This window comes from Phoenix dactylifera, chromosome 6 (assembly GCF_009389715.1).
Source record: "Phoenix dactylifera cultivar Barhee BC4 chromosome 6, palm_55x_up_171113_PBpolish2nd_filt_p, whole genome shotgun sequence".
Lineage (NCBI taxonomy): Eukaryota > Viridiplantae > Streptophyta > Magnoliopsida > Arecales > Arecaceae > Phoenix > Phoenix dactylifera.
Window position 1 is genome coordinate 16,756,265 of NC_052397.1, and position 64,387 is coordinate 16,820,651.

Here is a 64,387-nt window from a genome sequence, read left to right on the forward strand (position 1 = left end):
TTTGTAGCTAAGCAGCAAATCCACTTGTCTTCTGAGTGAGAGGTTGGGTTCAAAGCTGGGCCGCGATTGTATCTTTTGCACCAAAGGAGTATTCATCTTCTTTCTTGGATCATCCAATGCGCAAATCTAAAAAAAATAACAATTAATTAAAGAATAATTATTTTAAAAATAAAATGATTAAAAAATTTAAAGAATTATTGATTAAAAATCCCATTTAAGGACATAAAAGTGATTAAAAAATATTTTTTGATTTGAATGATATCATGTCAGTAAATATCTTGGATTTTACCGATTTATCTTGATCAAGAAAATAGGCCAAGCCTTTTGCGTATATTGTATCCAAAGTTGTCATACAACTCGAGATCTCGATCGAGATAAAAAATCTTGGTTCCGTTTGATATTGATCCAGAATGATCATCAGACTTGATATAGATCAATTTGGATATTGCAAAAAAGATTGGACATGGTTGAGGAGCAAGTCATCGCATCGGAGAGCTACATCGCGTACTAAACTTCCGAAGGCTATAAATTAGCCGTACGACACTAGATTAAGATGATTTTTTTTTTAAATCAGACAGCTTTTCAAGCTCTATAAGATGGAGCCACCTCTTTAAGGGTGCAGTGCAGTGAGCTAATAGTAACAAATTTCATCGTTTAAATTCTAAAATGGACCAATCTAATAATAAGTTTTCCTTTTATGAGAGATTTTGACCGGATGTAACATTCCATATGGAAAAAAATTGGTGGAACAACTAGAGACAAAGTCAATGTAGGAGTCAAGATTTACCTCATTTTGGATTTTAACTTTTTAATACTTATTTTCACTGGTCATGTCGACGAGATCCAGTAGATTTTGAACTTTGTTGGAATGAGTTGAATCTGCCAATTCCATTCAAACTGGGTTACGTCAGGTTCATTCTTGGGTTGTCATTAAATTTTTTGATTCCTTATGATTTATTCTGTGTTTTGTGTTGTAGATTAATAAGATTGAAGTTAAGAGTGGTTTACCTAGGGCATCCAAAGAACAGGAACCAAGACCAATGCCTGCCTCTCGCTACTCCTCCGCTAGTAAATGCTTTGCACCACTTTTAAGTAACCAGTGCCAAATCAGGAGCCTTCACACAAATCCTTATGAAGAACAAGACACTAGCAGCACTACAGGAAAACTCATCTTTTTGGGCGCTTTTTACAACCTTTACCGATGCTAATAAGCGTCGGCTAAACTTCCGGCGATGCTTATCAAAATGTCGCAGAAGCGTCGGCGATACCAGAGTTGCAAAAGTTTTTGTCGACGCTTCGTGAAAGCGTCGGCAAATATTATAAAGCATCGGCGAATACCAAATGGATGCGAACCTCAGGGTTTTCGCCGACGTTTTAAAGCATCGGCAAATCATAACCAAACTTTCACCAATGCTTTAAAGCATCGGCAAATCCCGTTTTTTCCGACACTAAATAAAAGTGTCGGCATACTAACTTTCGCCGACGCTTTAAAGCGTCGGCATAGGCGTGCCGGGCATGTGCCGAGCATACCCCTAACTTTCACCGACGCTTTAAAGCGTCGGCAAATCCATTTTTACCGACGCTTAAAAGCGTCGGAATTTGTATGTTTTTAAAAAAAATAAAAATACAGGTGCATATCATAAAACACACATTATAACAATATGAACCTGTATTACATTACATTGACACAAACATTCAGATCATTCGAAATATTTATATTGTCATATCTGATTAAATTTATATAATAAGTTTAGAATTACAATGTACTTTGAAAAATAAGAAACATATATATATATATATATATAAAACTCCATAAAAAATAGTCTAGAAGGTATCAGGGATGGGATTCAGCTCCATCATCATCATCTCTACGAACATTTGAAGTATCAGGAATCTACAAAAAAAAAAAAGAGAAATCTTAGAAGTTAGGAATAATGTGATACATTAACTCATACATCATAATTGATAATATGTAAAGTATTCAAATATATATAGTTATTTATTTAAGAACGGAGAAATCGCTGTAACAAATATGAAATATTCGCAAGCTGAGACTGCAAATTTTTTTGATTCTGCTTCAGCACTTCAATAGTTGCTTGAAGATGACGAACTTCTGCAGTGTCACTACCTTCTCTGGCATTTCTTGTATACATGCCCACTACAAATTTTGGTGCTGGATCGAAAATCGCAAGAGCTATTATCTTCGAGTAACCTCAAGGTTTTCAGATCTTGGTTGGAATGAGTTGGTGATCATTTTGATTATTGTAGGTTGTCCAAACCTATCAACTTTGGGCCTGCATCAGGAGAGAGGAGATCAAGATGATTCGATCAGTACACGTCATATTCCACTTCCACCTATTTTATGATGAAATTGATTCAAACCTCACTTGACCATCTTTCTAGATATGACTTACAGAGGCCATTACCTTATCTCCACCGGTGCGCAAAGCAGCGAGAGATTGCATCAGTGGTGGTTCTCATGATTTCCCCCATAAGGATGGCACAACAAAAGGGTGATCTAGCATAAGCCAGAGTGTGGGACAGTTAGGAAATGATAATGTAACCAATGTCACACTAGGTCAAGACTGCCAACCACAATGTGTAGAAAAAAAAACAAGCTACACACAAAAGACTCCAAAGATGAATAAGAGTGAACAATTAATTGAAGAATAAACAACTTGTAGTTGTGTTCCCAATGATAACTGATAGAAAAGTATTTTATCGACTTTATGGAGACTTTTAATGCATGCCTTCACATTAATTACATGTAATCAAGCACAGCTCAATTCTCTCTTATCTGTTCGCAGCCGTTTGATTTTCATCCCAAGTTCGCCTTTTACAGTCTCTTTGAACTCCAAAATCTGGCGAAAACTTATGACTTATGGTTTACAAAATAAACCCATGCAAATTTTGTAAAATCATCAACAAAAATTAACATGCAATGAAATCCAAAATAAGATAAAATTCTAGTTAGTCCCATTACGTACACATTTTAATGGAGCCTTCCATGTTAAGAGAGATATGTCAAATGGAAGACGATGTGCCTTTACATATTGACAACCTCCACAAATTTCTCCATTATCAAAATTTGTTAATTTTGGAAGTCCTTTTACCAAGTTCTTTTGCACCATAACTCTTAACTTATTCATGTTACGATGCTCGAGTCTATTATGCCATACGAATGCATTATCATTGCTACTCAACTTCTAGCAACTCAATACAAAGACAGAAAACAATCAACTTGTCGTTGTGTATCCAAATACAGCGGATAGGAAAGTATTTTATAGACATTATGGAGACTTCTAGTACATGCATTTACATTAATTACATATATTAAGAGTGCATAGAAAAATGAATAGACATTGGATAAGCACACAAATATATTAATAATCCTTGTAGGAATCTATACTAATATCTATCTAGACTATTCCAAAAAATCAATTGCACTAATTCGACCATCGTGATCTGCTGGACGCTATGGAAAGAGAGGAATTCTGGGCCTTATTAGTTCGAAGCATACTCTATTGCTAAGGTGTTCCAACGTACCATGATGCTGCTGAAACAATGGACATCCTGCTATGAAGGCAAATGGGAAAATGCATATCCTCAAGCTTTTAGTGGAGTTGTCGAATCAAAGTCCCAATGAACCGTTGGTCTGGATCCTGAGTCATGGTAGACAACAACTACGTCCCTCTTCATGGACCACGTCGTAGTCGCATCGCTTTTTGGAATTGGGTACAGGATGTTGAAAATTCTCCCGTTTTCATCACCAAAAAAAAAAAAACAAAGAGAAAGGTTCCACAAAGGGAGTGGTCCTCTTGAGCTGGCTGCTAGTGATGTATGGGCTTACAGCAGAAGTGGAGTGTCGGCCAAGTGAGGAAACAACCTGGTACATAAATTATATTTTATTAAGATCGCAGGGAAAAATGAGTAGCCATTGTAGAAAGAAGCAAAGATGGATAAATAAACGAATGTATATATTAATGATCCTTGCATGAATTTAGATTAATATATATCTAAACCATTCCAAAAATTCAACTGCACTAATTTTAACACCGTGATCTGCTGCCCGCCATGGAAAGAGAGGAATGCTTGGCTTTTTCAGTTGGAAGCTAGCATACTCGTTTGCTAAGGTGTTTCAACCTAGCATGATGCTGCTGAAACAATGGACCTCCTGTTATGAAGGCAAATGGGAAAATGCAAATTCTCAAGCTTTTACCGGAGTAATCGAATCCAAGTCCCACACGAACGGGTCTGGGTCCAAATACAACTACGTTCCCTCTTCATGGACCACATGTGGTAGTCGCATCGCTTTATGGAATTGGGTACAGGATGTTGAAAATTCTCCTGTTTTCATCACCCAGAAAAAAGAGAGAGAGCGAGAGGTTTCATAAAGGGAGTGGTCCTCTTGAGCTGGTTGCTAGTGATGTAGGGGCTTGCAGCAGAAGTGGAGTGCCAGCCAAGTGAGCCACCAACCTCAGCCCATGTCCATCTTTGACACCATCTAAGTATTGAAAAAAAATACAATAAAAAAATAATGATGCCGCAAATTTATTTTCTCTCTTTATATAATTAAATAGGATATCACTCACCAAGCAACAATAATCTCTATAATCTACTCAAGTAATTAACAGATAAAATTGTCAAGTAATCCAGAAACAAGAGACAACACATATTTTAATGTAGAAAATCCTTTTATGTGAAGAAAAAAATTTACTGGATCTAGTCCAACAAAATCTTTTACTATTTAGAATAATAAGATTACAATAGATTCTCTCTAGTTTAACTAGAGGTGGTACAAATATTAACAAGATTTAATTTTGGCTTCCACAATAAGAACATCATGACCAATAAGACAAATTTCAACAATAAATAGTAAAATAGAGAATAGATCTCACTGAGTATTGATGCTTGAAATAATCAAAAGAGATCACTTTTCAAAAATTCAAACAGTTCAACCTGTAGCTCTCAATACCGGGAACAATATACTGAACTTTCTGCCAAATTTGGATACAATCAATCATCCGATCATTCGGTAAAGCAACACATTTTTTATTTCTTTTTCTTCTCTTTTTTTTTCTCTCTTCCATTTCCGTAGAACCCCAAGACTCCTAATTTCTTTTCAATTCGCCTCACCCAAGCCAGTGGTTTTCTTCTTATCCACTTTTTTTTTTTTAAATTCAAATGGGTGGGTCCCACATGAGGAGGGTCCATACCAGCAATTCTCTCCCTTTCGACTCATGGGGGGAGTTCTACCAAGCCTATTCGCTTTCACCTCGAAGATCCTATTTGAGTTTCAACTTTGTAGGCACGAGTTAAAAGTTAGTCCATTAATTTCAAATTCAGACTAGCTTAAGTCAGGTTCATTCACGAGTCTTGTCATTAATTTGGTTGGTTTGCTATGATTAATTCTATGCTTTATGTCGTAGATCAAATAGATTAATTAAAGTTAAATTTCATTTAATGAACCAGGCTTGTGCCAAAGATTACATCCTCTTCTTAGGAGTCAAATATTCTGGATTTGAATCTTAGATAGAGAGTTTATAAGTATTGAGACTTGGAAAATTAATATGCAGATAGTTTCTCTTTCTCGGTGACCAGTTTTACCAAGGTGTTCTGGTGGATTAGTCTCTCTTCTTCGAGACTCCTTGTCAATGAAAGGCCAATCATAATCATTGTTTGTTATAAATTAAAGAATTTTTTGCATGATACCCTCCTAAATATTCAATTTTGCATGAATACCCTTCCAAAATTGATATTTGCATATATATACCCTCGTAAAACACTTGTTTTGCTATTCTATCCTTTTTTATTCTTGTTTTTGCATATGTACCCACGTCATCTAATACTGTTAAAAAAAATTGGCTGTTTCAAATTAAAACGACCAAAATATCCTTAATAGATAGATGTAAAAAAGAAACATATATAAGGCGATTGCGATGGAGGGCAAAATAGTAATTTTAAATTTTTATTTTATTTTTAATTAAAATAAACATGGTTTTTATTAACGGTGTTTGAGGAATCGTTATATTAAGGGCATTTGTGCAAAAACAGTATTTTATAAGGGTACAAAAATAAATATAAATTTTAAAAGGATATTCATGCAAATTTGAATTTTTAAAAGGGTATTCATGCAAAATATCCTAAGTTAAATGAAACAAAATAGTCCTTGTCGTGCAATTAATAATTGATTTTCTTAATATCTTCACATTAAATAATAAGTATGATGTTAATTTTTCTATTATAAAAAATATAAACTCCTCCAATGATTGATGTGTCCACTCTTGTTGTTTCAAATGGTAATAAATGAAATAGGTTACGCTTATAATCTTTATTTAAATATAAAAAATCAATAAAATTAGTTACTAATTAATTAGAATATAGAGACTACTCCATCTTTTAATAAAAAAATTAAGTTTGACACAAAGAAGAACTACGTTGGAATTGGGCTGAGAAAAAAAAAAAGGACTGATACGCCTAAATTAAATCTCTTGAAGAAAACAAAAGTGAAGAAAGAAAAAGCAAATAAAATGGTGATCTTAGAATATAATAGTTAGTAAAATGAGATAACTAAAACTAAAGTAGCTAGTATATTATATATTTTAGTTTATTTTATTTGTTTTCTTTCATATAATGCTATATTGTGATTTTAAGAAGGGTATAGGAAAATATGGGAATAGGATTAAAAAGGTGGTAGGAGCAGGAAAACCCTGTTTTAGTCGCCCAGCGTTTAGGGCGCGTTAAGTAAAGGACGTACGGAGGATTAAGCACCAGATTCTTGCGACCCAGCTGGTCGGCATGATGCATCAGGGGCAAGCTCACAACTTTTTGTCACATGGGCGGCGACAGTCCGATTGAGAGATGACGTCGACACGGTTCTATGAGCACGCGTCATGATAATTGCGTACTGTGTCGGCAATCCATCACACTTTACTTTCATCTTAAATAGTGGTTGAAAGATAAAGTAATAATTTCAGAAAAAAAAAGATAAAGTAATAATATCTATTTGTTTTTATATTTTTCTTTTAAGATTGAAAGCTGGGCCCACTCACTCGTATGAACTTGGATTGAACTTGTTCTCCGCCTTGCATGACAGCCATGATCGTATAGCTCTATCAAAATTTGTGGTTTTGAACACGAATTCTGCATTGAAGCCGTTTTATTATTATATTAATATGTAAATATCGATGCACCTTTTATTATATACTAGTATTAAATTAATATGATACTGTGTGCAGTGTGCTACGTATTATTTGATATAGTATCATATATTTTGGTCTCCATATACTGTATGGCACAGAAAGTTACGTATAAGACCCATGTAATCACGGTCACAGTGCATTAATGGCCATAATTTGCCATGCACGACGAACATGACTGCATGAGCCTCGTGCATGAAATGTAGCCAGCTTTGTCATGCATTACGTAGAGCTGATGCGATCACGAATCATAACCCGCAGATCCCGTCGCTTCTCACACACGACTCCGGTTATGATATCAGAGCTTCCTTAATTACGGCCTCCACCAGCGTCACCATCCTAGTGTTCTATTCCATCCTATTCAGTAGTTTGGATGTAGCAGTCGCTGAAAAATTCTTACCCCTTTTTTTTTTCCTTGTTTTTGGTGAAAACGGCAAAAAATTATTATCCTTAGCGTACGTGATGGCACTTCCAAGCAGCCGGCGAGCCTCTCAAGTGATCGCACATTTGCTGGTAGGTTCCCGATCACGTCTCCCCTCTCTCTTCTGTCGGTCATTTCGCGTTTATAAATAGGGCTAACCAAGACCTACCCTCCCCGCCAACTACACTCGAAACCAAACATCCAGAATTAGGATCTGGGTTCAATCTAGCAATGGCAGAAAAGGTTGCAAATTCTCCTCCCTTCAGAACCTCGCTTCTCTATGTATTTTTCAAAGGCTATAGCTTATGATGATTTTAACTCATGTCTCTAGCGGATCTTATATTATCGTGATCTTTTTCCTAAAGCTTACTGTTTTATGTTTTTATTTTATTTTATTTTCTTTTTTTTGATGATAAGGGAGGCCCAAAAAAAGGCCACCCAGATTTTATTGAGAAAAAGAAATGTGCACAATGGAGGACTATGTACAACAAAGAGAGGAGTAAAAAATGATTAAGCTAAAAGTTTTGAAGTTGTAAAGTTAAAATTTGCCAGTTAAATAGTAGTTAGAATATAATATACTCTGATTATATTTGACTTCCAAGAGAATATTTCATAGAAGATGTAGCTGGTTGGAACTTTCATCATATGCAACCAAGGCAGAACTATGCTGACAAAAAAAAAAATAGAATTCTCTATTTGAGCAATCTGAAATGAGAACATTCCATGAAAAAATTAAGCATAGAAATCTAACGGATCTGAAATTAGCTTATAGTTATATGTTGATGATAGCATGAAGCTTTGGTATTCCCTTTTATATTTTTATCGGAATAAAACTTAGAGGTGGATTGTTTCATCACTCTTGAATCTTTTCTAACCTGACTATGTTTAACTTTGATATACATTGTTGAGCTTTTCTTTATTAGCTTAAGATTACAATTATTATTAAATTATTTCTACATTTATCAGTTGAAGCAAGTTTTGATCTTTCCTTTTCTCCCCCTCCCTTGCTCTCTTTTTCTCTCTCTATAATAGCAGGTTAAATGCTTCGTTTCTAGAAAAAGCAATAAATGCATTTTTGCGGCCTTTCTTTTTCCTTCCTTCGTTTTTCTTTCTTATTATTTTAATACTCATATTAAGACAATGGTATCATCATTTGTAATGCATATTTATTTGCGCATGTTCCCTAGCTGTGGTCCTTCATATTATTTTCACGTTCGCTAAATAAATCATATCACAGACCTTCAAGTTAACCATAAAAGTTGACCTACGCTGCTGTTGTTGCTACAAAAAGATTCAAAAGATTCTATGCAAGATCCAAGGTACGTAATTAAACCTCCCCACACTTCACCGCCTCCATTCTAGTCCAATATTTTAGCTACTAATGATTGTTCGTATCATCCAATTTCACCCTATGATATCCATCAACAAAGAACGATATCAGAGCATAAAAACTATCACCTATGACGTGAAGAACAATACTGTCACACTATCCGGCCCATTCGATGCCGAGATGCTCGAGAGGAAGCTCCGCTGCATGGCCTGCAGGGTGATCATAGACATAAAAAGTGAAGAGGTCAAGCCACCCAAACCAAAAACTACGGAGATAACAGAAGAAATCTTAGTATGTGAGCCTTGCAAGAAGCCCAAATGCACGGTGATTAAGAAGCGGATCACCGAGAAAACTAAGGACACTCCATCCAAAAAGGATGACGAGAAAAAAACTAAGGACGTTCACGTCGTAGTATGTGGCCATCCACAATGCTCGGATCCCTGTCCGCCACCGTGTGAATCACCATGTCAGCCAAAGTGTGAACCACCGTGTCCACCATCGTGTGAACCACCGTGTCCACCACCGTGTCCGCCACCGTGTCAACCACCAATTTGTCAGGTTTGTTGCCGGATGCCCTCCTCTGGGGGGAACCAAGGAGGGTCTTGCTGTTACTCTTGTGGAAGGATCTACGGATGTGCGCCTGATTGTCCACCAATGCCCTATGGTGGAACCTCTTATGGAGGATACCAGTTCATTCTTAAGGAGGATCCATCAACGTCATGTACCATCATGTGATCGATCGTGTGTATCCATGTTTTTCCTTTGCCAAAAAATAATAATAGTAATAAGGGTGAAGGATGTTAGAGTTATATGTGGGAGAATAATGTGGAAATAAAGTGTTATTTCCGTGTAATATTTTCATTTGGAATATTGTGTGAAAGAAATATTATATATATGCTTGATAATGCGAAGTCTTTTTTCTTAGTGTTTTTTTCTTGATAAAGCCTATTGGGAAGGTAAAGAGTGAGGATTTTAACGTGGGATTCGTTGGAGGTGCGAGAGAGGCAAGGTTACCGATCCTTGTACCGATGGTGGAGCCCCCTTCCAGCCAAATTTGGAAGGATCCGAATTTTAGGAAAGTAGGACGAACACCTGTTCTGCTACAGGAACTGAACAAGGAGGCGAGGACCCTGAAGTTGCACAAATGTAGCTTACATTATGGTCTTCTAACAAAATTACTCTTGATAATATTTGCTATAACACAACTGCGTCTGCTCCTAGAGTTTGCAGCTGAGCAGCAAATCCTCTTGTCTTCTAAGCAAGAGGTTGGGTTCAAAGCTGAGTCTCGATTGCATCTTTCGCACAAAAGAAGTATTCATCTTACTTCGCACGAATCTATCATTGGATTGCCCAATGCACAGATCTCAAAGTACTCCAAGCTCTATTATTTATCTGTATGTATAGATCTCAAAGTAACTAATGGATAATTCAAAGGCCCGTGAAAGATACAACTCTAATCCTTCGAGGCTTTAAGTATTAGGCTTGGCCTGTTTTGGACTGCAGTACCTATAGAGTGAGTAAGAGCAGGCTCCTATGTGCTTGATCTCAAGATTGTTTACGAATTTCTTAACCACATTGGACTATTAGTTGACTTGAGGTCAAGAGACTGCCAATCAAAATGTCGGTTAACAACCAGCCAAATCCTCTTCACAAGAGACTGCCATTGTGGTCTTGAATAGAGTTATTCTTCACAATATTTTCTATAACGCAATTACGCCTCTACTCCTTGAGTTTGTAGCTAAGCAGCAAATCTTCTTGTCTTCTTGGTGAGAGGTTGGATTAAAATCTGGGTTACGATTGTATCTTTCGCACGAAAAGAGTATTCATCTTCCTTCACGCGAATCCATCAATGGATCAACCAATGAACAGATCTCAAAACATTCTGAACTCTGTTATTTATTCACCTACATAGATCTCAATGCAACCAGTGGGTAATTCAAAGGACCTGTGAAAGATACAACTCTAATCCTTCAAGGCTTCAAGTAGTAAGCTTGGTGATCTGTTCTGTACTCTGGTACCTATGGAGTAGGTAAGAGCAGGCGGTGGGGTGGGTTGGATCCCCTTTATTTTATTTTTTTTTTGAAAAAATAATCGCATGTGGTACCTATCAGCTCTTATATATGTGCTTGATCTCAAGACTGTTTGTTAGAAAGTTTTCCCATCCACATTGGACTACTAGTTGACATCATGAGGTCAAGAAACTGTCAACCAAAGAGTCTAAAAACAACCAGTCAAATCCTCTTCACAAGTGACTGCCATTATGGTTTTTTAACAGAACCATTCTTCACAATATTTTATATTACACAATTGCATCTACTCCTCGAGTTTGTAGCTAAATCCTCATCTTCTAGGTGAGAGGTTGCGTTCAAAGCTGGCCCGCTATTGTATTTTTGCAGGAAAGAAGTATTCATCTACCTTTGGACGAATTCACTGTTGGATCATCCAATACACAAATCTCAAAAAATAATTATTTAAAAAAATAAAAGTGATTAAAAAAATTTAAAGAATTATTAATTAAGATCCTATTTAAAGAAATAAAAATGATTAAAAAATATTTTTGATATGCATAGTATCGTGTCAGCTAATATCTTGGATTTTATTGATTTATCTTGATTGAGAAAATAGGCCAGGACTTTTGCATATATTATATCCAAAGTCACCCTACAAATCGAGATCTCGACTAAGATGAAAATCCTGGTCCTATTTGATATTGATGCAGGGGGATCATCAAATTCTATGTAGATCATTTTGGCCATTATAGGTAGGATTGGATATGGTCTAGGAGCAAGATTCACAACATTGAGAAGTCAAATCACGTGCTAAACTTCCTAAAGCTACAATGTGGTCGTACGATGCCAGATTAAGATTATTTTTTTCAAAAATCAGATAACTTTTCAAACTTTATAACACGGCGCCACCCCTTTAATAAATTAGGATATTTAAGATGTTTTATTGTTAACAGGTTACCGGTAAGCTACCAAGTTACCAACCTCCTTTTTTTTTTTTTTGAAAAATAGAACATTCTATTATTTTGGCTCTACTTCACTGACCCATCGCGATGGTGGATGCAGGCCACTGCTAGGGCTGGAAGTGGGCCGGGCCAGCTCTTATCCGAACCCGACCCGAATTTTTTTTGGGCTTTGGGTCAAGATCGGGCCTAGGTATTTTTAGATAATCTTGGCCCGAGTTTAGCCCAATCCCAGGCCTGAACCCAATTGTTCCAGCCCGAATTATCCATTTGGGCCAAAAATAGGTCCAACCAAAATTTGATTGAAATTTAATAGTTCATAATATTACTTTATAAAAAAATGAGTTGATTAAAAAGTAGGCATTCTCTTATAATACAAGTAAATGATACATAAGACATTATTCTCATTTAAATTCATTTTGATTTGTCCTTTACTTTCTCATTATTTTCTTTAAATAACAACATACAAAAATAAATTGATTCGGACCTAAATTTGGACTTTGTTTCGAGCCTTGTTTGGGCTCGGGCTCGGGCCTGGCCTAACTCCGGGCCCGAGTTAGGCCAGTGACATACCCAAGCCCGGTCTGAAAAATAAATGGGTTCTATATTTTAGCCCAAACCCAGTTTGACTCTTTCAAGCCTAAACTGAAGCCCTGTCCAAAATCGGCCTGACCCAATGTGCTTAAGCTAGGTCCGAGCCCATTTCTAGCCCTAGTTGTTGCCTACGCTTTCGGGATTAGGGATGAGGTAGCAGTAAAAGGAATAAAATGCCTTTTGGAGTACCGTAGTAAAGCCCTATAACTATATAGGAGTTACCTGTGATATAAGTGGTCTGCTGTCATATTAATGTCTTACACTAGACTACATGCTTGCTTAACTTGCTTGTGTTTGGTGTTTACTTGACTCGATGAGTTCTTTTGATCAAAGTTTTTTAGGTTAGATCTAATGAAATTCCCATTTTGTTGCAATAAATTGTGTCCATTCCATGTAGACTAGGTTATAATAATGCAACCTCGGTTATAATGGCCAGAAATAGGCTGTATGTTTCTTCGATACATGCTAGGTTACGCTTGCTTTGAATGGGATTAATAGAGATGGAACTAGTTTAGTGCATAGAATTTCGAAGTCCAAAAATGTGGTCCAAAATTTTTGACAACAGCAATCTGTCTACCACCACCAAACAGACCAACTAAGGGTTCTAAGCTTTGTAAGCATCATAGACCATTGATGCACGAGCTAGAAGCCTTAGATAGTATTTGGTGACCCAAATAGGATCACCAACGTGATCTTAGATCACTAGTGATTCTTATCTTAGAATAATCTGATCTCAAATAATTTAAGATACTATGTTCAGTATATTATGCTCGAGTAATTAAAGATTTTCAGGTATCCACAAGCAACCTATTTGGTATTCAATGGAAATCCAAGATTACTGATTATATATTACTAAAACTATCCTTGATATACCCCATAAAATATATTTATTAATCATATAAATATATTATAATACAATATTAATATATTTATTAATATATTTGTTGTGGTTCAAGTTTGGCCCGAGGGCGACCACGTCGAAGGAGTCGGAGGAGCTGCCAGTCGAGACGGAGAAAGGACGCCACCTCCCGCGCGCCGGCGTACTTGCATAAGCCTCACCGATGTTCTCGGTGAGGGACCTCCGATGCTTAAGTTAGCGTGGAGTTTATGTTGGCCAAAAAGTCCTTTAGGCGTTACCTGATTGGGCTATTTATAGTCCTCACGGAGGTGCCCAGGTGGCGGAGATATGGCTCGTCCTCATCATGGAAAGAGATGGCGCTGGTCAGGTGACGCGCGGCCACGGTTTGCTTGAGGCACACAGTTTGAACTGTCTCTGCCCACGGTATGGCTCTGGCACGTGCCGCAGGGTATGGAACTTGTCAGCAGGCATGGCTGGGGCAGCAAGGCGTAGTCCTTTGTTTGCGTGTCTTGGCGTGGCCATCAAACGAAGCATGGTGCGGTGAGGTTGTCGCAGGGCATGGCCGCGGCGCGTACTGGGTGAGATTAGCTCGGCCTTTAGTAGGGACCGAGATCGGCCTTGCCCGCTTGGTAGGGTGCTGAGGTCGTGCCGACACGGGGGGCCACGACAAATATTCGGTGAGGTCGGCTCAGTAGGCGTTGAGGTCGGGCCGATTTGGGAGCCACAATGTTTGATGAGGTCAGCTTGGCGGGTCCTGAGATCGGCCTAGCCTCCTTGACTTTAAGATCTACTCAGCAGGGCGCCCCGAGCTCGAGCCGGGGCGCGTCGTCGAATAGGCCGCCCCGAACTTAGCCGAGGCAGGTCGTCATTGTAGACTCCAAAGGAGGTTGATGTAGGTCGTAGCAGCGGAGAGATCTGGCCAAGGTCGGCTTGACCTTCGGCGATGTCCAAGATCGAACTGCTCTTAGCAGAACCGAGGTCCCGCCTGGTCGGTGTCGAGGTCTACTTGGCTAGAGTGGGGTGGTCCCATGTTATGAGCAGGACGATTCATTTTACCCCCCATCAATATTAATTATTAATATAGTCCACAAAAATATATTTATTAGTCCTATAAATTATTAATCCTATAAATATATATTAACTATTATTATAAAATTAATATCTTTATTTATACTTATAATATATTTTTAGTACTAATATTTATTTTGATGAGAAAAATAAGGTAAATAGAAGTAATATATTAAATAATTTCATTATATAAATATAAAATACAATAATATATTTCTACTATAATTTAAAATTATCATTCAATATTAATTTGACAATAATATGATTAATAATATATTATAATATGATATATATCATAAATAAATATATATAATATAAATATAATATGATTATATATATAATATTAATATAATATATTAATGGTGTATTGATATACTAATTTGTTTTGCTAGATTGAGAGATATTTTGTCCGTAAATTTTAGCCCATGATCATTTTCTTGAGGCGATCATGCATTTCCAACCTTAAGGACGAGTATCCTATTGCTAGGTTTAAAGCCGGTCCGAGCGTTAGGCGACCGAGGCGGTCGTCTAAGGCCTCGGGCCAATGGAAGGCCTCCAGGAGGCATGACCAATAGGAAGCAAAGGCTCCATATAAAAATGGGAACAGGAGCTGGCTACGAGTTTTCCCCCTTGATGGAAGGGAGGTGGAGAGTTTCCTGGCCTGCAGAGGGGCAATTTGGGAAGTTGGGGACAGTAGTTTTATTTTGGGTGGAGAGGGAGGGAGAGAGAGAGAGAGAGGAGGGATTTGGTTGGCTTGAAAAACGCCTGAAGCCACTCTTATCTTTCATCCCTTCTCTTTTTTGGTTTTGGTCTTGGTTTTCCTTCCCTCACATTACTCCCAATCCAGCTGGGCCATCAGGAAGAAAGATAGGGGGATTGGAGATGGACTTTTGGGAGGGTGGAGATTCTTTTAATTTTCTCCTCTCGGTTTCTTCTCCCCTCTTGGTTGGTAGAGAGAGAGAGGAGGGAGGTTGGAGATTGAATGGCTGCTGTGCTGTGATGTTGCAGTTGCTGCTTGGGTACTCGCTTGAAGGGGAGATGGTGGGATGGGACTTTATTAATTAGATGAAGTGAATTTCCCATAATGCCCCTACTTTCTCTCATAGAGAGGACCCTTTTTGGACAAATTCTTTCTTTTAACCATGAAATGCCATAGGATAACCTTTTCCTAGTCTACTCTTAACATGGTAAACAGTACTGCCAAGCATTATCTCAGGTATTTAATCAGTTTTATAGGTCTTTCTTTAGCGTAATTACAATTCCGTTTCTTTATTTAAAAATTATATTAAACTGAAGAGGCTTCTTGTCTAGATTCATGTATCTTTGTTGGAATAGTGTACTTGATAGCTACCTATTTTCATATTATTTTTTTAAGTTACATATTAAAAAATTTTATTATTAAAAAAAAAGAAGCCTCATTTATTGGATCCGCCTTAGGCCTCCAAATGTGTTGAGCCGGCCCTGCCCACCCACCCCCACCGCCCCAACCCCCACTATAAACTCGCTTGAAGGGGAGATGGTGGGATGGGACTTTTATTAATTAGATGGAGTGAATTTTCCATAATGCCCCTACTTTCTCTTATAGACAGGTTCCTTTCTGGACAAATTCTTTTCTTTGCCTTGGTCATGAAGTGCCATGGGATAACCTTCCCTATTCTACTCTTGCTTGACATAGTAAACAGTATTGCCAAGCATTATCCCAGTTATTTAATCAGTTTCATGGCCCTTCTTTTAGAGCAATTATATTTCTGTGCCTCCATTCAAAAATTATATTAAACTGAAGAGGCTTCTTGTCTAGATTCATGTATCTTTGTTGGAATAGTGTACTTGATAGCTACCTATTTTCATATTATTTTTTTTAAATTACATATTAAAAATTTTTATTATTAAAAAAAAGAGGCCTCATTCATTGGATCCGCCTTAGACCTCCAAATGTATTGAGCCGCCCCTGCCCACCCACCCCCCACCACCCCACCGCCCCACCCCCCGCTATAAAAAAGACTGCCCCCGCCCTGCCCTCCCTGCAAACCACACTCGAAACCATACATTCAGAATTAAGATATGGCTTCAATCTAGCAATGGCGGAAAAGGTTGCGAATTCTCCTATTTGTTGTGTCTTATCTATGTAATTTTCAAAGGCTTATGATGATTTTCACTCATTTCACTTATAGAAGTCACAATATCATGATCTCTTCCTTAAAACTTATAGTTATATGTTTATGATAGTACGAAGCTTTAGTATTCCCTTTTATATTTTTTTATCATAATAAAACTTGGAAGCAGGTCGTTTTCATCACTCTTAAATCTTTTGTTTCGTTCTTATTTAGATCAATCTGACCATGTTTAACTTTGATATACATTATTTATCCTTTCTGTATTAGCTTTAGCTCACAATTATTGTTAAATTATTTCTAACTATGCCAGTGAAAGCAAGTTTCAAGTTTTCCAAATTTTTTTCTCACTCGCTCTCTCCTTCTTTCTTTAATATATAGCAGGCTAATGCGTCAACTCTAGAAAAGCAGATAAATGCATTTTTGCTGCCTTCTTTTTTTCCCTTCCTTCCTTTTTCTTTCTTATTATTTTAATACTCATATTAAGACAATGGTATCATCATTTGTAATGCACATTTATTTTCGGATATTCCCTAGCTGAGGTCCTTCATATTATTTTCACATTCACTAAACAAATCATATCACAGATCTCCAAGTTAGCCATAAAATTTGTTGGAGGCAACGAAAGCAAAGTGGGATGAAAAAGACTAGAAGAATGGATTTGCTTCAGAATGTTTTCTTTTCATTCAAAATGGGGGCTGATTACAATAATTCAGATACATCAGAGCTACTGCATTTTTAAAGTTCTGTATCTTTTTTTCAGAATGTTTTCTTTTCATTCAAAATGGGGGCTGATTACAATAATTCAGATACATCAAAGCTACTACATTTTTAAAGTTCTGTATCTTTTTTTTTAACATTTTTTTTGAGCCTACAATGAACGACATATTTCTAGTAGATAACTCTAGAACATCATTTAAGCTGATTCAACAAGTTCTAAAGTCTAGGGAATATAAAGAGTCATTCAACATTCAGTCAAAAATATCTTCTGCACAATCTAGAAAATTAATATATTAATCCTATAAATATATTTATTAGTCCTATAAATTATTAATCCTATAAATATATATTAACTATTATTATAAAATTAATATCTTTATTTATACTTACAATATATTTTTTAGTACTAATATTTATTTTGATAAGAAAAATAAGGTAAATAGAAGTAATATATTAAATAATTTCATTATATAAATATAAAATACAATAATATATTTCTACTATAATTTAAAATTATCATTCAATAATAATTTGACAATAATATGATTAATAATATATTATAATATGATATATATCATAAATACAATATATATAATATAAATATAATCTGATTATATATATATAATATTAATATAATATATTAATGGTGTATTGATATACTAATTTGTTTTGCTAGATTGAAAGATATTTTGTCCTCAAATTTTAGCCCATCATCATTTTCTTGAGGCGATCATGCATTTTCAACCTTAAGGACGAGTATCCTATCGCTAGGTTGTGTGGTGATTTGAAGAGTATGTGTGCTTTGGAATCACTACCATATAGGATCATCATAGTACAAGATGATCTCATCATCTCCACCAATATCACCTTCAGTCTCGCGATGATCATCCCTTCTTAAAATTTTATGAAACCATTTCCAAAAGATATAGAGATCACTACTAGCTAGCATATAAAGTATTAACCGACACCCCAGGTCAGCCTGTCGGATCTATCTTCTATTGACTTGACTCGCGTTGACGCCACCAACCTCATATTAGTACAAAAGCTGCCTCGAAGTAGATCAGGCCCCACAGATAAAACAAAGGCAGTGCTACCATTGGCTTTGTTTGCCAAGCTTTTAAACTTTAATACAAACTTTATCTTTATCGTTTTAGATATGACGAGGCTGATCGTAAAGAGGCCTTTGCATCATATCCCTCAAAGTGGAAGGCAGCGGGAGATGCATCAATGGTGGTTCTTATGATTTCCCAGCATGACGATGGTAATTTAGCACTTTAAGATTCATAAAGGGAGTGGTCCTCCCCATGAGTAATCACATCTTAAATTTCGTAGTTTAATACTTTGAATGCAACGGCTATCGAATTTTTTCTCTTGATAACAACTAGGAAAAGTTATTTTGGTGGATATGATGGTCGTTAAAATATTTTAAAAAAAAGGCTCCCACCCACCCCCAACCGCCCCACCCCCAGCTATAAAAAAGACTGCCCCCGCCCTGCCCTCCCCGCAAACCACACTCGAAACCAAACATTCAGAATTAAGATCTGGCTTCAATCTAGCAATGGCGGAAAAGGTTGCAAATTCTTCTCTTTGTTGTGTCTTATCTATGTAATTTTCAAAGGCTTATGATGATTTTAACTCATTTCACTTATAGAACACACAATATCATGATCTTTTCCCTAAACCTTACAGTTATATGTTTATGATAGTACGAAGCTTTAGTATTCCCTTTTATATTTTTTTATCATAATAAAACTTGGAAGCAGGTCGTTTCATCACTCTTGAATCTTTTGTTCCGTTCTTATTTGGATCAATCTGACCATATTTAACTTTGATATACATTATTTATCCTTTCTCTATTGGCTTTAGATCACAATTATTGTTAAATTATTTCTAACTATGCCAGGGAAAGCAAGTTTCAAGTTTTCCATTTTTCTTTCTCACTCGCTCTCTCCTTATTTCTTTAACAGCAGGCTAAATGCGTCGGCTCTAGGAAAGCAGATAAATGCATTTTTGCTGCTTTTTTTTTTCCTTCCTTCCTTTTTCTTTCTTATTATTTTAATACTCATATTAAAACAATGGTATCATCATTTGTAATGCACATTTATTTTCGCATATTCCCTAGCTGAGGTCCTTCATATTATTTTCACATTCGCTAAACAAATCGTATCACAGGTCTCCAAGTTAGCCATAAAAGTTGACCTAGGCTGCCGTTGTTGCTACAAAAAGATTCAAAAGATTCTATGCAAGATCCAAGGTACGTAATTAAACCTCCCCACACTTCACTGCCTCCATTCTAGTCCAATATTTCAGCTACTAATGATTGTACGTACCAATCATCCAATTTCCCCCCATGATCTCCATCACAAAGAACGAGAGAACATAAAAACCATCTCCTATGACGAGAAGAACAATACTGTCACAATCTCCGGCCCATTCGATCCCGAGAAGCTCTCCAAGAAGCTCCGCTGCAAGGCCTGCAAGGTGATCATAGACATAGTAATTGTAGTGGAGAAACCGCCGCCGCCACCCCCACCAGAAACTAAGAAGATAGAACTTACCAACGAGCTGCACAACGACATTCAGATCATATTATACGACCTTCACAAGGATCCCAAATGCACGGTGACTAAGAAGGTGATCAAGGAACCTACTCCCGAGAAGAAAAAGGATGCTAAGGATAAAAAAACTGCCGAAATAGAAACTAAAAACGAGGTGACCAACGACATTGAGATCATAGTACGGGAGCATCCAAAATGCCTGGATCCCTGCATGGAGCTGCCAAAAAAGGTACCGTGTCAACCACCAATTTGTCAGGTTTGTTGCTGGATGCCCTGCTCTTGTCCACCAATGCCCTATGGTGGAACCTCTCATGGAGGATACCGGTTGATTTGCGAGGAGGATTCATCAACCTCCTGTACCATCATGTGATCATGTGTATCCGTGTTTTTCCTTTGCCAAAAAATAACAACAGAGATAAGGGTGAAGGATGTTAGATTCATGCGAGAATAATGTGAAAATAAAATGTTATTTTGGTGTGTTTTTTGTTTTGAATATTGTGTGAAAGGATTTTATGCCTGAATAATATGAAGTTCTTTTTCCTTGGTGTTTTTCTCCAAAACTAAATAAATTTATATCAGCCAGAGGCTATTGGGAAGGTAATTAAAGGGTGAGAAGTGAGGTCTCAGGAATTTTTTGAACTCTCAGATACAAGCTGCTGGCTAATCAATAATATACCAGTAGGAATTTTTTGAGCTGCCAATGGAGTACGAGCAGGCAGGGACCCTAAGGCCGCATGACAGTAGCTTGCCATTGTGGTCTCTTACTAGAATTTACTTCACAATATTTCTATGAGGCAACCGCATCTACTTCCCGAGTTTGTAGGTTAGCGGCGCATCCTCTTGGCTTTTAAGTGACAGGTGGGGTTCGGAGTTAGGTTGCGATTATATCTTCCGTATGAAAGAATTATGCATCTTCCTTCACACGAATCTACTATTAGATCATCTAAAAATAACAAGAGTTATAAAATATTTATAGTTAAACCCTAATTCCTATCAGCATCCTTGGTGAAATAAAATATTACATAATTATTTCGAAAATAAACAAATATCGTCGCTTCGCTCCGTTCTGTTAGAATATCAATATACCACTCAAATAAGAATATCAGTATACTATTCAATATGTGCCACTTATTCTAATAAAAAAATAAAAATGGTTTAAATTTTCAAAAACACAAACAAAGCGGACTACTTCTGCAAAATTTTTGAGAATTTATAGAACAGACAGTATTCAGTAAGATTTTTATTTTCCGCTGCATGCATGGTGACAACAGTCAGATATAAGAGCACTAAGAAGAAGAAGGGAAGAAGATTCAACTATCATCTTTTACTTTTTTTTTTTTTCTTATTTGTTTTTTCATTTATTGATGACAGGCTCTGCTCTTAAGTGTACTGAGCAAGCAGGCCGGCAAATATCAAACCCTATGCTGCAACTTTTCTCCATTCTACCTCGGGAGTAGTGACAAATAGCATTTCCAATTAATTGTCACAAGCAGCACTGACATGACCACAAATATTTCTCTGGATTGTTGATCCTGCCCTCTCCTTTGTAACTTCTCCAATCTTCTGTGCTTCAAACTTAGCTTCCGCCTTCCCTTGAGGTGTCTTTTCCCACAGGTTCTTGAAGGACAAGCCTTCATTTCGGTCCTGCTTGTTCTGATCCTCAAATTCCTCCAACACCCTCTTATTTGTTTCAATGTCCTGTTTGTTAATTTCTGCGGTCCCTTTAAAAGCCTGCTTCAGATTCTCCAGGTTTGCCATGATCTGCTACGTCAGAAGAACTGTTGTTATTTGGAGGAGAGATTTTGCAAAATAGCAGATGCTGTCATGTATTGTAAAAGTAAAAGCTTCAAGTGACAAGCAGACCCTGACACTGGCTTCATCAAGCTCTTCGCAACTGCTCCCTACAATTTTATTGAACTCAGCGCTGGCATGCTCGGCAAACTGAGCCACGTATGTTTTATTTATAATTAAAATTTTTTAAAATTAAAATTGATAAAATTTTATGTATAGTTAATTATATAAAAAAATTAAATGAATTAGTTATATTATCGACTGAAAATAGTATTTTAATGAATCTTGAGTACAAAAATTTGATTAGTAATTTTGCATCTTAAAAAGCTAGACAAATTATTGTTTAAAAAGATTAAAATATTCTGAACTTATTAAAAATTTTTCATCATTTTTTATGAAAAAAAGAGTCTTACTTTAGAGTCCTCAAATGCATTGAGCCGCCTCTAAGACCACTACTAGCTAGCATATAAAGTATAAACTGGCATGCGAGGCTAGCCTGTCCGAGCTAACTTCTATTGACTTAATTTGGGTCGGCGCCGCCGACCTCATATTAGTACAAAAGCAGCCTCGAAGTAGATCAGGCCCCGCAGATGAAGCAAACGCAGCGCTAGCATTGGCTTTGTTTGTCAGGCTTTTAAACTTTAATACAGACTTCATCTTTATCGTCTTAGATATGAGAAGGCTGATCGTAAAGAGGCCTTTACATCATATCCATCAAAGTGGAAGGAAGCGAGACATGCATCAATGGTGGGTCTTATGATTTCCCTGCATGCGGATGGTAATTTAGCACTTTAAGATTCATAAATTTCGTAGTTTAATACATTTAATGCAACGGCTATCGAATTTTTTCCTCCCAAAGTGGAGAACGATATTGAACAAATCTTGGGATGAGTTTTCTCTTGATAACAAATAGGAAAAGTTATTTTGGTGGATATGATGGTCGTTAAAAAAATATTTCCATTTGTGCGATGGCACTTCCACTTAGTTAAAAAAATAATAATAAAGAAAAGGCTCCCACCACCACCCACCCCCTCTCTCTCACTCTCGCTATAAACAAGACTGCGCCCGCCCTGCCCTCCCGCAAACCACCCTCGAAACCAAGCATCCAGAATTAGGATCTGGCTTCAATCTAGCAATGGCGGAAAAGGTTGCAAATTCTCCTCTTTGTTGTGTCTTATCTATGTAATTTTCAAAGGCTTATGATGATTTTAATTCATTTCATTTATAGAATTCATAATATCATGATCCTTTCCCTTAAACTTACAGTTATATGTTAATGATAGTTTGAAGTTTTGGTATTCCCTTTTATATTTTTTTTATCATAATAAAACTTAGAAACAGGTCGATTTTTAATCACTCTTCAATCTTTTCTTTCATTCTTATTTAGATCAATCTGACCATGTTTAACTTTGATATACATTATTTATCCTTTCTCTATTAGCTTAAGATCACAATTCTTGTTAAATTATTTCTAACTATGCCAGTAAAAGCAAGTTTCAAATTTTCCATTTTTTTTTCTCACTCGCTCTCTCCTTCTTTCTTTAATATATAGCAGGCTAAATGCGTCGGCTCTAGAAAAGCAGATAAATGCATTTTTGCTGCCTTCTTTTTTTTCCTTCCTTCTTTTTTCTTTCTTATTATTTTAATACTCATATTAAGACAATGGTATCATCATTTATAATGCATATTTATTTTCGGATATTCCCTAGCTGAGGTCCTTCATATTATTTTCACATTCACTAAACAAATCGTATCACAGATCTCCAAGTTAGCCATAAAAGTTGATCTAGGCTGCCGTTTTTGCTACAAAAAGATTCAAAAGACTCTGTGCAAGCTGCAAGGTACGTAATTAAACCTCCCCACACTTCACTGCCTCCATTCTAGTTCAGTATTTTAGCTACTAATTAAAGATTGCACGTACCAATCATCCAATTTCCCCCCATGATCTCCATCAACAAAGAACAAGAGAACATAAAAACCATCTCCTATGGCGAGAAGAACAATACTGTCACAATCTCCGGCCCATTCGATCCCGAGAAGCTCTCCAAGAAGCTCCGCTGCAAGGCCTGCAAGGTGATCAAAGACATAGTAATTGTACGAGACCCGCCGCCGCCACCCCCACCAGAAACTAAGAAGATAGAACTTACCAACGAGCTGCACAACGACATTCAAATCATATTATACGACCTTCACAAGGATCCCAAATGCACGATGACTAAGAAGGTGATCGGGGAACCTACTCCCGAGAAGAAAAAGGATGCTAAGGAAAAAAAAACTGCCGAAATAGAAACTAAAAACGAGGTGACCAACGACATTGAGATCATAGTATGGGAGCATCCAAAATGCCTGGATCCCTGCATGGAGCTACCAAAAAATGTACCATGTCCACCACCATGTCAACCACCAATTTGCCAGGTTTGTTGCTGGACGCCCTGCTCTTGTCGACCAATGCCCAATGGTGGAACCTCTCATGGAGGATTCCGGTTGATTTGTGAGGAGGATCCATCAACCTCCTGTACCATCCTGTGATCATGTGTATCCGTGTTTTCCTTTGCCAAAAAATAATAACAGAAATAAGGGTGAAGGATGTTGGATTCATGGGAGAATAATGTGGAAATAAAATGTTATTTTGGTGTGTTTTTTGTTTTGAATATTGTGTGAAAGGATTTTATGCCTGAATAATATGATGCTCTTTTTCCTTAGGGCTCGTTTGGTTCGCGGGAAAAGAAGGGGGGAAAGTGTGGTCAACGGGAAAGTAATGAGATGCCTCTTGTTTGGTTGGAGTTTTCAAAGGAGAGAGAAGGGAAAGTTATATTCCCATGGGAATGTGATTCCCACATTTCATGGGAAAGTCTTTCCCATGAGAAACATGGGAAAGTTACTTTCCCATGAGAAACATGGGAAAGTTACTTTCCCATGAGAAACATGGGAAAGTTACTTTCCCATGAGGCGGGAATCACTCCATTTTTACTTTTTCCCAAAAAGTCCCTTCAGCATTAAAGAAGCATTAAAGAGGCATTAAAAATCTAATTTTTATTAAGGGCATAATAGGAATTATATATAACTTTCCTAGGAAAGTGGATGGCCAACCAAACATAAGCACCTTGAAAATTTGTCACTTTCCCATGGTCAACCAAACATACCAAAAATACTTTCCTAGGCATCCTCTTCCTAGAAATTTGTTTCCCAGGAATCATATTCCTAGAAAGGAAAATGCTTCCCGCGAACCAAACGAGTCCTTAGTGTTTTGCTCCAAGAATAAATAAATTTATATCAGCCAGAGGCTGCTGGGAAGGTAATTAAAGGGTGAGAAGCGAGAACTCTCAGATATAAGATATCTATTGGTACCACTGCTGGCTTGCCAATAATTATATACTAGTAGGAATTTTTTGAGCTGCCAATGGAGTACAAGCAGGCAGGGACTCTGAGGCTGCATGATAGTAGCTTGCCATTGTGGTCTCTTAATAGAATTTACTTCACAATACCCTCTATGAAGCAACCGCATCTACTCTCTGAGTTTGCAGCTTAGCAGCGCACCCTCTTGGCTTTTAAGTGATAGGTGGGGTTCAGAGCTGGGTTGCGATTGTATCTTTTGTATGAAAGAATTATACATCTTTCTTCACACGAATCCATCATTAGATTACTCAATGCACAAATTTGATAGTGTTCCAAACCAAGTCATTCATCTATATATGCAGATCTCAAAGCAACTGGTGCATAATTCAAAAGTCTCTTGAAAGGTACAACTTTCTAAACCTTGGAAGCTTCAAATATTAAGCTTGGTCTGTTCTAGACTCTAGTACCTATATATAAAGTTGGAAAGAGTGGGTGGTGGGGTGCCTTGGGTCCCCTTTATTTTTTTGAAAAAATAATCACTTCAGGTTTATTTATCAGCTCCCATGTGCTCGATCTAAAGATTGGTTGTCAGAAAGTTTTCCTATCCACGTTGGACTGGTAGTTGACTTGAGGTCAAGGGACTATCAATCATCATGTGTTGTAAACAAAAACAACCCACAAGCTATTGCCAAAAGCCATAAGCTAAATCATTACAATGTTGGAGGGACACGTATGGGCTCACGAACAAGTACGGAATTGATTGTCAAACCAAAATCGATTCGTTGGGCACAACAATTATTTTTTTTTTCATTTTTAAGTCCTTTCTTTACTGTCTATGATGTCGAAATAGCATCTAGTAGTTAAGCTCGTTGGCTGAAAGCACAGTGCCTGACGTGCCCTTTAATTACGTACGTAACAAACAACCTTTGACTCAACACGACGTAATAAGAAGCAATCCTCAGCGTCACGTTATGGATTATCCCTTTTTTATGGAACATAATCATTCATTTTTTTCCCATAAGTAGCTTGGTCCATCTTTATTCCATTTCATATATGTCTGAGGATCCGCATAGCCCTCGATTTATGTGTTATTTATCCATTCCTACCTTTTTTATGGTTCAGTATCTTACCACGAATTAGTGAATCAGGCAGGATGTTTTTGTGCGGTTTTTCTTTTTGCGGGGCAGCAGGAGCCTTTGATAAAAAATTACGTAGAGCATCAATAGGCAAAATTAATATAGAAGTCGAAATTCTTCGTATATAATTTTACTAATTATGTTCGGAAAGGTTGAGTATTGTTTGAATTATAAAAAAAAATCTGATTCGAACCGTACAAAAATGGACCTCACTAACATAAATAGATGCTATATATCTTAATGCATTATTGGTCAATGAAAGAAAAAAAGGCCAAAATCTTATTTTTGCAATTTTTTTATTTTTTTCTAAATCATTTGGGAGATCCGAGTTGAACAGATTAAGAAAGTTTTTTCTTCGCTTCGATGGGATTAGATATTTGGCTAGAAGGTATATTTTTTGCTTGCAATTCTAATTCTTACGAGCTAAATATAGGTTGCAACTATAAATGCTACATTTGATATTGCAATTGCAAAAATTGTTTCTTTTTTTGCTAGGAAAAAATTGTTTCTTTTTCATTGCTTATAATTGAAAATAACAAATACAATTGTGACTACTTAGTTTTATGGAGCTACAATAGATAAGATAGCTCTATAAATGATTCAATAAGGTTATCCTTTGAAAATAATAAACTTTTTACCTTGTATTATAGCATATTAATTATCATATAATTTTATAACTATAACAGAAAAATTAATAATATTACAAATTACTATAATAATAATTGCTACAGTAATTATATCGATATATCACTACAAAATAATTTTCCCTTAAATATATTTTTATAATCATGAATATTGATTTATAATATATTATTTTAATAACAAATAATTATTGTACAACAAGAATCATCATGTTATAATAGAAACAATTAAACAAGTATGGCATGATCATAAAACAATAATTATATTATCAATATTATAACATTAATTATTACATTAATATACTTTTAGAAAATTATATAATATTATATTAATTATATATTTTGTTATAATAATTTATATTTTAATAAAATATAGAATATTAAGTTTCAATAGTTGAAGAGAGGTGCAATATCTCTTTTGGAGATTTCTTCCAATTGCAACAAATTTTGTAATTGAAAATATGATCAATTTTGCCTATATTTTCAATTACAAAATTTAGATTCATGTTTTTAGTCCAAATGCAATTTGTAGTTGCAATTGAAAATATCTAAATAGTTGTTTTAGATGCTTGCAACTCAAATTCTATATTTGTAAACACACTATATCCGATAGCAGGCAAATGAGCAAAGCCTTAGACAATCGACTATCAACTTGGATAAAGGTTGCATCCCATGTTCAACAAAAAAAAGGTCTCTCACATAAAGTAATCAAGGACATTTATAACAAATCCAGTAGAATTTATTTTGAATTTAATTTGCGCTGCTAGCTATTGTTAGACTGCTCATGGGCAGGGCTCTCTTAACCCCATGCTTAGAGAGAGAATCTCTTGGAAGCATTCTTCCCTTAGGCTCCTTGGTCCGTTGTGGCTAGGGAACCCCTGGCAGTCCCCTTTCTTGCTCTCCTCCCCAAGGTTTCTCTCCTCTATTCCTCTTCTGACCCGCCCCCAACCTTGTGCCTTTCTCTTCCTCCTTTTCTTGCCCGTTTCCCCACTCCTCTCTCTCTCACACACACCAGTCAAGTGGTTTGAGTCTCCATTCCTTCCCTCAGGGTTCTCCATATGGTTTGAGGCCTAATTAGACCTGTTCAAATCCCGGGTGGCTCGCCTGGCCCGCTTGTGGTTGGAGAATTGTAGACGGGCTGGGTCGGGCCTGATGTTTGAGCTCCCTAATAAATGGGCCGGGCTCAGGTTCACATCAACCTGGCCCAAGCCCGACCCAAGCCCTAGCCTTGCCTCCCCTCTCTCTTTCCTCCCATATGTTGGTAGAGAGCTTTAATATCCCCTCTCGTCCTCCCCATGCCGAATTAGTTGTGAGATTTTGATACGCTGCCTCAGTTGGGGCAATGGAGCTCATGATGAACGTGGTTTTAATCTTATCATAAGCAGTGTTGCAATATAAAGTCTCATAGTAGGTTTTAGATTCATTCGCTTTCCTTCCGAAAATCTTATCATTTGTCATTTCCTTGACCTTCACTTGCTTTTCTTCTTTCTCCCCCGCCATCGTTTGGCGGATATGGCTGCCTATAGATTTGGAATAGAGAGCACGTACCGTTTGCTTTATACCTTAGCCTCCCACTCTTTCAAAGGAAAAGAAAAAATATTATTCCAATTAGATTGTAACATCGAGTCTTTTTTTTTTTTTTTAAAGTGACTACAATAATTTGTGGTTCCTTTGATCATGAAACTAGGATTGCAACCGGGATTGCGATCCAGCTGGTGGGAGGGATTTGTTCGTGGTGATTTGGGCGGTGGCAGATTTGGGCGGAGGATGGAGCACGGGAGGGGGAGAAATTAGGCGTGGAGTTATAGTTTTTAATTAGGACTTTTTTTTAATTTTAATCCAGGCTTTTAATTAGTTACTTTATTAAAGCTGGCAAAAGTACATTATTAACGGGCATGTTTAACTTGTATGGGCTAATCATACAATAAGAATATATTTATATAACCAGCATTTCACCAAAAATGTTGGGTAAAATAATGTTCCGTGGCATTCCCAAAAATACTGGAAAATAATATCGCTAATTCAATGGATTTCACAAAAGACCCGGTAATTTGATTTAAATGCGGGCTAAACAAGCATTTCCCAACATTTTTTGAAAAACAACACTAAAATAATGTTAGGGATTCCTAATTTTGTTGTAATGTGCCTAAAAGCAAACTCCTCGCTTACTCAACTTGTTTGTGTTTAGTCTTTGCGTGAACTGGCCCATTGGGCCTATTCTGGACTGAAGTTGGCAGGCCCAACCGACTTCAGTTCGCAAAAAGAGAGAGAGAGAGAGAGAGAGAGAGAGAGAAAGGATTGGAATAAAAGAACTACATTCCTCTACCCGATCTCCTATTCATTGGAGATATGGCTGCCGACATGATCTCTACGGGGCTGGTGCCAATTGAGGTCACTGCCAACCAGCGAACGGCCGTTGTTATCACTGTTATGCCGGACTTATCCTTTTCAGAAACCTTCTTTTAAATCCCCTCCTCATCCCGCACGACGGACCACCTCTGAGCCCCCTCCTCCCTTTCTTCCTTTTCTCCAGTGTGCCACCACAGCCAAGTGTTGTCGCCCGAAATCTCGTCCTCACTCTGTTTTTTTCTGTTGCCCTGTTTCTCTATTTCAAGACCTATATCACCGAAATCCGCTGAAATCTACCACCACAGTTGAGTGCCATCGCCACTACAGCTCATCGAAGAGCTTCTTTTCTACCTTTTTGCTTCTTCCTTGCCATCGAGGCAGCTAGGGGCGCTGCCACTCTTTGCTTTCCTTCTCTAGTTTTGGCCATGTGACCCATTTCCACCAGCCACCACCACCTCCGGCTGGCCGTTGACCCCCCTACCACCACAACTTGGCTGCCACCACCGTTCCTTGGTCTCGTCTCTCCTCTTCCCTCTCTTTCATCTCATTTTCTTCTTATTATTATTTCTTCTTTTCTCTTCACTTTGTCCTTATTTATTTATTAATTTAAAAAAAAAAACTGATTTCTCTTGGGCCTATGGATTAGATGCAAGGATGGCCCGTGCTATTGACAACCAAGACCAAATTTTTGATTGAACCCAGACTAATAAGATTCTCTCTCTTCAATTTACAATGAAGATTGGTATTTTGATCGGAAGTCAACTAGTAAATCCCAAAAATGTTGGTAGTTTGAATAATTTTTGGGTTGGTTAGAAATAGCATCGCTTTGCTTTGGAAAAGTTTTTGATGGTTTTTCTTGTCAGGGAGAATTTCATTTTCAAAGGAAAAGATGGTATTTTTGATTCTTGATTGATTAGGTTATCATTATATTATTTCATTATTAGGTTCTCCTATATACCATGCAAAGAAAATTTCTAGCAACTGAAGTCTATGATTAGTGGAATGTTGGTTCTAGCATTAATTGATCTCGGTTTTTGAACGTTTTATTATGGACTTTCTTTTTTCTCTTAGATTTTTAGCTTATGCTTTTGAAAGAATTTGAGTATAATTATCAATCTTGAAGAATATTTTATGCTCAAATGCTCTACGATGGATAAAGTGCTATAGTTTATGATCTTGTGATAGATCAATTAAATTAATATTAGTTGATATTTTGACAAAAAAAATCATGTTGATTGTGGTAATTAGTTTATTATATTTGATTGTGATATTTATTTTACACTTAATTACATGGGTCAAGCATGTTATTATTACAATAGTATTTATTTTAATATATATATATATTATGTATTATGTTATGAAATTTAGATAATATGACTAGATAAATTAAAAAATTTGTTTAATATTTATGTATTCTCAACACGGTTATGATCTAGCCCCACCAATGCCCCATCAACTTATAATATGAGAAACTGATTTCGACACTAAACTACCGGTGATTAGAATAGTGACATCTGGCACTTTGTGCATCCTGTATCTGACCCATGCCACTAAGTTATATAGCCATAGCTTGATGTTGGATCTTTAATATCAGTTTATGAAAATAATAATAAATTTTAAAAGATATATATGTATTATTTGAAATTTGATTTATTTTCAGTCATTATCATGCTATTTAATTATTTAATTTGTATGCGTAGACCTCATTTTGTGGTGTTATGTTGGTTACTGAGCTAGTGTAGCTCATTACTTTTTCTTTCTTTATTTTTGAGATCCTGAATCATAATTGATCGGAACTTGGGGAAGTATGCTAGATATTTTGAAGATATTTGCAATTACCGGTTTAGACTACTTATACTAGTTTGGTTTGAACAATTTTTTTTGAATTGAATAATAATAAATAGTTAGCATTTTTGCCTGATGTGCTTTGGAACAATTGATTATAATGATTTGTTTAGTTCTTGATTAAATAAATTTTTAAAAATTGAAGAATTATTATTATTACTTTGAGATAATATGATTTAATTAGTAGCATTGCATGCTCGTATGGTCCGCCCTATAGGTATGCGGCGTCTATTGCGCTCTAGGTTTGAGGTGTAACATTTTGCCTGGCTCGATGAGTTCTTTTTATCAGAGATTTTTAGGTCAGACCTAATAAAATTTGAGCCACAGGAATGAGCCGAGGTGATTGGCCTGGTGAACAGCTATATAGTGCATACAATGGACTATATAATTTCTCCTGATTAATTATGATATGGACTTGCAGCAAGAGGACTAGAGTGCAGGAAACTTTGGCCCCCAATCTCAGTCCGTCGATTCTCATCCAACCATTGGCACCATTGCAATGACATTTTTTCCTACATCATTTTGTGGATTTTCATGCAGAATGTTTAAGGCCATGAGGTGCAGTATTTCCTTGCAGAGAAAATCAAATTCTATTCCCTCGTACAACGAGTCTTCTATCACATCTAGAGGTACTTTATGGATCTTCTTTCACATCTTATCTTAAATTTCCTAGTTTGATACTTTTAGTGCAATGGTTATCGCTTTCTTCGCTCCCAAAGCGGAGAAAGTTTGAGCTGATCTTGAGATGACATCTCTCTTGATAACTCATGCTCGTACATACATGGATGCAAATATTTGGACAACAATAACCAGATGATTGGCTGAAATTACCACAGTCATGCTCATGTCAACCAGAAAGAAATCTGTCACGACCTCCCCATCAAAAAATATTGCTATCTTCTCTTCTGTTCTTAATCGATATCACTATTCTCAAGATCACAAATATGGTGCAATGGATCAGAAGACTCTCCATGTTGGGATAATTAAAATTAATATTATAATTCTCAAAATATTGCTAATCATGCAGAATTTTTTTTTTTGTGTGTGTGAAAGAGATTACCGATTGTTCTTTTAATCTATTCATCATATACAAGGTAGGACATATAGATTATTGAGGAGTACAATACTTCTCTATAGATGCCTGTCATGTGTAGTATTGTCATACAAATTACTAGGGTTTTTATGGCTTTCTTTTGGTAGTTGGTTTATGGCTTTCAATGACCATAGTTTGCAACCTGGCCTAAAGGTTCAACCATAAATGTATTTCAAAAGTTCTTGCCGAAGAAAGAGGGAGTGGGGAACCTATATTTAGCTCGTAAGAATTAGAATTGCAAGCAAAACACAAACCTTTTATATATATAAAATCAGATTATATTTATATTATATATATTGTATTTATGATATATATCATATTATAATATATTATTAATCATATTATTGTCAAATTATTATTGAATGATAATTTTAAATTATAGTAGAAATATATTATTGTATTTTATATTTATATAATGAAATTATTTAATATATTACTTCTATTTACCTTATTTTTCTTATCAAAATAAATATTAGTACTAAAAAATATATTATAAGTATAAATAAAGATATTAATTTTATAATAATAGTTAATATATATTTATAGGATTAATAATTTATAGGACTAATAAATATATTTATAGGATTAATATATTAATTTTCTAGATTGTGCAGAAGATATTTTTGACTAAATGTTGAATAACTCTTTATATTCCCTAGACTTTGGAACTTGTTGAATCAGCTTAAATGATGTTCTAGGATTATCTACTAGAAATATGTCGTTCATTGTAGGCTCAACAAAAATGTGAAAAAAAAAGATACAGAACTTTAAAAATGTAGTAGCTCTGATGTATCCGAATTATTGTAATCAGCCCCCATTTTGAATGAAAAGAAAACATTCTAAAAAAAAGATACAGAACTTTAAAAATGCAGTAGCTCTGATGTATCTGAATTATTGTAATCAGCCCCCATTTTGAATGAAAAGAAAACATTCTGAAGCAAATCCATTCTTCTAGTCTTTTTCATCCCACTTTGCTTTCGTTGCCTCCAACAAATTTTATGGCTAACTTGGAGATATGTGATACGATTTGTTTAGTGAATGTGAAAATAATATGAAGGACCTCAGCTAGGGAATATTCGAAAATAAATATGCATTACAAATGATGATACCATTGTCTTAATATGAGTATTAAAATACTAAGAAAGAAAAAGGAAGGAAGGAAAAAAAAAGAAGGCAACAAAAATGCAGTTATCTACTTTTCTAGAGTCGACGCATTTAGCCTGCTATATATTAAAGAAAGAAGGAGAGAGCGAGTGAGAAAAAAAATAGAAAACTTGAAACTTGCTTTCACTAGCATAGTTAAAAATAATTTAATAATAATTGTGAGCTAAAGCTAATACAGAAAGGATAAATAATGTATATCAAAGTTAAACATGGTCAGATTGATCTAAATAAGAACGAAACAAAAGATTCAAGAGTGATGAAACGACCTGCTTCCAAGTTTTATAATGATAAAAAAATATAAAAGGGAATGCTAAAGCTTCGTACTACATAAACATATAACTGTAAGTTTTAGGGAAAAGATCATGATATTGTGACTTCTATAAGTGAAATGAGTTAAAATCATCATAAGCCTTTGAAAATTACATAGATAAGACACAACAAATAGGAGAATTTGCAACCTTTTCTGCCATTGCTAGATTGAAGCCAGATCTTAATTCTGAATGTTTGGTTTCGAGTGTGGTTTGTGGGGAGGGCAGGGCGGGCGGTATTTTTTATAGCGGGGGTGGGGCGGTGGGGGGTGGGTGGGCGGGGGGCGGCTCAATACATTTGGAGGCCTAAGGCGGATCCAATGAATGAAGCCTCTCTTTTTTTAATAATAAAAATTTTTAATATATAATTTAAAAAAAATAATATGAAAATATGTAGCTATCATGTACACTATTCCAACAAAGATACCTGAATCTAGACAAGAAGCCTCTTCAGTTTAATATAATTTTTGAATGGAGGCGCAAAAATATAATTGCTCTAAAAGAAGGGCCATGAAACTGATTAAATAACTGGGATGATGCTTGGCAATACTGTTTACCATGTCAAGCAAGAGCAAAAAAGGGAAGGTCATCCCAGGGCACTTCATGGCCAAGTTAAGAAAAGAATATGTCCAGAAAGGAACCTCTGAGAAAGTAGGGGCATTATGGAAAATTTACTCCATCTAATTAATAGAAGTCCCATCTATAGCGGGGGTTGGGCGGTGGCGGATCCAATGAATGAGGCATCTTTTTATTCAATAATAAAAAATTTTAATATGTAATTTTAAAAAAATAATTTGATAATAAGTAGCTATCAAGTACACTATTCCAACAAAGATATATGAATCTAGACAAAAAGCCTCTTTAGTTTAATATAATTTTTAAATAAAAGAATTTGTCCAAAAAGGGTCCTCTCTATGAGAGAAAGTAGCGGCATTATGGAAAATTCACTTCATCTAATTAATAAAAGTCCCATCCCACCATCTCCCCTTCAAGCGAGTACCCAAGCAGCAACTGCAACATCACAGCACAGTAGCCATTCAATCTCCAACCTCCCTCCTTTTCTCTCTCTACCAGCCAGGAGGGGAGAAGAAACCGAGAGGAGAAAATTAAAAGAATCTCCACCCTCCAAGAAGTCCATCTCCAATCCCCCTATCTTTTTCCTGATGGCCCAGCTGGATTGGGAGTAATGTGAGGGAAGGAAAACCAAGACCAAAACCAAAAAAGAGAAGGGATGAAAGATAAGAGTGGCTTCAGGCGTGTATCAAGCCAACCAAATCTCTCTCTCTCTCTCTCTCTCTCTCTCTCTCCACCCAAAACAAAACTACTGTCCCCAACTTCCCAAATTGCCCCTCTGCAGGCCAGGAAACTCTCCACCTCCCTTCCATCAAGGGGGAACACTGGTAGCCAGCTCCTATTCTCGTTTTTATATGGGGCCTTTGCTTCCTTTTGGTCACGCCTCTCGGAGGCCTTCCATTGGCTCGAGGCCTTAGGCGACTGCCTCGGTCGCCTAACGCTCGGGCCGGCCTTGAACCCAGCGATAGGATACTCGTCCTTAAGATTGGAAATGCATGATCGCCTCAAGAAAATGATCATGGACTAAAATTTGCGGACAAAATATCTCTTAATCTAGCAAAACAAATTAGTATATCAATACACCATTAATATATTATATTAATAATATATATATAATCATATTATATTTATATTATATATATTGTATTTATGATATATATATCATATTATAATATATTATTAATCATATTATTGTCAAATTAATATTGAATGATAATTTTAAATTATAGTAGAAATATATTATTGTATTTTATATTTATATAATAAAATTATTTAATATATTACTTCTATTTACCTTATTTTTTAATCAAAATAAATATTAGTACTAAAAAATATATTATAAGTATAAATAAAGATATCAGTTTTATAATAATAGTTAATATATATTTATAGGATTAATAATTTATAGGACTAATAAATATATTTTTGTGGACTATATTAATAATTAATATTGATGGGGGGCAAAATGAATCATCCTGCACACAACATGGGACCACCCCACTCTGGCCAAGTAGACCTCAACACCGACCAGGCGGGACCTCGATCCTACTAAGAGCCAGTTCGATCTCGGACATCGCCGAAGGTCAAGCCAACCTTAGCCAGATCTCTCCGCTGCTACGACCTACAGCAACCTCCTTTGGAGTCTACAATGACGACCTACCCCGGCTAAGTTCGGGGCAGCCTATTCGACGATGCGCCCCGGCTCAAGCTCGGGGCGTCCTGCTGAGCAGATCTTAAAGTCAAGGAGGCTAAGCTGATCTCAGGACCCACCAAGCTGACCTCATCAAACATTGTGGCCCCCAAATCGGCCTGACCTCAACGCCTACTGAGCCAACCTCACCGAATATTTGTCGTGGCCCCCCCTGTCGGCACGACCTCAGCACCCTACCAAGCGGGCAAGGCCGATCTCGGTCCCTACTAAAGGCTGAGCTAATCTCATCCAGTACGCGCCGCGGCCATGCCCAGCAACAACCTCACCGCACCATGCTTCGTTTGATGGCCACGCCAAGACACCGAAACAAAGGACTACACCTTGCTACCCCAGCCATGCCTGCTGACAAGTTTCATACCCTGCAGCATGCGCCAGAGCCATACCGTGGGCAGGGACAGCTCAAACTGTGTGCCTCAAGCAAACCATGGCCGCGCGTCACTAGGCCAGTGCCATCTCCTCCCATGATGAGGATGAGCCATATCTCCGCCACCTGGGCACCTCCGTGAGGACTATAAATAGCCCAATCTGGTAACGCCTAAAGAACTTTTTTGGTCAACATAAACTCCACGCTAACTTAAGCATCGGAGGTCCCTCACCGAAAACACGGTGAGGCTTTATGCAAAAGTGAATCTTGCTCCTAGACTATATCCAATCCTACCTATAATGGCCAAAATGATCTACATAGAGTTTGATGATCCCCCAGCATCAATATCAAATAGGACCAGGATTTTCATCTTGGTCGAGATCTCGGTTTGTAGGGTGACTTTGGATATAATATATGCAAAAGTCCTGGCCTATTTTCTCAATCAAGATAAATCAATAAAATCCAAGATATTAGCTGACACGATACTATTCATATCAAAAATATTTTTTAATCATTTTTATTTCTTTAAATAGGATCTTAATTAATAATTCTTTAAATTTTTTTAATCACTTTTATTTTCTTAAATAATTATTTTTAAAATAATAATTATTTTTTGAGATTTGTGTATTGGATGATCCAACAGTGAATTCGTCCAAAGGAAGATGAATACTTCTTTCCTGCAAAAATCCAATCACGGGCCAGCTTTGAACGCAACCTCTCACCTAGAAGATGAGGATTTAGCTACAAACTCGAGGAGTAGATGCAATTGTGTAATAGAAAATATTGTGAAGAATAGTTCTGTTAAAAAACCATAATGGCAGTCACTTGTGAAGAGGATTTGACTGGTTGTTTTTAGACTCTTTGGTTGACAGTTTCTTGACCTCATCATGATGTCAACTAATAGTCCAATGTGGATGGGAAAACTTTCTAACAAACAGTCTTGAGATCAAGCACATATATAAGAGCTGATAGGTACCACGTGCGATTATTTTTTCAAAACAAAAAAAAAAAAAAAGGGGATCCAACCCACCCCACCACCTGCTCTTACCTACTCCATAGGTACCAGAGTCCAGAACAGATCACCAAGCTTACTACTTGAAGCCTTGAAGGATTAGAGTTGTATCTTTCACAGGTCCTTTGAATTACCCATTGGTTGCATTGAGATCTATGTAGGTGAATAAATAACAGAGTTCAGAGTGCTTTGAGATCTGTTCATTAGTTGATCCATTGATGGATTCGCGTGAAGGAAGATGAATACTCTTTTCGTGCAAAAGATACAATCGTAACCCAGATTTTAATCCAACCTCTCACCAAGAAGATATTAGGAAGTAATTTGCAATTAATGCACATGACTTTTCGGTGTTGATACAACTCTATTATTTCAAAGAGTCAACTTAGTAATCCAAAGAGTCATTTTGTAATCCAAAGTGTCATTTTGGAAATCTCAGAAGTACTTATATTTCAAAAAGTCATTTTAGTATTCCAAGGGCATTAAATGTTACTTAAAGTGTCATTCTATATAAAAATGGCTTTAGCAAGATTGTAAGATGCAGAAAAAACTATGAATGAAAAATATCTCTTGCTTCATTCATGATCCTATCCCATCAACTTTACATTTTGTTCCAACAAATTTGGTATCAGAGCCTGGAAAAAAATACTTGTCAAGATGGCATCTTCATCAACTACCATGTTCTCCTACACTTCAAACCAAGTTCCCATCCTTGATGGTGAGCATTATGACTATTGGAGTAGTCAAATGCAAACCATATTTATCTCCCAAGACCTTTGGGACATGGTCGAAGGTTCATATGCAGAGCCACCTCAACCACAAGAAGTTACAAAAAATTGGACAGTAGAACAACAAGGAGAGTACAAGGAGAATGTGAAGAAAGATGCACGTGCTCTTCGATACATTCAAGAAGGAATAAGCAAAACTATCTATCCCAGAATTTTTGGAGCAAGCAAAGCAAAGCAAGCATGGAAAATACTCAAAGAAGGTTTCCAAGGTAATGAGAAAGTCATCTCATTAAAGTTACAATCACTGTGGAGAGATTTTGACAACATGCAAATGAAAGAAGGCCAAGGTATGCAAAGTTTTCTTACCAAAGTTACTGAAGTTGTTAATCAAACTAGAAGTCTTGGAGATACTATTAAAGATAGAAAAGTTGTTCAAAGGTTCTTAGAAGTCTTCCTACAAATTATGATCATGTTGTCACTGCAATAGAAGAATCAAAAGATCTCTTTACCTACAGTTTTAATGAACTAATGAGTTCTTTACAAGTTCATGAGGAAAGAATGAATAGGTCTTCTACTCAACCTCTTGAGCAAGCTTTTAAACTGTTACGGGGGAACTTAGCCACCATGCCCCACGTGACCGGCACGCGCGCCCAGGAAGACTACGGCTGCCCCTTGATCCAGCAATCCGACCTCGGGTCGGATTGCTTCGGCTCCGCAGCCCGACCCCGAGTCGGCTGCCCCTTGGTCCAGCAATCCGACCTCGGGTCGGATATCTTCGGCTCCGCAGCCCGACCCCGAGTCGGCTGCCCCTTGATCCATCAATCCGACCTCGGGTCGGATATCTTCGGCTCCGCAGCCCGACCCCGAGTCGGCTACCCCTTGATCCAGCAATCCGACATCGGGTCGGATATCTTCGGCTCCGCAGCCCGACCCCAAGTCGGCTGCCCCTTGATCCAGCAATCCGACCTCAAGTCGGCAATCTCTTGACAACAACAGACTGTTCCCCTGAGGCACGCCGCGGCCCCCTGCTCCACTACTCCCTGCAACGGCCGTATCCGGCGCTGCCCCACGATCCCCTGTAACAGCCGTACAAAGCGGAGCTCCACTACGCCCTGCCATGGCCGTACCCAGCGCTGCCCCACGATGCCCTGTAACGACCATGTCAGTGGCAACCCCATCGGGCCACACGATGACCAATCCCCAGAAAAACCCCCCAGCCTGATATATATGCGGCTGGGGGGGAAGGGGAGGGTAAGCAAGATTTTCCAGAGTATTATCTTACCTGCTACCTCTTCTTCTCCTTCGATCTCCCCTAACTTGATCGTCGGAGGGCCCCCACCACCCCGGTGGTGGTGCGAGGCTTGCTTGCAGGTTTCCCGGCGGAAGGTGGAGCGCAACCGAAGTAATTCCAAGGGAACCCCGTTCACACCGCTGTGCCAATCGTTCTCGGTTTGGACCCCCAGCAACAGTTGGCGCTAGAGGAAGGGCCCGGATCTCAGAGCGATCGTAATGGCACGGCGAGGTGGTCGTGGAGCTTCCAATGCTTCCGGTCGCGGGGCCTCTCGCGCCTCTGGCCGGAGGGCCGCTGCATCTCCAACACACTCTCAGCAACACTCCACCTCCCCACCGCCCGCTCAGACGGTCGAAGCCGCCCAGTTCGACCAGCTAACCCAGCAGGTTCGCACCCTCGCGGAGGCGGTGCAGAATCTGCAGGGTACGATGTTCCGGGCGCCGCAGCGGGCTCAGGAGCCGCCGCTGCCTGAGCGTTCGCCTGTCCTCCTCAACCCGCGCTCCTTCCTATCCCATGGGGAGGAGCGCCGGCGCGAGAAGGATTCTCGAGCACGCTCCATTCTACCGGGACCTTCCCACCGGAGCTGCGCGGGGTACGAGAGGCGGGCCCGGGCGCGTTCCCAGACCCCCCCAGTCCTCGAGGAACCCGCGCTCCAGTCGGTCCCTCTCTCGCCGCTCCTTGTCTCCCACCCACCGGTCGCGCTCCCTGGACCGGCGGGTGGACGATCTCCACTGACAACTCCAGGTCCTGAAGGGCCATTCCAAAGATCCCTTCGCCGACTTAGAGATCTCCTCCCAGCCGGCGCTTGCCTCGAGGATCCTGCGGACCCCGAATCCGCCGGGGTTCAAAATGCCGGCGATCGAGCCCTATGACGGGGCGGCGGACCCGCGGGATCACGTCGAGAGTTTCAGGACCCTTATGCTCCTCCACGGAGCATCAGATCCCCTTCTCTGCAAGGCTTTCCCGGCAACCCTCCGTGGCCCGGCGAGGGCGTGGTTCGCCGGGCTGGAGGCTGACTCAATCCGGTCCTTCGACCAGTTCACTCGCCTCTTCGTCACTCATTTCGCCGTCAGTAGCCGGCGGCGACTGGTCTCCGACTCCCTCTTTGATGTCCGGCAAAACGAGGGAGAAAGCCTGCGGGATTATCTTACCCGATTCAACAGGGCTACGCTGGAGGTCCGGAACCTGAGTCAGGAGGTAGCTCTTTCAGCCCTGAAGCGTGGCTTCCGGAAGGGCAGACTCACCTTCTCCCTGGACAAACGCCTGCCGCGGAGCTTCCCAGAGCTGTTGTCCCGGGCGAACCAGTATGCGGACGCCGAGGAGGCGGCCGCCCACCGGAGCAAGGAGGCCGCCGAGATCCCTCCAAGGCTTGGGAAGAAAAGGCGGAAAGAGGCACGCCAGAGGAGGAGCCCGACGCCCCAGCGTCGGCGCAGAAGCCCGTCGCCGGCGAAGAACCACGGCGCCCCACGCCCTCGTTCTCCGCCCCGACGTTTCAACCGGTACACCCCTCTCCTGACTCCCCGGGCCCAGATCCTTATGGAGATCAAGGGGCGGGAGGACCTCCCGGCCCCGAGACAGATGCGGAAGATCCCTGGGAAGAGGCCCTCCCGGGCGTACTGTGAGTACCACCGAGACCACGGCTACGACACAGAAGACTGCTTCCAGCTTCGGGACGAGATCGAGGCTCTCATCCGCCGGGGGCGTCTCGGTCGATATGTGAGCGACCGACGTCCCCCCGCAGACCCGCGTCCGGCCGACCCGGCTCCTCCGGAGCCTCGGGAGCAGAATCGACCCGTTGCGGGCATGATCCACACTATCACTGGGGGCTGCCCCCGGCCCGTGAGGAACGCAGGGGGCTCGACGGAGGCGTCAGGTGCGGCCGTCGCAAAGAGGCAGAGGGTCGGCAATGTAATCACCTTTTGTGATAAGGATGTAATGGGGGTTCAGACCCCCCACGATGACGCCATGGTAATCTCCCTCACTATGGCAAACTATGACGTAAGGCGTGTTCTTGTGGATAGTGGAAGCTCAGCTGATATCTTGTTTTACGAGGCCTTCCAAAAGATGGGCTTGTCCAGACAATTGTTGCACAAAATATCCACCCCCCTCATAGGATTCACCGGTGACGCTGTCCCGGCGGAAGGTGTCGTTGAGCTGCCTGTGACTGCGGGCATCGCACCCGCAGAAGCCACGGTGCGACTCGGGTTCTTGGTCGTCCGTATTCCCTCGGCCTACAACGCTATCCTCGGACGACCCGGACTGAACGCCCTTCGCGCGGTGGTCTCTACGTACCACTTGCTCATGCGGTTCCCCACAACGGTCGGGATCGGGGAGGTCCGAGGTGACCAACCGACCGCACGGCAATGTTTCTTAGCGACCCTCAAAAGGAAGAAGCCCGCAGAAGCCCTCAACGTCGAGTCCCTTGATGCCAGAGACGAGGTGGCCTTGCGGCAGGGGGAGCCGGCCGAGGGTGTGGTCGAAGTTCCCCTCGAGGAAGGCCGCCGGGACCGGGCGGTCCGGGTCGGCGCCAATCTCGACCCGGGAGCTCGGGCCCGGTTGGTGGAATTCCTCCGAGCCAATGCCGATGTATTTGCCTGGTCGGCGGCCGATGTACCTGGGATCGACCCGGAGGTCATTTCTCACGCCCTCAACGTCGACCCGACCCACCGGCCAGTGAAGCAGAAGAAGAGACACTGTGCCCCGGATCGGATCCGGGTGGTCGACCAGGAGGTAGACAAGCTCTTGGAGGCAGGATTCATAAGGGAGGTGAGTCCCCGAGTGGCTGGCAAATGTCGTACTTGTCCGGAAGGCGAGCGGGAGTGGAGGATGTGCGTCGACTATACCGACCTGAACAAGGCGTGCCCTAAGGATAGCTTTCCGCTTCCGCGGATAGACCAACTGGTCGACGCGACTTCCGGATATCAGCTGCTGTCTTTCATGGACGCCTTCTCCGGTTACAACCAGATAATGATGGTCCCACAGGACGAGGAGAAAACTGCCTTTATAACAGACCGGGGGCTGTACTGCTACAAGGTAATGCCCTTCGGTCTGAAGAATGCTGGCGCCACTTACCAGCGCCTCGTCAACAAAATCTTCAAAGAGCAAATCGGCCGGAACATGGAGGTGTACGTGGACGATATGCTGGTGAAGAGTTGCCAGGCAGACCAGCACATCGTGGATCTGGAGGAGACTTTCACCACCTTGCGGAAGTTTCGCATGAAGCTGAACCCAGCGAAGTGCGCCTTTGGCGCTTCGGCCGGGAGGTTCCTCGGTTTCATTGTCAACCAGCGGGGTATCGAAGCCAACCCGGATAAAATCAAGGCCATCCAAGGTATATCCCCTCCGACCAAAGTGAAGGAGGTTCAGGAGCTCGCTGGAAGGGTCGCCGCGCTCGGACGATTTGTGGCAAAATCGGCCGAACGCTGCCAACCATTCTTCAAAGTGTTAAAACACCCGAAAGACTTCCTCTGGACGGCCGAATGCCAAGCAGCATTCGACCAGCTCAAGAAATATCTGGCGTCTCCTCCCCTGCTGTCCAAGCCGCAAGAAGGGGAGATGCTCTACCTCTATCTGGCGGTCTCCCCAACCGCGGTCAGTGCGGTGCTGGTTCGGGAAGAGGCAAAGCTCCAGAAGCCCGTGTACTACATCAGCCGGGTCCTACGGGATGCCGAGACGCGGTATACGAAGGCTGAAAAGATCGCCTTCGTGCTGCTGACCGCGACCAGGAGGCTCCGCCCCTATTTCCATGCCCATTCTGTCACCCTCTTAACTGATCAACCACTACGACAGATCCTCAGCAACCCCGAGAATGCGGGACGGCTGGTGAAGTGGGCAGTAGAACTCGGTGAGTTCGACATCCGCTACCAGCCTCGACCCGCCATCAAGGCCCAGGTGCTCGCGGACTTCCTCGCTGAGTGCACGGTGCAGGAGGCGGAGCCTAGACCGTCGGAAATGCCCAGCCTCGACCTCCCGACCTGGACGCTTCACATCGATGGGTCGTCGAACCCCGAGGGTGGAGGAGCCGGGCTGATCCTTACCAGTCCTGATGGAGTGATAGCCGAGTATGCCTTGAGGTTTGGATTTTCAGTGACCAACAACGAGGCGGAGTACGAGGCCCTAGTCGCGGGACTCAAACTCATAGGGGAGCTCGGCATCCGGCGTTTGAAGGTTTTCACCGACTCCCAGCTGGTGGTCGGGCAGGTCCGTGGGGAGTTCGAGGCCCGGAGCCCGACCATGCAGAACTACATCCGGAAGGTGCAAGCACTCATTCCCGACCTCGGCAGCGTCGACCTCCAGCAGGTCCCCAGAAGCGAAAATGCCAGGGCCGACAGGTTGTCCCGCTTGGTGGGCGCAGAGGCGCACAACTTGTCGAGGGCAATCTACCTGGAGACCCTGGATGCCCCGAGCATCGGCGAGGCTGGAGCGGTGATGGCGATTGATCCGGAGCCGTCTTGGATGGACCCGCTCGTCGCCTACCTCGCCGAAGGAATCCTCCCTGAAGACGAAGATCAAGCTCGGCGACTTGTCAGGAAGTCCGCCCACTACGTACTCTATGAAGGGAGGCTGTATCGGACCTCATTTACCGCCCCCCTCTTAAGGTGCCTCCGCCCCTCGGAGGCGGCCTACGTCCTCGGCGAAGTCCACGAGGGCGTCTGCGGATCGCACTCGGGGGCTAGGTCCTTGGCGCACAAGATCATGAGGCAAGGCTATTATTGGCCTACCTTGTTGGAGGACTCAAAGGGTCACGTACGGAAATGCGACGCCTGCCAGCGCCACGCCAACGTCCAGAGAGTCCCTTCTGTCCCCTTGGCACCAATCACCGCACCCTGGCCCTTCGCACAATGGGGAATGGATATCCTCGGACCATTCCCCGTCGCTTCCGCCCAGCGGAAATTCTTGATTGTTGCAATCGACTACTTCACCAAGTGGGTGGAGGCAGAGCCGCTGGCCACTATCACGGAGGCGCAAGTCCGGAAGTTCGTGAAGAAAAAACATCATTGTCCGATTTGGGGTACCCCGGGTCCTCATCTCGGATAATGGTCGACAGTTCGACAACAAGCATTTCCGTGACTTCTGCGAGGGGTTCGGGATCGAGCATCGGTTCATATCTGTGTCGCATCCCCAAACCAACGGCGAGGCCGAGGTGACAAATCGGACAATCCTCCAAGGAATTAAGGCGTGAATCGGTCGGACGAGGCAAGCTTGGGTCGAAGAACTCGAGAACGTCCTTTGGGCGTATCGGACCACGCATCGGACCCCTACCGGGGAGACGCCTTTCAGCCTAACCTATGGCACGGAAGCGGTTGTCCCCGTGGAGCTCGGACTCCCCTCGCCCCGGGTGGCTGCGCACCAACCCGAGGCCAATTCGGAGCAACTCCGAGGGAACCTGGACCTCTTGGAAGAAGCGAGGGAAATGGCGCAGGTTCGGATGGCGATGTATCAGCGGAGGGTAGCCCGATATTATAACTCCAAGGTCCGACCAAAACTTTTCAGAATCGGAGATCTGGTGCTAAGGCGAGCCAAAGCATCTCAACCCGCGGAAGGTGGGAAGCTGGCGCCAAATTGGGAAGGCCCGTATAGGGTTCGCTGGGTAAACCGACCTGGCTCCTACCAGTTGGAGGCCCTAGATGGTCGAGAAATTCCAAGGAGCTGGAATTCCGCTAACCTGCGGGTGTATTGCCAGTAGAAAGACAAAGCCAGAAAGACAGTTCAAAAAATGTATAGTCCTTTTCATCTCAATAATTCCTGGTTACAATGGCGTGTTCGTGTGATTACAAAGAATTCCCGGAGGAGAATTGGGGAGTAAAGAAAGTAAGGAAGAGGTGGGGACTCCGTGGAGCTGAAGATCCGGGATCCCGAACCCTCCACCCGAAGCAGCTGCAATCCCACCGGACGTGGGTGCTTCCCTCCGGAGGCGCCATCGACGCCTCACGCAACAGACGAAGAGCCGGCGCGGACGAAGAAGAAGTTCGCACTGCTTCTAGAGGAACGCCACCTCCAAGGGATATTCCGGTCCTCCCCAGGAGAAGGGGAGGAAAGGAATACAAGGGAGAAGAGCGCGAGGAGGCGCGTCCCGGATGAAGCGTCTAGCGCAGAGCTCAATCGGGAGGTGGGACTGAAAAGAGGGGGGATGTGATCCCGGATGAAACGCCTAGAGCGGAGTTCCACCGGGGAGAATCTCCCTGTTGATCCCAGATGAAACGACTAGTTGGCGGAAGTTGCGAGGGGCGTGCCTCCCGTTCCTCCGGCAGGGGTTTTCCAGCCACGCGCCGGAGAGGAGGTCCACGATCCATGGCAACCTGAACAGCTCCGGCTTGGCAGGCTCCACCGCACCTGCGCTTATATTTATAGCCAAACTGTGGCCCCCTGGTCGTTCCGATGCGGGTGGCTCCAATAAATGCGGGCACATCGAATCAGGAGCCGTTCCGGCTCTCGAGGTTTATCCCCCCACGATCTCCTAAGCGTCGTTCTCCTTAATTGCATTCTTCGTGCAGGATACTCCGGGCGGCGTGTATCCCGCAGCCCACATATCTCCGCATGCGTCCAGGCCGCATCCGCCTCGAAGAACGCGCGTATCGCGGCCGCTTAACTGGCACTCCTCGCAAGCAGCAACTGGCCGGTCCGATTTCCCAGGTAACGCCTCAATTAGCATTTAATGGCCTTCTGGTGTTCCCAGGCGACGCTTCGAGAGGAGGAGAAACACGATCGCAGCTGGCCACGGAGAAACCCCGTCGAGCGGCAAGTGATAGGGGCGCGACCAACGAGCGGAATTCTCCGAGGCTCGGTCCTCGGATGCCAGGCTAACCCGATGATCATCCCGGGAGCAGACTAGCCTGAAGCCCCGACCGGTCGCCTCGGCTTGCGCCAGCCTTGGCCGACCAACGAGCGGAATTCCCCGAGGCTCGGTCCTCGGATGCCAGGCTAACCCGATGACCATCCCGGGAGCAGACTAGCCTGAAGCCCCGACCGGTCGCCTCGGCTTGCGCCAGCCTTGGCCGACCAACGAGCGGAATTCTCCGAGGCTCGGCCCTCGGATGCCAGGCTAACCCGATGATCATCCCGGGAGCAGACTAGCCTGAAGCCCCAACCGGTCGCCTCGGCTTGCGCCAGCCTTGGCCGACCAACGAGCGGAATTCTCCGAGGCTCGGCCCTCGGATGCCAGGCTAACCCGATGACCATCCCGGGAGCAGACTAGCCTGAAGCCCCGACCGGTCGCCTCGGCTTGCGCCAGCCTTGGCCGACCAACGAGCGGAATTCTCCGAGGCTCGGTCCTCGGATGCCAGGCTAACCCGATGATCATCCCGGGAGCAGACTAGCCTGAAGCCCCGACCGGTCGCCTCGGCTTGCGCCAGCCTTAACCGACCAACGAGCGGAATTCTCCGAGGCTCGGTCCTCGATGCCAGGCTAACCCGATGACCATCCCGGGAGCAGACTAGCCTGAAGCCCCGACCGGTCGCCTCGGCTTGCGCCAGCCTTGGCCGACCAACGAGCGGAATTCTCCGAGGCTCGGCCCTCGGATGCTAGGCTAACCCGATGATCATTCCGGGAGCAGACTAGCCTGAAGCCCCGACCGGTCGCCTCGGCTTGCGCCAGCCTTGGCCGACCAACGAGCGGAATTCCCCGAGGCTCGGCCCTCGGATGCCAGGCTAACCCGATGACCATCCCGGGAGCAGACTAGCCTGAAGCCCCGACCGGTCGCCTCGGCTTGCGCCAGCCTTGGCCGACCAACGAGCGAAATTCCCCGAGGCTCGGTCCTCGGATGCCAGGCTAACCCGATGATCATCCCGGGAGCAGACTAGCCTGAAGCCCCGACCGGTCGCCTCGGCTTGCGCCAGCCTTGGCCGACCAACGAGCGGAATTCCCCGAGGCTCGGCCCTCGGATGCCAGGCTAACCCGATGACCATCCTGGGAGCAGACTAGCCTGAAGCCCCGACCGGTCGCCTCGGCTTGCGCCAGCCTTGGCCGACCAACGAGCGGAATTCCCCGAGGCTCGGCCCTCGGATGCCAGGCTAACCCGATGATCATCCCGGGAGCAGACTAGCCTGAAGCCCCGACCGGTCGCCTCGGCTTGCGCCAGCCTTGGCCGACCAACGAGCGGAATTTCCCGAGGCTCGGCCCTCGGATGCCAGGCTAACCCGATGATCATCCCGGGAGCAGACTAGCCTGAAGCCCCGACCGGTCGCCTCGGCTTGCACCAGCCTTGGCCGACCAACGAGCGGAATTTCCTGAGGCCTAACCCTCGGATGCCTGGCCTAGCGCCGGAAGAATTTCCTGAGGCCTAACCCTCGGATGCCCGGCCTAGCGCCGGAAGAATTTCCTGAGGCCTAACCCTCGGATGCCCGGCCTAGCGCCGGAAGAATTTTCTGAGGCCTAACCCTCGGATGCCCGGCCTAGCGCCGGAAGAATTTCCTGAGGCCTAACCCTCGGATGCCTGGCCTTGCGCCGGAAGAATTTCCTGAGGCCTAACCCTCGGATGCCTGGCCTAGCGCCGGAAGAATTTCCTGAGGCCTAACCCTCGGATGCCCGGCCTAGCGCCGGAAGAATTTTCTGAGGCCTAACCCTCGGATGCCTGGCCTAGCGCCGGAAGAATTTCCTGAGGCCTAACCCTCGGATGCCTGGCCTAGCGCCGGAAGAATTTTCTGAGGCCTAACCCTCGGATGCCCGGCCTAGCGCCGGAAGAATTTCCTGAGGCCTAACCCTCGGATGCCCGGCCTAGCGCCGGAAGAATTTCCTGAGGCCTAACCCTCGGATGCCCGGCCTAGCGCCGGAAGAATTTCCTGAGGCCTAACCCTCGGATGCCTGGCCTAGCGCCGGAAGAATTTTCTGAGGCCTAACCCTCGGATGCCTGGCCTAGCGCCGGAAGAATTTCCTGAGGCCTAACCCTCGGATGCCCGGCCTAGCGCCGGAAGAATTTTCTGAGGCCTAACCCTCGGATGCCTGGCCTAGCGCCGGAAGAATTTCCTGAGGCCTAACCCTCGGATGCCTGGCCTAGCGCCGGAAGAATTTTCTGAGGCCTAACCCTCGGATGCCCGGCCTAGCGCCGGAAGAATTTCCTGAGGCCTAACCCTCGGATGCCCGGCCTAGCGCCGGAAGAATTTCCTGAGGCCTAACCCTCGGATGCCCGGCCTAGCGCCGGAAGAATTTCCTGAGGCCTAACCCTCGGATGCCCGGCCTAGCGCCGGAAGAATTTTCTGAGGCCTAACCCTCGGATGCCTGGCCTAGCGCCGGAAGAATTTCCTGAGGCCTAATCCTCGGATGCCTGGCCTAGCGCCGGATGAATTTCCTGAGGCCTAACCCTCGGATGCCTGGCCTAGCGCCGGAAGAATTTCTTGAGGCCTAGCCCTCGGATGCCTGGCCTAGCGCCGGAAGAATTTCCTGAGGCCTAACCCTCGGATGCCTGGCCTAGCGCCGGAAGAACTTCAAGAGTCAGGAGTCGGCGAGGCGCTACCAGGAGTTAAAAAGAGGAAGGACGAAAGTGAAATGAGGAAACACTTTGTTTGCATTAACTTTCGTTGCATCAGGGCCGAGACCCATACAACATGGCAAAACGCCAACATACAAAGAAAAGAACAAAGAAAAGTACAGAGAGTCAGCTTAGAGGAACCCCTGGGTCTGGAACGGCGAGCACGTCCGCGAAGGAAAGGGAGAACGGCTCCGAGAGAGTCAAAGGAGGAGCGAACGAACAGTCCGACGGCAACGGCAGCAGCACAAGGGAGAAACTCGAGGATGCCTGTGAAAAGAAAGGCGGACGGGGGAGGGCCCCCGGTTAAATAGGCGGAAAGGCGGGTGACGCCTCGGTGACGCCAGAGGACGCCTGGCTGCCGAAGGATCGTTCGCGCCCCAAAGGCGAATCGACGCCATTAAGGAAGGATGTCCGCCGAAATCCGCAGACCGCCAGATCAGCGACAACCGCCATACGCCATAAAGAAGGTGGGGAGCTCGGAGCGCGCGCACCTTTCCGAGGGATGGCGGCAATCTCGAAGCGTCACTCCCTTCACCCGTTCCCCTCCTGGTTCCAGGCTCGGAAGTGGGGGGGCTACTGTTACGGGGGAACTTAGCCACCATGCCCCACGTGACCGGCACGCGCGCCCAGGAAGACTACGGCTGCCCCTTGATCCAGCAATCCGACCTCGGGTCGGATATCTTCGGCTCCGCAGCCCGACCCCGAGTCGGCTGCCCCTTGGTCCAGCAATCCGACCTCGGGTCGGATATCTTCGGCTCCGCAGCCCGACCCCGAGTCGGCTGCCCCTTGATCCAGCAATCCGACCTCGGGTCGGATATCTTCGGCTCCGCAGCCCGACCCCAAGTCGGCTGCCCCTTGATCCAGCAATCCGACCTCAAGTCGGCAATCTCTTGACAACAACAGACTGTTCCCCTGAGGCACGCCGCGGCCCCCTGCTCCACTACTCCCTGCAACGGCCGTATCCGGCGCTGCCCCACGATCCCCTGTAACAGCCGTACAAAGCGGAGCTCCACTACGCCCTGCCATGGCCGTACCCAGCGCTGCCCCACGACGCCCTGTAACGACCATGTCAATGGCAACCCCATCGGGCCACACGATGACCAATCCCCAGAAAAACCCCCCAGCCTGATATATATGCGGCTGGGGGGGAAGGGGAGGGTAAGCAAGATTTTCCAGAGTATTATCTTACCTGCTACCTCTTCTTCTCCTTCGATCTCCCCTAACTTGATCGTCGGAGGGCCCCCACCACCCCGGTGGTGGTGCGAGGCTTGCTTGCAGGTTTCCCGGCGGAAGGTGGAGCGCAACCGAAGTAATTCCAAGGGAACCCCGTTCACACCGCTGTGCCAATCGTTCTCGGTTTGGACCCCCAGCAACATAAACCAAGCTCAACACCTCAGAGAAAAAGAATTTTAAACAGAAATACAGAGGAGGAGCATTCCAAAAGAAGGAAAAAGGCAACTATCAAGGAGGAGCAAACCAACAACAATCAGATGGTTTCAATCCTCGATGCCGAGTTTGCAAGAAGAACAACCATGACTCAAAAGATTATCGATATAGATGCAATAAGTACTGCAAGATCCCCAACCATTCACAAAGGGACTGTTGGTACCGAAAGAAGAATGGAAATGAAGAAGCCAACTTCACTAAAAATGAAGCAGAAACTCAACAACTCTTCTCTTGCATGAATGTTCAAGAAGATTCTCAAAATGTATGGTATTTGGATAGTGGGTGTAGCAACCACATGACGGGGAACCAAAAGATCTTCATCCAACTTGACAAAAATTATTCTTCCAAGTTATGCTCGGAGACGGCAAACTCCAAACTATTGAAGGCAAAGGATCTATTGAAGTTCTCACCAAAGGAGGTAACAAAAGGCTTATTAATGATGTTCTTTATGTGCCAAATTTATCTCATGACCTCCTAAGCATTGGGCAACTTACTCAAAAAGGATATGCTATCAACTTCAATAACAATAGCTGCAAAATTTTTGATAAAAAGAATAACTATCTAGTTGCTACTGTTCCTATAAGCACAAACAATGTTTTTCCTCTAACTATGTTATGACAAGATGTCGTATTCAAAAGTGAAACTATCAATATGTCAACTTTATGGCATCTTCGATATGGACATTTGAATATGAAGGGGTTGCATCTACTCAAGCAAAAAAATATGGTGATTGGTCTCCCTTCCATCGAAGGAAGAAGTCAAGTATGTGAAGGCTGCATATATGGAAAAATGCATAAGTTACCATTTCCAAAGTCTTCATGGAAAACCAAAGCACCTCTTGAACTTGTTCATGCTGATATATGTGGACCCACAGTAACTCCATCACACAACAACCGAAGGTACTTCATTCTGTTTGTTGATGATTATACTAGAATGATGTGGGTTTACTTCTTGCATGCCAAGTCTGAAGCCTTCTCTATGTTTCTACAATTCAAAGCACTAGTTGAGAAACAAAGTAGATTCCAAATCAAGACTCTTCGAACTAATCGAGGAGGAGTGTTTATCTACAAACCATTTATGGAGTACTGCAAACATAATGGTATCCAAAGACAACTCACAGTTCGTATGAGTCCTCAACAAAATGGAGTTGCTGAAAGAAGGAATCGCACCATTGTTGAAATGGCCTGAAGCATGTTGAAAGGAAAAGGCTTACCAAATAATTTTTGGGCTGAAGTTGTGCATACTGCTATTTACATTCTTAATATATCTCCTACAAAAACAGTGTTTAACAAAACTCCATTTGAAGCATGGCACAAAAGAAAACCAACAGTACATCATCTTAAAGTATTTGGTTGTATTACCTATTCTCACATTCCATCACGATACCGGGAGAAATTTGATGAAAAAGGAGAAAAACTAATATTTATTGGTTACAGTGATGAATCCAAAGGTTACAGATTGTTCAATCCAAAAACCAAGAAGCTTGTCGTCTCAAGAGATGTAATTTTTGATGAAGCATCTAACTGGAATTGGACACAGAACTCATCTCAAATGCCAAACTCATATGAATTCATGGAGCCACAAGCTAAACAAGAAGAGCACCAACAAACTCCTTCTACACCAACATCAATTTCTTCACCAATACAAATTTCACCATCTATTTCACAAACTTCTTCTTCTTCATCAAGTTCAATCCATTCTCCCTCTTTTTTAGAAACCATGGATACAGATTCTTTACCAAAGAAAGTTCGATCTATGCAAGATATTTATAACACTTCTCACTTTGCTTTCTTTGGTTATGAACCTCAGAATTTTGAGAAAGCTGTTGTAAAGGAAGAACGGAAAAAGGCAAAAGGCAATGGATGATGAGATTGCAACACTTCAAAGGAATAAAACTTGGGAGCTCGTCAACCTGCCAAAAGGGAAAGACGTGATCGGGCTAAAATGGATTTACAAAATCAAGTATAAAGAATATGGATCTATTCAAAAGCATAAAGCTCAACTTGTCGCCAAGGGATACTCACAGCAGCCTAGCATCGATTTTACCAAAACATTTGCACCAATTGCAAGAATGGAGACAATCTATATTGTTCTTGCTCTTGCTGCACAACTTGAGCTTCAAGTCCTCCAACTTGACGTCAAATCTGCTTTTCTCAATGGCTAACTGAAGGAGGAGGTATACGTCAAACAACCTTAAGGCTATGAAGTGGCAAGTATGGAACACAAAGTCTATAAACTTCATAAAGCTCTATATGGCTTGAAGCAAGCTCCACGAGCTTGGAACAGAAGGATTGATAAATACTTTTGTTCAAATGGATTCCAAAGAAGCCCAAGTGAACCATCTCTTTATGTAAAGAGATTTGATGCTACTAACTTTCTTGTTGCATGTATCTATGTTGATGAACTTATCTACATGGGTGCTAACATACAAGTTGTAGAAGAATTCAAGCAAAGCATGATGAAGGAATTCGAGATGACAGATCTCGGATTAATGAAGTATTTTCTTGGAATCCAAGTAAAGCAAGCCAAAGGAGAAATTTTTATCTCACAAGAGAAATACATTAAAGATATGTTACAGAAATTTCAAATGGACAAGAGCAAACCAGTTTCAACTCCAATGGCATTGAATGAAAAGTTAAAACAAGATGATGATGCTGAAAAAGCTGATGCACAGCTCTATAGAAGTTTAGTTGGTTCATTAATATATCTAGCCAACACACGGCCTGACATTATTTATGCTGTGAATGTTGTTTCAAGATTTATGCAAGAACCAAGCAAACTACATTATGCTGCTGCAAAACGCATTCTGAGATATCTTCAAGGAAGTCAAAGGCAAAGCATAAAATATGTTAAAGAAGAAAATAACAATCTTGTTGGTTATTTCGATAGTGACTAGGCTGGTTCAATTGATGATAGAAAAAGCACGTTTGGCTATATTTTTTGTCTTGGTTCAAAGATGATTTCATGGAGTTCAAAGAAACAAAAATCAATTGCTTTATCTTCAGCAGAAGCAGAGTACATCGCAGCTACAGATGCTGCATGTGAAGCGGTTTGGTTAGGAAAAGTTCTCTTGGACCTACAACAAACTCAAGTTCAACCAACTATCATTTATTGTGACAACATGTCAGCAATTGCTTTGTTTAAAAATCCAGTCTTCCATGCAAGGTCCAAGCATATTTGTAACAACCCAGGACCTCACCCAAAATGGCTAGCCGGAAGTTATTGTTTGGATTCCTTGATCCTGTATAAGTACCCAAGATCTACCCAGCGAATAACCGATGTGGGACTAAACACATGCCCGCATGGGTCCTCGCATACTTTTCCTGTTCAAGCCCTGACGTCCTCGTCAGGCTAAGGGTTCAAATCCATTCAAATCTAATCACAAACACCACGAACGGTCCGTGGTCAACCCCAATGGATCCGTACTGCAGTGTTCCCTAGTCCACATAAGTTATGGGCCAGGTCCGCTCTGATACCACTCTGTCACGCCCCGAACCCATCACCCGGGTCCGGTACGTGACCGGCCGCATGAGCCCTAGAGCAGTGCCCTAAAGATCATGCAAGGCCTAAGATAAACAAATAATTTCAATAATTTCATAAATGCCAAAATTAATGATTAATGAAATTAAATCAAATCCAACCAAAATGTGCGGAATTATTACATAATTTTCCAATGTCCATAAACAAAAGATAAATTAACTTCTATCTATCTAGCAGTCAGACTCCATGTTGATCTCATTTCTCGTCCCACCCAATGGACTCTACAAATCCAGTGCCTCTGAAAAAGAAAGTAAGAGTAATATGAGCTTTTCCAGCCCTTAAAAATCCCAACAGCCACACACAAAATATTAATAAAATAAATCAAGCATCAAATAAATGCTATTTCATCATTCAAAAAGCTCAACAAACAACAAATATATATAACTATTTCATATACATAAATCCTTTTTCACATTATGTGATCCATTCACATATTACTCTGATTCCCAAGTTTCAAAATTTTTCACTTCTGGCATTGGACTAACCAAGTTCATGTCCCAGTCCAAGACTGCACAAATCCCACGCATAAGCTCGTGGCAGCTATCCCACACGTAAGCCCGTGGAGGCTATCCTACGCATAAGATCGTAGAGGCTATCCCACGCATAAGCCCGTGGAGGCTATCCTACGCATAAGCTCGTAGAGGCTATCCCATGACAAGGTTAGTCCAACCCATTTTACATGTCTAGTTTTACATGTTTAATCAAATTCCAATCACATCACATATTTTCATAATTTCTCAAAAATATGTTAATTCTTCCCAATTTAATTATTTCAATATTTTCATAGCAATCAAAATGCACATCTCATATGTATCATACAAGCTCATAAAACAAATAGCAACATACTGATAAAATATATCCAACGATAAATCCAATATATGTATAAATAAAAGTGCTCAGATGTAGGGATTCTTACAGAGATTGTAGACTGACTCAAACACGGGTCCGAATCACAACCTACGCGCTGGGGTGCTAAGTCCCCTGATCAAAATCTCCTGGCACCGCCGGCTCTTCCTCTACAACATCAATTATAAATCACAACTAAATTATTTAATATTTAAATATTCTAAACCATAATTCATATCTACTATGGGGTCCATCATCAGGTCCCCAAACATCTCAATCCCTCCAAATCTAGGGCAGTCGGGGTGGCCCGACTTCCACCCTTGTACCACCGGCCTGTGTCGTCGCCAGTCGGGGCCGCTGCCATGCCGGCGACGATGGCCGGTCTCGATGAAAAGACCAAAAGAAAGGAAAAAATCCTTCATGGTTGGGAGTACATCTCCCTCCTACTATTTACTTGGGTCCAAGGGTAATAGCCATGGTAGCTGTGCCCTCTCCTTCCCCAACCCGACAACACCACTGGCCGAACCATCATCGGCCGTCTTTGCTGCAGTCGCCGGCGATGGTGGCTGGCCAAAGAAAGAGAGGAGAGAAGATCCCTCTTCTTCTCCTTCCCTTAGAACCGAAAGGGTCCTCCCCCTTTTCCTGCATTATTGACAGAAGGCAAGCATCCTCACAGCCACCGTGATGGTGGCTCGGCTCCCCCCCACCCGACAGCAGCCATGGTGGCCCACGACCGCCGCCGCCATCGCCGCTGGTGGCCATCCGACGAGGGGAAGAGGAGGAGAGGATGGGATCCCGAGGAAGAGGACCTCGAATCCACCCTCCCTCATCACATACACAGCCTAGTAAATCCTCTCCGACCTTCATACGAACCCGACCAGCCCCACCGCCATGCATCTCGGCCATCCCGGCGGCCGGCGGCCGGCGGCGGCCAAAAATTGGAAAGAAGAGGCCGAAACAGGGGTACCCTGTTTCGGGCCCTTCTCCGACGATTCACCGGCCAACTCTTCACCCATACCACCCAAAATTCAGGAAATAAAACACAAAGGAAGGATTACCTCGGTCCGGCGGGGGGTTCCAGCGATCCTTCCAGCGAGAAATCGGAGGAGGAACCGTGAGCAACTCCCCTCGGATCCACGCTTCTTCACCCGTCGGAATCTTCGGCGAAGGGAAGTGGTCTTCCTCCGCGGCCAGTTCCATTGTGAATCTCGACGCTTGTCTCCTCTCCGGCATCAACCCCTCCGGCGACCTCCTCTCCAACGCCGCCGCCCTCACCCCTCAACAGCCCCCTCTTCCACGATCGTGCCTAGGGCACGATCGTAAAAGAGGAGACGGGCCCGGTCTTTTCGGGCCGGCCCGTTTCCCTTTTTTTGGGGGGGGGTTCACATTCTCCCCTCCTAAAAAAAAATTCGTCCGCTAAATTTACGTACCTGTAATACCAAAGAGTTGAGGATGTTTGGCTTTTATTTCTTCCTCGAGCTCCCAAGTGGCCTCTCTTTTTGAGTGATTGCTCCATTGCACCTTTACATAAGGAATGGTCCGTCGTCGCAACACTAGATCCTTTCTATTCACAATCCGTACCGGGTACTCTTCATAAGTTAGGTCCTCATGCAGACTTATAGGCTCAAAATTTACCATATGGTTCGGGTCCGGAATATGTTTTCTCAGCATTGAAACATGGAATACATTATGTACACCTGATAAGCTGGTGGTAGAGCCAAGCGATATGCTACTTCTCCAACTCTGTCCAAGATCTCGAATGGACCAACATACCTAGTGCTCAATTTGCCACGAACCCCGAACCTCATCACACCTTTAGTCCCACATCGGTTATTCGCTGGGTAGATCTTGGTTATTTATACTGGATCAAGGAACCCAAATAGTAACTTCTGGCTAGCCATTTTGGGTGAGGTCCTGGGTTGTTATAAATGATATCAGAGCGGACCTGGCCCATAACTTATGTGGACTAGGGAACACTGCAGTACGGATCCATTGGGGTTGACCACGGACCGTTCGTGGTGTTTGTGATTAGATTTGAATGGATTTGAACCCTTAGCCTGACGAGGACGTCAGGGCTTGAACAGGGGGAGTATGTGAGGACCCGTGCGGGCATATGTTTAGTCCCACATCGGTTATTCGCTGGGTAGATCTTTGGTACTTATAAAGGATCAAGGAATCCAAACAATAACTTCCGGCTAGCCATTTTGGGTGAGGTCCTGGGTTGTTACAAATGGTATCAGAGCAGACCCGGCCCATAATCTATGTGGACTAGGGGACACTGCAGCACGGATCCATTGGGGCTAACCATGAGCCGATCATGGTGTTTGTGATTAGATTTGAATGGATTTGAACCCTTAGCCTGACGAGGATGTCAGGGCTTGAACGGGGGGAGTATGTGAGGACCCGTGCGGGCGTGTGTTTAGTCCCACATCGGTTATTCGCTGGGTAGATCTTGGGTATTTATACAGGATCAAGGAACCCAAATAGTAACTTCCGGCTAGCCATTTTGGGTGAGGTCCTGGGTTGTTACAATATTGAACTTCGACATCATTTCATTCGGAATTTGGTAAACAAAGAAGAAATCATTTTGAAGTATGTTGGCACAAATGAGCAAGTTGCAGATTTTCTTACCAAAGCTGTCACCATAGAAAAATTCAGAAAGGTTAAGAATCAATTGCAAATTAAGGAGTATTAGGAAGTAATTTGCAATTAATGCACATGACTCTTCGGTGTTGATACAACTCTGTCATTCCAAAGAGTCAACTTAGTAATCCAAAGAGTTATTTTGTAATCCAAAATGTCACTTTGGAAATCTCAGAAGTACTTGTATTTCAAAGAGTCATTTTAGTATTCCAAGGGCATTAAATGTTACTTAAAGTGTCATTCTATATAAGAATGGCTTTAGCAAGATTGTAAGATGCAGAAAAAAACTATGAATGAAAAATATCTCTTGCTTCAATCATGATCCTATCCCATCAACTTTACATCTTGTTCCAACAGAAGATAAGAAGATTTGCTGCTTAGCTACAAACTCAAGGAGTAGAGGCGTAATTGCGTTATAGAAAATATTGTGAAGAATAACTCTATTCAAGACCACAATGGCAGTCTCTTGTGAAGAGGATTTGACTGGTTGTTAACCGACATTTTGATTGGCAGTCTCTTGACCTCAAGTTAACTAATAGTCCAATGTGGTTAAGAAATTCGTAAACAATCTTGAGATCAAGCACATAGGAGCCTGCTCTTACTCTATAGGTACTGCAGTCCAAAACAGGCCAAGCCTAATACTTAAAGCTTCGAAGGATTAGAGTTGTATCTTTCACGGGCCTTTGAATTATCCATTAGTTACTTTGAGATCTATACATACAGATAAATAATAGAGCTTGGAGTACTTTGAGATCTGTGCATTGGGCGATCCAATGATAGATTCGTGCGAAGTAGGATGAATACTTCTTTTGTGCGAAAGATGCAATCGAGACCCAGCTTTGAACCCAACCTCTTGCTTAGAAGACAAGAGGATTTGCTGCTCAGCTGCAAACTCTAGGAGCAGACGCAGTTGTGTTATAGCAAATATTATCCAGAGTAATTTTGTTAGAAGACCATAATGCAAGCTACATTTGTGCAACTTCAGAGTCCTCGCCTCCTTGTTCAGTTCCTGTAGCAGAACAGGAGTTCGTCCTACTTTCCTAAAATTCGGATCCTTGCAAATTTGGCTGGAAGGGGGCTCCACCATCGGTACAAGGATCAGTAACCTTGCCTCTCTCGCACCTCCAACGAATCCCACGTTAAAATCCTCACTCTTTACCTTCCCAATAGGCTTTATCAAGAAAAAAACACTAAGAAAAAAGACTTCGCATTATCAAGCATATATATAATATTTCTTTCACACAATATTCCAAATGAAAATATTACACGGAAATAACACTTTATTTCCACATTATTCTCCCACATATAACTCTAACATCCTTCACCCTTATTACTATTATTATTTTTTGGCAAAGGAAAAACATGGATACACACGATCGATCACATGATGGTACATGACGTTGATGGATCCTCCTTAAGAATGAACTGGTATCCTCCATAAGAGGTTCCACCATAGGGCATTGGTGGACAATCAGGCGCACATCCGTAGATCCTTCCACAAGAGTAACAGCAAGACCCTCCTTGGTCCCCCCCAGAGGAGGGCATCCAGCAACAAACCTGACAGCTTGGTGGTGGACATGGTGGTGGACACGGTGGTGGACACGGTGGTGGACATGCTGGTGGACACGGTGGTGGACACGGTGGTGGACATGCTGGTGGACACGGTGGTGGACACGGTGGTTTACACGGTGGCGTGTCCTTAGGTTTTTTCTCGTCATCCTTTTTGGATGGATTGTCCTCTTCAATTTTTATGTCTATGATCACCCTGCAGGCCATGCAGCGGAGCTTCCTGGAGAGCATCTCGGCATCGAATGAGCCGGAGACTGTGACAGTATTGTTCTTCTTGTCATAGGTGATAGTTTTTATGCTCTGATCTCGTTCTTTGTTGATGGAAATCATAGGGTGAAATTGGATGATTGGAACAATCATTAGTAGCTAAAATATTGGACTAGAATGGAGGAAGTGAAGTGCGGGGAGGTTTAATTACGTACCTTGGATCTTGCATAGAATCTTTTGAATCTTTTTGTAGCAACAACAGCAGCGTAGGTCAACTTTTATGATTAACTTGAAGGTCTGTGATATGATTTATTTAGCGAACGTGAAAATAATATGAAGGACCACAGCTAGGGAACATGCGCAAATAAATATGCATTACAAATGATGATACCATTGTCTTAATATGAGTATTAGTAAAATAATAAGAAAGGAAAACGAAGGAAGGAAAAAGAAAGGCCGCAAAAATGCATTTATTGCTTTTTCTAGAAACGAAGCATTTAACCTGCTATTATAGAGAGAGAAAAAGAGAGCAAGGAAGGGGGAGAAAAGGAAAGATCAAAACTTGCTTTAACTAATAAATGTAGAAATAATTTAACAATAATTGTAATCTTAAGCTAATAAAGAAAGGCTCAACAATGTATATCAAAGTTAAACATAGTCAGGTTAGAAAAGATTCAAGAGTGATGAAACAATCCACCTCTAAGTTTTATTCTGATAAAAATATAAAAGGGAATACCAAAGCTTCATGCTATCATCAACATATAACTATAAGCTAATTTCAGATCCGTTAGATTTCTATGCTTATTCTTTTCATGGAATGTTCTCATTTCAGATTGCTCAAATAGAGAATTCTATTATTTTTTTGTCAGCATAGTTCTGCCTTGGTTGCATATGATGAAAGTTCCAACCAGCTGCATCTTCTATGAAATATTCTCTTGGAAGTCAAATATAATCAGAGCATATTTTATTCTAACTACTATTTAACTGGCAAATTTTAACTTTACAACTTCAAAACTTTTAGCTTAATCACTTTTTACTCCTCTCTTTGTTGTACATAGTCCTCCATTGTGCACATTTCTTTTTCTCAATAAAATCTGGGTGGCCTTTTTTTGGGCCTCCCTTATCATCAAAAAAAAAATAAAATAAAATAAAAACATATAACTGTAAGCTTTAGAAAAAAGATCACGATAATATGAGATCCACTAGAGACATGAGTTAAAATCATCATAAGCTAGCCTTTGAAAAATACATAGAGATCGAAGCGAGGTTCTAAAGGGAGGAGAATTTGCAACCTTTTCTGCCATTGCTAGATTGAACCCAGATCCTAATTCTGGATGTTTGGTTTCGAGTGTAGTTGGCGGGGAGGGCAGGTCTTGGTTAGCCCTATTTATAAACGCGAAATGACCGACAGATTAAGAGAGAGGGGAGACGTGACCGGGAACCTACCAGCAAATGTGCGATCACTTGAGAGGCTTCCTAGCTGCTTGGAAGTGCCATCACGTACGCTAAGGGTAATAATTTTTTGCCGTTTTCACCAAAAAAAGAAAAAAAAGGGTAAGAATTTTTCAGCGACTGCCACATCCAAACTACTGAATAGGATGGAATAGAACACCAGGATGGTGACGCTGGCGGAGGCCGTAAGGAAGCTCTGATATCATAACCGGAGTCGTGTGTAAGGAGAAGCGACGGGACCTGCTGCGGGTTATGATTCGTGATCGCATCCAGCTCTACGTAATGCATGACAAAGCTGGCTACATTTCATGCACGAGGCTCATGCAATCGTGTTCGTCGTGCATGGCAAATTATGGCCATTAATGCAATGTAACCGTGACTACATGGATCTTATACGTAACTTTCCGTGCCATACAGTATATGAAGACCAAAATATATGATACTATATCAAATAATACGTAGCACACTGCACACCATATCATATTAATTCAATATCAGTATATAGTATAAAAGGTGCATCGATATTTACATATTAATACAATAATAAAACGGCTTCAATGCAGAATTCGTTTTCAAAACTATACGATCATAGCTGTCATGCAAGGCGAAGAACAAGTTCATGCGAACGAGTGGGCCCAGCTTTCAACCTTGAAAGAAAAATATAAAAATAAATAGATATTATTACTACTATTTAAGATGAAAGTAACAACGTACGGAAAGTGTGATGGATTGCCGATACAGGACGCAATTATCATGACGCGTGCTCATAGAACCGTGTCGACGTCATCTCTCAATCGGACTGTCGCCGCCCATGTGACCAAAAAGTTGCGAGCTTGCCCCTGATGCATCATGCCGACCAGCTGGTTGCTCAATCCTCCGTACGTCCTTTACTTAACGCGCCCTAAACACTGGGCAGCTAAAACAGGGTTTTCCTGCTCCTACCACCTTTTTAATCCTATTCCCATATTTTCCTATACCCTTCTTAAAATCACAAATATAGCATCATATGAAAGAAAACAGATAAAATAAACTAAAATATATAATATACTACTTTAGTTTTAGTTATCTCATTTTACTAACTATTATATTCTAAGATCACCATTTTATTAACTTTTTCTTTCTTCACTTTTGTTTCCTTCAAGAGATTTTGAGCGTGTCAGTCCTTTTTTTTTTTTTTCTATTCCAACGTAGTTCTCCTTTGTGTCAAACTTAATTTATTTATTGAAAGATGGAGTAGTCTCTATATTCTAATTAGTAACTAATTTTATTGATTTTTTATATTTAAATGAAGATTATAAGCTTAACCTATTTCATTTATTACCATTTGAAACAACAAGAGTGGACACATCAATCATTGGAGGAGTTTATATTTTTTATAATAGAAAAATTAACATCATACTTATTATTTAATGTGAAGTTATTAAGAAAATCAATTATTAATTGCACGACAAGGACTATTTTGTTTCATTTAATTTAAGATATTTTGCATGAATACCCTTTTAAAAATTCAAATTTGCATGAATATCCTTTTAAAATTTATATTTATTTTTGTACCCTCATAAAATACTGTTTTTGCACAAATGCCCTTAATATAACGGTTCCTCTAACACCGTTAATAAAAATCATGTTTATTTTAATTAAAAATAAAATAAAAATTTAAAATTACTATTTTGCCCTCCGTCGCAATTGCCTTATATATGTTTCTTTTTTACATCTATCTATTAAGGATATTTTGGTCGTTTTAATTTGAAACAGCTAATTTTTTTAAACAGTATTAGATGACGTGGGTACATATGCAAAAATAAGAATAAAAAAGGATAGAATAGCAAAACAAGTATTTTACGAGGGTATATACGCAAATATCAATTCTGGAAGAGTATTCAAGCAAAATTCGATATTTAGGAGGGTATTCATGCAAAAAATTCTTTAATTTATAACAAACAGTGGTTATGATTGGCCTTTCATTGATAAGGAGTCTCGAAGAAGAGAGACTAATCCACCAGAACACCTCGGTAAAACTGGTCACCGAGAAAGAGAAACCACCTGCATATTAATTTTCCAAGTCTCAATACTTATAAACTCTCTATCTAAGATTCAAATCCAGAATATTTGACTCCTAAGAAGAGGATGTAATCTTTGGCACAAGCCTCGTTCATTAAATGAAATTTAACTTTAATTAATCTATTTGATCTACGACACAAAGCATAGAATTAATCATAGCAAACCAACCAAATTAATGACAAGACTCGAGAATGAACCTGACTTAAGCTAGTCTGAATTTGAAATTAATGGACTAACTTTTAACTCGTGCCTACAAAGTTGAAACTCAAATAGGATCTTCGGGGTGAAAGCGAATGGGCTTGGTGGAACTCCCCACATGAGTCGAAAGGGAGAGATTTGCTAGTATGGACCCTCCTCATGTGGGACCCACCCATTTGAATTTAAAATAAAAAAAGTGGAGAAGAAAACCACCGGCTTGGGTGAGGCGAATTGAAAAGAAATTAGGAGCCTTGGGGTTCTACGGAAATGGAAGAGAGAAAAAAAATAGAGAAGAAAAAGACATAGAAAATATGTTGCTTTATCGAATGATCGGATGATTGATTGTATCCAAATTTGGTTGAAAGTTCAGTATGTTGTTCCCGATCTTGAGAGTTACAGGTTGAACTGTTTGAATTTTTGAAAAGTGATCTCTTTTGATTATTTCAAGCATCAACACTCAGTGAGATCTATTCTCTATTTTACTGTTTATTGTTGAAATTTGTCTTATTGATCATGATGTTCTTATTGTGGAAGCCAAAATTAAATCTTGTTAATGTTTGTACCACCACTAGTTAAACTAGAGAAAATCTATTGTAATCTCATTATTCTAAATAGTGAAAGATTTTGGTTGGACTAGATCCAGTAGTTTTTTTTTCTTTACATAAAAGGATTTTCTACATTAAAATGTGTTGTCTCTTGTTTCTGGATTACTTGACTATTTTATCTGTTAATTACTTGAGTAGATTATAAAGATTATTGTTGCTTGGTGAGTGATATCCTATTTAATTATATAAAGAGAGAAAATAAATTTGCGGCATCATTATTTTTTTATTGTATTTTTTTTCAATACTTAGATGGTGTCAAAGATGGACATGGGTTGAGGTTGGTGGCTCACTTGGCTGGCACTCCACTTCTGCTGCAAGCCCCTACATCACTAGCAACCAGCTCAAGAGGACCACTCCCTTTATGAAACCTCTCGCTCTCTCTCTTTTTTCTGGGTGATGAAAACAGGAGAATTTTCAACATCCTGTACCCAATTGACCAATTCCATAAAGCGATGCGACTACGACATGTGGTTCATGAAGAGGGAACGTAGTTGTATTTGGACCCAGACCCGTTCATGCGGGACTTTGATTCGATAACTCGGCTAAAAGCTTGAGAATATGCATTTTCCCATTTGCCTTCATAACAGGATGTCCATTGTTACAGCAGCATCATGGTACGTTGGAACACCTTAGCAATAGAGTATATATGCTTCGAACTAATAAGGCCCAGAATTCCTCTCTTTCCATAGCGTCCAGCAGATCACGATGGTCGAATTAGTGCAATTGATTTTTTGGAATAGTCTAGATAGATATTAGTATAGATTCCTACAAGGATTATTAATATATTTGTGTGCTTATCCAATGTCTATTCATTTTTCTATGCACTCTTAATATATGTAATTAATGTAAATGCATGTACTAGAAGTCTCCATAATGTCTATAAAATACTTTCCTATCCGCTATATTTGGATACACAACGACAAGTTGATTGTTTTCTGTCTTTGTATTGAGTTGCTAGAAGTTGAGTAGCAATGATAATGCATTCGTATGGCATGCTAGACTCGGGCATCCTAACATGAATAAGTTAAGAGTTATGGTGCAAAAGAACTTGGTAAAAGGACTTCTAAAATTAACAAATTTTGATAATGGAGAAATTTGTGGAGGTTGTCAATATGTAAAGGCACATCGTCTTCCATTTGACATATCTCTCTTAACATGGAAGGCTCCATTAAAATGTGTACGTAATGGGA

General features: G+C 41.6%; 4 protein-coding genes across 5 annotated transcripts; 3 read left to right on the top strand and 1 right to left on the bottom strand.

Moving 5' to 3' along the window:
• Positions 1–7,777: 7,777 nt before the first annotated feature.
• LOC120110970 (protein PYRICULARIA ORYZAE RESISTANCE 21-like) lies at positions 7,778–9,857 on the top strand. Its single transcript, XM_039127001.1, has 3 exons — positions 7,778–7,863; positions 8,858–8,939; positions 9,051–9,857. Exons 1-3 carry the CDS (start codon positions 7,852–7,854, stop codon positions 9,683–9,685), a joined length of 729 nt encoding a protein of 242 aa, XP_038982929.1. The 5' UTR covers positions 7,778–7,851; the 3' UTR covers positions 9,686–9,857.
• Positions 9,858–16,467: 6,610 nt separating this feature from the next.
• LOC113462756 (protein PYRICULARIA ORYZAE RESISTANCE 21-like) lies at positions 16,468–20,372 on the top strand. 2 transcript variants are annotated; one of them, XM_039127630.1, is made up of 3 exons: positions 16,468–16,529; positions 19,443–19,524; positions 19,639–20,372. In XM_039127630.1, exons 1-3 carry the CDS (start codon positions 16,518–16,520, stop codon positions 20,196–20,198), a joined length of 654 nt encoding a protein of 217 aa, XP_038983558.1. In that variant the 5' UTR covers positions 16,468–16,517; the 3' UTR covers positions 20,199–20,372. The 2 variants fall into 2 exon arrangements, with proteins under 2 accessions (XP_038983558.1, XP_026660642.1); XM_026804841.2 differs by lacking the exon at positions 16,468–16,529 and adding an exon at positions 18,748–18,840.
• A 2,319-nt stretch (positions 20,373–22,691) lies between these two features.
• LOC120111121 (protein PYRICULARIA ORYZAE RESISTANCE 21-like) lies at positions 22,692–24,277 on the top strand. Its single transcript, XM_039127631.1, has 3 exons — positions 22,692–22,766; positions 23,379–23,460; positions 23,580–24,277. Exons 1-3 carry the CDS (start codon positions 22,755–22,757, stop codon positions 24,146–24,148), a joined length of 663 nt encoding a protein of 220 aa, XP_038983559.1. The 5' UTR covers positions 22,692–22,754; the 3' UTR covers positions 24,149–24,277.
• A 34,038-nt stretch (positions 24,278–58,315) lies between these two features.
• On the bottom strand, positions 58,316–60,319 carry LOC120111122 (protein PYRICULARIA ORYZAE RESISTANCE 21-like). The gene is made up of 3 exons (XM_039127632.1): positions 60,174–60,319; positions 59,097–59,178; positions 58,316–58,985 (listed from the first exon to the last, which is right to left on the bottom strand). The coding sequence occupies exons 1-3, from the start codon at positions 60,183–60,185 to the stop codon at positions 58,486–58,488; spliced, it is 594 nt and encodes a 197-aa protein (XP_038983560.1). The 5' UTR covers positions 60,186–60,319; the 3' UTR covers positions 58,316–58,485.
• Between the last annotated feature and the right edge of the window lie 4,068 nt (positions 60,320–64,387).

Bases quoted from the DNA above. Each gene is read 5' to 3' on its own strand.
- LOC120110970 (XM_039127001.1), top strand. The intron at 8,940-9,050 runs GTACGTAATTAA...CCATCAACAAAG, and splicing joins GATTCTATGCAAGATCCAAG to AACGATATCAGAGCATAAAA.
- LOC113462756 (XM_039127630.1), top strand. The intron at 19,525-19,638 runs GTACGTAATTAA...TCCATCACAAAG, and splicing joins GATTCTATGCAAGATCCAAG to AACGAGAGAACATAAAAACC.
- LOC120111121 (XM_039127631.1), top strand. The intron at 23,461-23,579 runs GTACGTAATTAA...CCATCAACAAAG, and splicing joins GACTCTGTGCAAGCTGCAAG to AACAAGAGAACATAAAAACC.
- LOC120111122 (XM_039127632.1), bottom strand. The intron at 58,986-59,096 runs GTACGTAATTAA...CCATCAACAAAG, and splicing joins GATTCTATGCAAGATCCAAG to AACGAGATCAGAGCATAAAA.